Source organism: Nicotiana sylvestris, chromosome 6 (genome assembly GCF_000393655.2).
Source record: "Nicotiana sylvestris chromosome 6, ASM39365v2, whole genome shotgun sequence".
NCBI lineage: Eukaryota > Viridiplantae > Streptophyta > Magnoliopsida > Solanales > Solanaceae > Nicotiana > Nicotiana sylvestris.
In genome coordinates this window covers 198645799-198717887 of record NC_091062.1, presented here as the reverse complement: position 1 = coordinate 198717887, position 72089 = coordinate 198645799, and the positions used below count along the sequence as shown (strand labels likewise).

Genomic DNA, 72089 nt, shown 5'->3' with positions numbered 1-72089 from the left:
ATCCAAGTATATGTCTTATATAATAATTAAGTTGAATATGCGAAGTTTGATAAGAATCGGAGTTCGTTTGGTATAAATCGAACATTTATTTGAGAAAACAAAAATTTTAATGTTCTTCAGTAATTTTATGAATTTGAGATTGAAGTCATAGTTATTGATGTTATTTGGATGATTTGATCACACAAGCAAGTCCGTATGATGTTTTTAGACTTGCGTGCATGTTTGGTTTGGAGCCCCGAGGGCTCGGGTGAGATTTGGATAGGCCACAAAGTGTTTTGAACTTAGGAGCAGCAGCTGATGTGTTGCAGGTCTGCAAGCTTCGCATTTGTGAAGCCTGGCTCGCAAATGCGAGCTTGCATTAGCGATGACTGGGCAGGGGGGACCTTCGCATTTGCGAAGCTCCATGTCCCTTGGGCGATTTTCCAAATATAGGTTCTTCTCCAAATCATAGGTAAACAACTTCTAACTTAATTTCTTCAATCTATAACATCTCTTTACATGATTTCAATTCAAAATCAAGAGTTTTTCATGAGAAATTGGGTGACTTTGGGTAGAACCTAGGATCTTCAAATTTTGGGGATTTGGACCTCGATTTGAGGCCCGATTTCAAAACAAATTATATACTTGAGTTTGTGGGTGAATGGGTGATCGGGTTTTGGTTCGAACCTCGGGTTTTGACCAAGCGGGTCAAGGGTCGATTTTTGACTTTTTAGAGAAATCATTAGAAAACATATTTTCATGCATTAGAATTGATTCATTGCGCATTTATTGATATCGTTAAGTAAATTGTGACTAGATACGAGTGAATTGGAAGTGAAATCGAGAGGTAAAATGGTAGTTGAGTCTTGGTTGTGTTCGTGGCATTGAGGTAAGTGTTTGGTCTAACCTTGGCTTGAAGGAATAGGTATTGTGCCTTATTTGCTATGTGATAGTATAACGACCCGACCGGTTGTTTTGAACTTTTGCACTTTGATCGCCAGTTCCCGGGCATAACTTGCCCCGTGTAACGTATTATGACTGATATAGATCGTTGGTTTTGGTTTTCAGGAAAAATCGAAATGAATTTGAAGGAATAATCTCAGTTGAAAGCTTTGAATTTGAAAGGTTTGACTAAGAGTTGACTTATTTGTATATGAGCTCGGATTGGAAATTTTATAATTTGGATAGATTCGTTGGGTGATTTATTACTTAGGAGCGCGATCGGAATGCATTTTGGAAGTCTGTGGAAGGATTTGGCTTGAATTTGCAAAGTTAATATTTTGGCGAATTTCAGTTGATAGGTGAGATTTTGAACCGATGGTCGGAATGGAATTCCGAGAGTTGTTGTAGCTTCGTTGTGTCATTTGTGATATGTGTGCAAAATTTCAGGTCATTTGGACGTCGTTTGGTCAATTTTTTGATTGAATTCGGATTTCGGAAGTTTTGGAATTCTTAGGCTTGAATCCGAGGGTGATTTGATGTTTTGATGTTGTTTTGAGCATTACGAAGGTTGGAAAATGTTTGAATTATGTTATGGGGTGTGTTGTCATGTTTGGTCGGGGTCCCATGAGGCTCGGATATGTTTTGGAAGAGTTTTTGGAAGATTTTGCCATTTTGAGCATAAGCATGTAATGATCCAAAGGTCCATTTTTAGTTCTAGAGATTGAAATTTGATTTTGAGACTTCCGGAATTTTGATAATGAATTATAGGAGTGATCTGGAAAGTTTGGTCTAATTTCATCAAGTCGCGATTGGGTTTTTGACGCGAATCATGAGTTAATTGTTTAACGAGCGAAATGGATATCGCACTGAGCAAACGAGCTCTGAGTTGCGTTTCGATTGAAGGACTATGTTCGTATCACTATTTGTGACTCATAGGAACAAGAATCATCGAATTCCGAGTTTGTATGGTGGAGTTAGAGCCTTTTTAGTGAAAATAAACATTGTTGGTACAGCAGGATCTGGTGCGCACCTTTAGCGACCAGATTTGTCACTTTTAGCGACCGGACTGGCTCTTTTAGCGACCAGAATAGGTTTATTAAAGCTGTTGCGTTTTTCTGCTCATTTTGACCTTTTTGTTTTGGTGAAAGAAGACGGCTTAGGGCAATTTTTCAGCAAGAAATCATGGAAAATCTTGAGGTAAGTCACTTGTGATCATTTCTACTCCATAATATTGAATTATCTTCGAATAATCCGACTAGATTACATGTTTTTGAGGTGTAAATTGGGGATTTGGACCTAGGGATTTGAAAATGTAAAATGATGATTTGAAGGACCAAATGGTATCGGAATTAGATAATTTTCATATGGTTAGACTCGTGAAAGTATAAGGATTCTATTTTTGTGACTTTTGTCAAATTCCGAGATGTGGGCCCGGGGTCGGGTTTGACCAATTTTGGGAATTTTGTGGTAATTTGATTATTTTCGAGTGGGCTTTGTTCTCTTAGCACATTTTGATGGTTTTGTACTGATTTCAGCTAGATTTGGAGCATTCAGAGGCCGATTCGAGGGGCAAAGGCGTCGCGAGCTAGAGGATTAGCCGGTTCGAGGTGAGTAATGATTGTAAATGATGTCCTGAGGGTTTGAAACCCCGGATTTGCACATCATAGTGCTATATTGAGGTGAGACACGCGCTGGATGATGATCGCGAGGTCTTTTACTATCAGGGATTGTGACTTGGTCCATCCCGATTGATGATTTTACGCATATTTGATTGAAACTTATTTGTTATCATCATGATTTGGGCTGATTGCCATACTTGGGCTTCGTGCCAATTATTTGAATCCTTCGGAAATATTTATCACTATTTTCTCACTGTTTTGACTTATATTTAAACTCAGTCATGTTTATAATTATTGTTTTACAAACTCAGCCGCTTTTATGCAGATTTGAAAACTCAAATGATATTTCTAAATGGTATTTTGGGCTGAGAACTATTGTTTTACAAATGCCCGAGGGGATTATGATAATTTCCGAACTGAGTGAGGCTGAGGGACATATGTGAGGATATGCTGAGTGATATGAGGTCGAGGGCCTGAGATACTTTATATGCCACGCGGTGGCTTGAGTGATGTGAGGCCGAGTGATATGAGGCCGAGGGCCTGAGATACTTTATATGTCACGCGGTGGCTTGATTGATGTGAGGATATGTTGAGTGATGATGCCACGAGGTGGCTTGATATAGCGCTTGGGTCGTAAGGGGAACCTCCGGAGTCTGCACACCCACAGTGAGCGCGGGTACCCATTGTTGAGTAATTGATACTATGCCCAAGGGGTTGATATGAGTGATTGTGAGGTAGCCCGAGGGGCTGATACTATTCTGAGAGTGAGCCCGAGGGGACGTTACTGTTCTGATATTGAGCCCGAGGGGCTGGCACAGTTCTAATATTGAGCCCGAGGGGTTGGTTCTGTTGATATTATGCCTGAGGGGCGATTTATTGTACATGTTTTGCCCGAGGGGCTTTTACATTTCTATCATTTTTGTTACTCACTTGTAAACTACTTGCTTTACTTGTTGAAAAATGGATTTTCACTTGATTTCTCACTGCTTTACTGTTTAAAGTGATTTTACTGCTTCAGCATGGAATGCCTTGTGTTTTTGCGTGATTTCTTGCCTTCAGTCTTTATTTATTATTATTACTCACTGAGTCGGAGTACTCACATTACTCCTTGCACCTTGTGTGCAGATTCAGGTATGTTTTGGCTGATCGGAGGCAAAGTCATCAGAGTTTAGCAAGGTAGTTGCCGGCGTTCGCAACACTGCTTTTCTCTCTCCTCATTTCATTAGTTTGTATTTGTCCACTCTAGGATTTCAGTTGTATTTATACCCTAGTAGATGCTCGTGACTTGTGACACCCCGATTAAGGCTGTGTCGGGATGGATTTCTGCATTTCTTATTCATACTTTTCGCTATTTGGTACTATTAAACCATGTTTATACTATATTTGTGTTAAATTACTGTTTTAAAGGACGAGTTGGGTTAGACTGACTGGCCTTGTCTTCACGAGAGGTGTCATCACGACCAGGGTCGGGATTTGGGTCGTGACAGATAGTGTAGTGTACGGCGTATAGGTGTGGTGACGAGTATCTATATGTTGGTGTCGTGCATGCCCATGAGTCTTAAATTGTGATCGTTATATTTCTTAATAAGTACTACAAATGCCTAAATTGTTGATTATCTATGTTGGCTCCAGTTGAGGTTCAATTGTGAAGTTAATTGTTGGTCCAACTTTGGTTATAGCCGATTCCCTTGTCGGGACAGATTCACTCTTATTGTTGATTCCCTTGCTGGGATGTACTTATTCTTATTGTTGATTCCCTTTCCAGGATGTTATTATTGCTATTGTTTAGGTGAGGAAAGAGAGATAAAGCATGAAGGGTGATGCCGTGCACATTCATATTTATGCATATGGTGAGGAAAGAGTGTAAAGCATGAAGGGTGATGCCGTGACGATATTGGGAGTGATAATGCACGAAGGGTGATGCCGTGATGATATTGGGAATGATAATGCACGAAGGGTGATGTCGTGCCATATTATTGAGGGTAAAAGTACGAAGGGTGATGTCGTCCCGATTCTTTGATTTATATGGTGAGGATGAGAGTAAAAGTACAAAGGGTGATGTCGTGCACATTTTCATTACTTGATTGCATGGGTGAGGATTGAGAGTAAAAGCGCGAAGGGCGATGCCATTGTAGACATGTGATTTTTGACCCTCCCCAAGAATTTTTTTATTTTAGCATGTAAATATTAAATTTAGGCCTAATATCACTATTTCAACTTATTTTGACTCTTTTACTTTATTTCGTCACAAAAATAAAAATTACAAAATATATTTTAGTTTATGTATCTTTCATAAATTTAAATAAATAAAATATACAAAAATAGTACCTTATTTTTATCTTTATATAATCTTGAAAATACAAAAAATAGTTTCATGTTTTAATATAGTTTAGTTTAATTAATTAGGATTACTTTTTGCATTGTGTAGTATTTTTATCTTATATTAAAGGGAGTTAATTAAGGCGGGACCACAATTTTAAGAGTCTTATAGCTCAATTTTTGGCTAAATTCGGATTAGCCTATTAAGCCCAATGCCCAATACCCACTAACCTAACCCTAAGACCTAAAACCTATACTACTTAAAAAAACACCGTCAACAACAAAAAAAGAAAACCTAGATCCCTAGACTAAAAAAGATCCGCCGTTTCCATCACAACACCCCCCCCCCCCCCCGTGAAGGTCTGCTTCTTCAACAGAGAACCAACAAAACACCCACCCCTTCACCATTGATAAAAACCAAACAGAGCCACCACCAGACCTATCTTCCACCCACGACCTCTCTTTTTCTCACCTCCTTCCTCATCTTGCTCTCACAAATTAATAGACCAAATAATCGAATCACGCCGAAAGAGGTGAGTCTCACCAAATATGGAGACCTATGAAGTTTCGTGGCTTCCGTCCTCTCATCTCCTCTATTGGTGACGAATTTCAGATCTGGTCGAATGTTTGTTTAAATCTGACGATCCGTCTAGCCTCTGTAGGTTATTGTTCCAGTGCTCTTTGTCGTATAAGTCGCACTCAGTTAGAGCACACGCAGCAAGGAGGTTCTGTTCGAGTCATTTGTTCGAGTTTCCGGCGCCGCTGAAGTTTTTCGGTCTAAGGCTCTTATCGGCGTCTATTTCTGTTGGTCTAAGTCGAGGTTTCTGTTGGCGTCGTTTTTCTGATCCGGTCAGTTGGTTTCTTTCTCTGCGATTTGGCTTTCACTTTTTTCTGGATTCAGAAGCTGGGTTTAGCTTCATTTTGTTGTTTGTTGTTGTTGTTTCATCAACCTATAAATGTTTCTCTGTTGAACATGCGCTGGTTAATTTCGATCATCTTTTCAACCTTTATTTGGCTCTTCTAAACTGTTCTGTTGTTGATTGAGGTATGGACCTCAGTTTTAGATAATGTAATTGTTTAAATGCCATAGTGTTATGAGAATGGTTTGTTCATTTTGTGTTTGTCAAATGATCTTGTTTTGATTGGTTGATAATTGAATGCTTGACTATGTATAACACCTAAAGCATGCACAACTTCTAACGCCTTAGCTATAATCTGTGGCCTGTCAATAAACCTCGAATTAATTTAGGAAGTAAGTATGAGCCCTCATAGTTCGTTTTAATTTGAGTACAAATCCTTTGAAGTGAATTGAGGCGTGTCATTCGCAAAATAAATCCCATAATCTATGGCCTTCACATTAATATCAAAACAAGTGTAGAAAGACTTGGAACATTCATAACTAGTGTAGAAAACACTTTGAACATTTGTAGTTTGCTTTAGGCGTGTTTATAATAAATTATTATGGGCACGATTCTCATGACATAGTTACGTTACGTAATTTCCAAATCCGGGGTACATTTATGTGACCTGGCCATAATTTCTAATTTTGTTAATGAATTAAACATGTTGTATATCGTGGGTACGGTTCCCGTGACATGATTCGCGATATTTACCAAATAAACAAGTGTATGACAATCGTGATTTATTGTATAAATGTTGAAGACGGTTAAAAGGAATAAAATGCACAATAGGTATAAAATATGTAATTAATCAGATAATTAGGCCAATAATAATAGTTGAGAGACGGTGCTAAAACTACGGAACTCGAGAATGCCTAATACCTTCTCCCGGGTAAAGAGAATTCCTTACCCGGATTTCTCTGTTTCACGGACTATAAAACAGAGTCAAACTTACTCGATTCGAGATTTTAAACTGGTGACTTGGGACACCATAAATTATTCCAAGTGGCGACTCTAAATTTGAATAAATAATCTTGTTTCGATTATTGTCACTTTAATTGAAAAAAATTCCCCTATACCGCTTCCGGTGGTAGAAAAAGGACGTGTGACAGCTCTGGCGACTCTGCTAGGGACAAGAACCCAGAATCTCTAGTTCAGGGTTCAAGAATTCGAGCTTAGAATAATTGTTATTTTTGGATTTTATTTATTATCTGATTTTTACTTGTTTGGGCCTAATGTGCTAAATGCCGCTTTTTACCGCTTTGATATTATTTGAACTGTATATAAACTGTTGCAAAACCATTCTCTTCTCATCTTCGGGGAAGTGCACGCTGGCGTGACTTCTTTTCTGTTAGTGTCATACCATAATTTAGAAAGTGGTTCGGACAAATTACAAAGCCGGATGGACTTTTGGTTCTCGGTACGTAGCCCTCACCCCCCCCCCCCCCGGCTCGAGTTGTCCGCTCGGGTACACCAAGTTTAGAATAAGATACCCAGGTTTTAAACCTAGAATAACTCAGCCTCATGTCGGATCCCTAGTAGGAATGCTTGTTTGCATCATATGCATTTGACTTTGGGGAGTCAACACAGGGGTTGGGTCCGTCTAGGTCAGGCGTACCCGAAAATAAAAAGACCATCCTGCATCTTATGTGCTAAATGTTGTAGTCTTCAAGGGTAAAATGGGTCATTTAGCGGACCAATGATGGTTGAGGATAAATGAGAAAAAAAGAGGGTGAAGTGTAAAAAAATAAAGCAAGTAGGGCTCAGTTATGTTTTTCTTTCACATTTTTTTTAAAAAAGAAAAAACAAAAAAAAAGGAAAAATCCAAAAAGATTTTTGCACTTTCCCGTCATTTTCCAAAAAAAAAACAAAAAAAGGAAAAATAAAATCAAAAAAGAGTTTACATGTTTCATCATTTTTCAAAACAAAAGACAAAAAATATATTTTCTCTAAATTAGTTGTTTTTTTTATTCTCGCTATTATCCAATCTGCCTGAAAAACACGAACCTGATTCTCGTCTCTCGGGGTGGAATACGTAGGCAACCCACATAGGGTTCGGTCTTCCTAGTGCGTCTTAGGTTCTTGGTTTCGCGGGGTCTTAGCCAAACCTTGCATCTCTAGCCACTTTTGGCCACATCGGTCATTTTGCAAAATAGGGCTATTTTTGCAAAGTGGTTTGTTTAATTGTCTGGAGAGCTTTCAATCCACAATTAGGTGTCTCTTTGCATGTCTAGCCGCTTTTGTCCATATCGGCCATTTTGCAAAATAGGGCTATTTTCGCAAAAGTGGTTCAATTAACCCATGTCTTAGAGTCCTGGGTCCACAACAAGATGTTCTCTCTGTTTAAGGTCCATTGAATTGAATTTGCATGCTTAGCCATCCTTTTTTCCACATAGGTCATTTCTACAAAATGGATCATTTCTGTAAAGTAATTTTTCCGTGTCTTAGAGGTCACCTTTGTTGAGTTTGCATTTCTAGCAACCTTTTGGCCACATAAGTCGTTTTGCAAAAATAGCTTCAATCATTTCTTGCATATGTCCAGTAAGGAGTGTTATTGTCTCACATATGTTGGTTTCAGTTTTCTAATACAGGTGTGGATCTACTTATCGGAGTTTGAGAATGACAGACACCCCCGGACCAACCAGTCAAGAATGCTCATTCAAGAGTTGCTTAAGGAGATCTTTTTTATGTTTAGTTTGTTTTTTTATGTCGTCTTTTACCTTCTAGTTTTGTACATTAATGTCGAGTCTTTTGTTATTGTACTTTCTATTTTGTATTTGAAAAAGTGTGTTGTAACTCAAAAACCCCCAAAAAAGAAGAGATTTTGCGTTTTATATATATGTTAGAAGTTTTCTTTAGAATACTAATTCTAGAAATGAAAAAAAAATTCTTTTGAGGTGGCTTTCCTTAGGAAGTTAATATATAGAGCTTAAAATAAAAATTGATTTTATATTTCCTTTACTAATTAAGACTAAAAATATTTTTTAAAAAAAAGAAAATTTTCTTTAATACGTCTTTAGAAGTTTTCTTAAGATATTAATTCCAAAATTCCAAAAAAAAGGACTTTCTTTTGGAGTTCTTCTTTGGGAACTATATATCTAAAACAAACAAAAAAGATACTCTCTTATTTTCATTAGAACTTTAGGATATTGTACATAGAAGAGAAAAAAATATTTACTTTATCTTTTGTTTATCTTTAGAGTTTTTTCTTTAGGTAATCAAAAAACTAAAATCCAAAAATATTTTCATTTTTTTCATTGCTTGTTTCGAAATCTTTCTTCACGATATCAAGTGAAAATTCAAAATATTTTTCTTTGGTTCATTCTTTAGATTTCCTTCCTAAAATAAAAGAATCAAAAAAAAAATCTCTTCTATGGGTTTTTCCTTAATAATTTCTCATAGAGTATCTTTTTCAAATATATATATATATATATATATGCTTGTTTAAGGTTGAGTTTAGAATAGATTATAGAATATTAAGTCTAAAAAAGAGAGATTTCCTTCATTTTTCTCATCAGAGTATTCATTAAGGTAAAAAATGGAAAAGAAAAAAGGAAAATGAGAACGTTAGTTTGTTTACTTTATTCCCGATTTTCCCAAACTACGGAAAGATATGATTCATGCGACGTCATGATACGTAGGCAACCTATATAGGGTTCGATCGAATTATTTTTTTTATTTTTATTAAAAGAAAAAAAATAAAAAAGAAAAAAAAAGAGGTGAAATTATGGGATGTGAGAAATGATGGGAAAGAAAAGAGTGATAATTATAAAGAAAAAAAAAAGAGGAAGGAAAATGAGCAAGCCGAGAAGTGCTAGAAAATAAAAGGAAAGAGAAGATTGAAATGAACAAATTGGGATGATGCTAAGTGACCTTGTGACCCTCGAAGTCATTCTTGACCCGTTAATTGTTGCTAGGTGCATTTCACGCAATATGATATTTTTAGATGTTAAATGCCCTAACGCTAACATGATGACTTCATTCTTTGTTATCTGCATTATAGCAGAAGGGTGGTTGGTTTGTGGTTTTTAAAGTGGTAACTCTTCTCTACAACATAAAATCGAAAGGCAATGGCAAACGACAACGGAATTGAGTTGGCTGATACTGGTGCCCAAATGCAATTGGTTGAACAGGACATGGGTTAGTGGAAGAGGTAAGGATATTAAGACAACACCTGATGGACATGTATCAGACTTGGATGACTGGGAAGACACCACCCCCGCCACCACCTAGCTTCATAGATGTTACAGTTACCCAAACTCCGATCATAGTGCTAGATGATCCCCTATACTCTCCAGATTCTCCTGCTTATCACAGCTTTCCTAAGAACCCTAGTAGCTCCATCACTCGTCCTCCAACTACCCTTCCCAAAAATTTCCCTCATGTCATATCCACTATCCCTGCGATCACAACTTCTCAACAATCTTCCCTTCATAGATCCAATAATGAACACCCACTCAAAACTCATGATGCCCAATATTACCCCTCAGAGGTTGCCTACAAGGTCCCTGACTCATACAATCATAGCCCTCGGAATGAGCCTCATGTTGAAAATGAAAACTTCACAGGAAAAGAAAGCTGAGATGAGATATCCAGAAAGCTGAAAGGTATAGAATAGTCCTTAAGAAGCATGCAAGGGGTGGGAAATCATATTAACATGTCTTACAATGACTTTTGTATGTTCCTTGATGTTCATCTACCCGCAGGGTTTAAAATGCGAAAGTTTAACTTGTATGATGGGCGTGGAGATCCAATAGCCCATATGAGGAGTTATTGCAGTGAAATGAGAAGTGGTGGCGGGAAAGATAATTTTTTGATGGCGTATTTCAGTGAGAGCTTGACTGGGGTAGCCTTGGAATGGTATACTCATCAAGATGTAAATAAGTGGCATGCATGGGATGACATGGCTCAAGATTTTGTTCGACACTTTCAGTACAATCTAGACATTATCCCAAACCGCTCCTCCCTATCTAAGATGGAAAGAAACCTGAGGAAAGTTTTAGGGAGTTTGGGCTCAGATGGAGGGAACAAGCTGTTCGGGTCAGTCCCTAATCGGTGAAGAAGAAATGGTTGAGCTTTTCTTACAAGCCCAGGGGACTACCTACTTCAGTCATTTGATCCCAGCCTTGGGTAAACCTTTCATGATGTGGTAAATATAGGGGAGGTCGTAGAGGAAGGAATTAAGTTAGGCAAAATCGTGAGTTATTCTACATTGAAAGATACTACAGAAGACATTCAGAACATCTCAGTAAGTTTGGGTGGAAGAAAGAGAAATAGAAAAGATATTGTTGAGCCACGCCAATGACAAGATCCAGTGGGCATTCCTGCTCAACGCTTTCAGTCTCAATATCGACCCCATGGATATCCATGTGCTCCAGATAATCCCCCCCCCCAATGCTACTCCTCTCCGCGAAATCACCAAAGCCATACCTCACCTTCCTAGAACTCCATCAACAATGCACCACCATATGCTCCACATCCACAGGACCCGCGATGGCCTGCACCATTTCCGCAAATATCTTACCTGCCTCCTTAAGCATATCAACCACCTACCCGCAAAAGGTTCCAACCGAGGCCAGAGTACAAAATGAAAAGCAACAGCAAAAGAAAAAGACTTTCACTCCCATTGGAGAATCATATGCTAGTTTGTTCCAAAGGTTTAGGCAATTGGACATGTTGAAGCCAATTCAGATAAAAATGTCGAACCCTCCTCCAAAGAATTTTGATTATTTTCAAAGGTACGCATATTGCTTTGATGCCCCGGGTCACAACACAGAAAAGTGTTGGCATCTGAAAAGAGCAGTTCAAAAGCTTATTGATGCATGTGACATTGTCGTGCAAAATCCAGATGTAGTAGACACTAGCCAAAGTCCATAACCTATTCATAATGACAAGCATATGGTGGGTATGATTTGTGTTGAAAAGGAATATGAGAATTCTTCTAAGATCCTTGGAGGGCCACTTGCCGCAAAGCTTTCAGCGCTATCACTCTCGGTTCCGGAAGTTGATCTTAAGAACAAGCTGGCAAAAAGAACCCAAAAGAAATTTGTTAAGGATAATGTGATGAAGACTTGTGAAGGTCCTAGTACTGTTGATGCAGAACTCAGTGGCAAATGTGTTGAGCTTGGTGATTGGAAAGATGTTCTTTTCTTGGCTAGCCAGTGGGGAGTCTTGGTGATTTATTTTGTTGTCCAATTTATTTCAGGGTTGTAATCTGGATATTGTCTTGTGGCTCAAACCCTTCTATACTTTTATTTTGCCTAGTTTGTTTAGTCGTAGTAACTCGTTTAGTGTTATCTAGGTTTGTTCAAGGGTTGTAACCCCAGTTTAGTTTGCTTGTTTTGTTGTTCAAATCTTTTCACCATCTGTCTAATGCAATTTTCTATTTTCTATTATTTCTAGTCATTTTTTGTTTAGTTCTCTTTTCCTTTTACAGTTCTTTTCATGCTAGCTCTAGTTACATGACATGCACATATAATTCTAGCCTTGGTCTTAAAGTTAGTTTAATTATGAAGCAATGAAACAATTTAGATGATGATAGGGACACTTGAGGGAAATAAGTACAGATTCGGACATTTTGAGATCATTTAAAGCCCAAACTATGTGAAATTGGGGTAGGTGGTTTGGGAAGTTAAGAGGACGAAAAGAATTTGTTACAAGAAAGTGCGTCCCAGACAATTTAAAGCAAGCAACTTTGTGTTCAAGTGCATCTCAAGTTACACTATAAAGCCAAGGGAGTTTGCTCCAAACTGATGGAGTACATCCATTTTGAAGAAGAAATCACCCAAGAAGAGCTCTGTACTTGACAAGGTACTAAAGAAAGGTGGAAGACATATATGTGATACCAATGCCGATGTTGCAAAAGAAATGTTATGCATGCTATTCATTTTTTTATCTTTAAGTTGCATGTGTTATACTTGGTATTCTTAGAGATTGGGAGGCCCTTTTTCAGCTATCCAAACACTTTAATACCCTTTGGTACCCCTTTGAGCATATGCTGATTTTTTGACCTCCCCTCTTTTGGAATCAAGTTAGAGTCATAAAAAAAATGAAACATCTCATGTCCCCATAGATTTGTTTTAGAAAAACTCAAAAGAAAAAAAAAGAAGAAGAAGGATAAAGAAAAAGAAAAAGAAGAAAAGAAAAAAAAAAGGAAAAAGAAGAACAAAAGAAAAAAAGAATAAAATAGCAACAACAAAACGTATCTATGTGAACTACGTTCGACTTGATTTTTGTCACCACAAGATATGTAGGCAGCCTTACATATTTTGTGCATTCTGTGCTTCTGAGGCTTTGAAAACCTCATTTAGAGTCGCCTTGATGTGTGTGCGCAGTCCGGGCGCATAGCCTTAAAGCGTAAATATGAAATTCTGTGAAAAATAATGAAATTTGAGTTTACAATGAATAAATTTGTCTTTGGTCAACATTTTCGGTAAACGGACCCGGACTTGTGATTTGACAGTCCCAGAGAGTCCGTATGGGATTTGGGCGTATGCCCGAAATCGAATTATGAGGTCCTAAGCCCGAGAAACGAATTTTTAAGTAAAATTATTTTCTGAAAATGTTTAAGGAATTTTGAAATGAAATCTGGTTAGAAAGCGATGGTATCGGGACCGTATTTTGGTTTCGATACCCGGTACATGTCTTATATATAGTTTAAGTCATTTCTGTAAAATATGGTTGAAAACAGAGTCCGTTTGACGTGATTCAGACCTAAATTGCTAAAGTTTATATTTTACGAAGTTTGAGAAAAATCCTTTGATTTTGAGGTTTGATTCATTTTTTTTTGAGGTTATTTTGGCGATTCGATCGCACGGATAAGTTCATATGAAGTTTTTGAGTTAGTACATATGTTTGGTTAGGAGCCTCGAGGGCTCGGGTGTGTTTCGGAGGCGTTTCAGAAAGTTTTGGACTTAAGAAAAATTGCAGAAACAACTGATCTGGTGTACTGATGTTTTCTTCTTCGCGTTCGTGGGAGAACCCACGTGAACACGATGCATTAATTGTTGCTGAAGGAATTTCCTTCTACGCTAACGCGTAGCTCAAGTCGCGAACGCGAGGCACTGGGGGGATATCCCTTCGTGAACGTGGTCCTGGCCACGCGAACGCGAAGGCCAATCGAGCCCGGGCGGGGGGTGGGGCATTTATCTTACGCGAACGCGAGGGCTCGAGGAGATGACTCTCCGCGAACGTGAGCCCGTTCATGCAAACGCGAAGGTCTATAGGCCTAACCCATCGTGAACGCGAAGGGTCTGTCGCGAATTTGAAGGGCATTTTCGCCCAGTGATTTAAAAAGGCCAAAAATAGAACACTTTCGGGATTTTATAAAAATTACACAAACCTCTTCTTCTCCAAAGCTCTTAGGCGATTTTTGAAGCTTCTCTTCACTATAATCTCTTGGGTAAGTAATCTTTAACTTGTTTTCTTCATTTTCCATCAACACCCACTAGAATTTTTGGCCTAAAACATGTAATTAAGGGTAGAAATTAGGGATTTGGGTAGAGTTAGGGTTGTTTGATTATTTGTGATTTAGACCTCGTTTTGGGGTCGGATTTGAAAACCAATTATACATTCGGGCTCGTAGGCGAATGGGTGATCGAGTTTTGGTCCGAACCTCGTGTTTTGGCCAAGCGGGCCTCGGGTTGATTTTTGGGATTTTGGGAAGAATGATTGGAAAGTTATAATTGAACATTAAAAGTGGATTGTTTAGAACTTATTGATGATATTGAGTCAATTGTGTATAGATTCGATTGTTGGAGCCGAATTTGAGAGGAAAAGCGGTGTTCGAGGCTTGAGTTGGCCGTGAAAGTTAGAGGTAAGTGTTTGGTCTAACCTCAGCTTGAGGGATTAGGAGTTGAGTCCTATTTGCTACTTGCTTCTTGTTGAGTGCGATGTATAGGCATGCTGACGAGTATCTATACGTTACTGTCGAGCATGATCGTGAGTCTTAAATTTGAATGTTGTTTTGCTCTAAGATAGTACTTCGGATGCTTTAATTAATGATCTCCTATATTGAGTAAAGAATGATTTTATCCTCGTAGATTTTAGTTATGATTGAGTATTGTCATTAATTGAGTTGAGTATAAAATGGGTTAGGATTTGGTTATAGCTGATTCTCCCTTGCCGGGATGACTATTTCGATATTATTGTTCCCTTGCAGGGAAGTTATTATATAATTTTTGTTCCCTTTCCGGGATTTCTTGAAATTTTGTGATGACTTGTAAATGGGAGTGGGTGGTACGCCTACTACAAGATATAATAAAATGTGAGCAGGAGGTACACCTACCACAAGATCGATGAAATGGGAGCGTTTGGTACGCCTACCATGAGATATAGTGAAATGGGAGCGGATGGTACGCCTACCACAAGATCGATGAAATGAAGCGGGTGGTACGCCTACCACAAGATATAATAAAATGGGAGCGGGTGGTACGCCTATAAGAAGATATAATGAAATGGGAGCGGGTGGTATGCCTACCACGAGATATAATGAAATGGGAGCGGGTGGTACGCCTACCACAAGATATGAGAAATGGGATCAGGTTGCACGCCTGCAACAAGATGAAACTGAAAGTGAAAGTTGCCTTATTTCTTTTATCCATGTTAGAAGTTAAATTGTAGTTTCCTTATTATTCTTTGATATTATGTTTTATCTGCTACCTCCGAAGCATGTTCCCCTTCCCCAGCTTTGATTGTTTATTACCTGTTTACTTTTTCCGCCATATATTATATAACTGCACAGGTTTATCTGGAGTCTGGTCCTAGCCTCGTCACTACCTCGCCGGGGTTAGGCCAGACACTTACCAGCACATGGGGTCGGTTGTGCTAATACTACACTATGCACTCTATGCAGATACCGAAGTAGCTTTTGGTTAGCAGCAGTAGCTCAGGAGCCAGCCTTCAGTCCACCGAGACACCGAGGTAGCCTTGCAGGCGTCCGCAGGCCCGGCGTCTCCTCTATCTTATTTTATATTCCATTATCTCATGTATTCGAGACAAACAGTGCTATATTTCCTTCAAACGGTTGTATTTAGTACTCTTAGTAGTCTGTGGATGTTGTGACACCAGGTTCTGGTTAGGAGCACGTGATGGTCTTTGAGACATTTTCGTTTTCTATTTATTTAAGACTTCCGCTAAATTTCATATTCCACTGTTATTTAACGGTTTATTTCCTTGTTGTTATAATTGGTAAGAAGTTTTAAAATAAAGGAGTTAATGATTTTTAAGTTCATGGCTTGCCTCGCTTCTACGAGTAGGTGTCATCACGACTCCCGAGGGTGGGAAATTCGGGTCGTGACAAGTTGGTATCAGAGCTCTAGGTTACATAGGTCTCACAATTCCCGGACAAGCTAAGTAGAGTCTAAGGGATTGGTACGGAGACGTCTGTATTTATCCCATAGGCTACAGCGTTAGAAAAATTTCACGTTTCTTCTTTCCTGTTGTGCGGTTTTATTTCTCAATACTGATTGCCTTCCTACTCTGTTCTTTCGCAGATGGCGAGAACACACGCTTCCTTATCTACCGCTAAGTAGATCGAGCCCCCAGCGGCAGCTCCTATGAGGGGCAGAGGGCGAGGTCGAGGCCGAGGTAGGGGCAGAGCTCAACCCCGAGCAGCAACACCAATGGCAGAGCCTCAGGTTGATTTTGACAAGGAGGTTCCGGCCCCAGCAGTTTCGGTGGGCCCAGCTCAGGCCCCGAAAGGGTTTATTGCTACCTCAGTTCTTTAGGATGCTCTGGTCCGATTAGTGGCCTCATGGAGAGTGTCACCCGAGTAGGTTTTCTTCATGTAGCACCAGCCGTCTCTCAGGCTGGAGGAGGGGCTCAGACTCCTGCTACTCACACTTCGGAGCAGGTGGCTCCTCAGATTCAGACTCCAACGGTTCAGCCAGTTGGGGCAGTCCAGCCGAGTGTAGTAGCTCAAACCGACGATGGAGCAGCCATGTCTGCCGATGCTTTGTGAAGGCTGGATAGGTTCACCAAGCTTTCACTACTACTTTAAGTGGTGCTTCTTATAAGGATCCCCAGGATTTTCTATACAGTTTCCACGAGATTCTCAGGAACATGGGTATTGTTGAGACCAATGGGGTCGATTTTGCTACATTTCGCTTGTCTGGATCTGCCAAGACTTGGTGGAGGGATTATTGGTTAGCTAGACCAGCCGGTTCACCAGCCTTGACTTGAGAGCAGTTTTCAGTGTTATTTCTGGAGAAGTTTCTCCCCATTACTCAGAGAGAGGCCTATCGAAGGCAGTTTGAGCGCCTCCAGCAGGGTTCCATGAGTGTTACCCAATATGAGACCAAATTCATTGACTTAGCTCGCCATGCTCTTATCATACTTCCTACCGAGAAAGAGAGGATGAGGAGGTTTATTGATGGTCTGATTCAGCTGATTCATCTTCAGATGGCTAGGGAGACTGGGAGTGAGATCACCTTTCAGGAGGCGGTCAATGTGGCCCGCAGAGTTGAGATGGTTATGTCGTAGGGAGGTGGTCATGGGTCGGATAAGAGGCCCTATCATTCAGGCAGCTTCAGTAGTACCACATCTGGTGGTAGAGATTCATATGTATAGGCCCTCATCCTAGGCCCTTTCAGTCAGCTCTTCAGATTTCTCATGGTGCATCCGGTAGCCGTGGTCCTCCGATGCAGTATTCTGATTAACAGTCCTTCAGTGCACTACCAGCACCTATCAGTGCACCACCACTTCAGAATTTTGAGAGTCGTCAGCCCCAGCAGCCGGGGGCTTGTTTTACTTGTGGCGACACGAGGCACATTACTAGGTATTGCCCTCGAGCTTCGAGCAGTTCTTCGCATCAGGTTTCTCATACTATGGTTCAGGCCCCAGGTGTTCCACAGGCCACCCAGCCAGCTAGGAGTGTGGGTTGAGGTGCTAGAGGTGGAGGTAGAGGTCCTAGAGGTGGAGCTCAGGCCGCCAGAGATGGAGGTCAGCCAACAGTAGGCCATCCCAGAGAGGTAGTTCAGGGTGGTGGGGCCCAACCTCGATGTTATGCCCTTCCAGCCAGGCCCGATGCTAAGGCTTCAGATGCAGTCATCACATGTATTATTCTGGTTTGTGATAGAGATGCTTCGGTGCTATTTGATCCAGGGTCTACGTACTCGTATGTGTCGTCTTATTTTGCACCGTATCTGATCATGCCTAGTGATTCATTGAGTGATTCTATTTATGTGTCTACATCGATGGGTGATTCTATTGTGGTTGATCGAGACCATCGTTCTTGTATTGTGGTGATCGGGGGTCTTGAGACTCGTGTAGATTTGTTGCTTTTAGACATGGTTGATTTTAATGTTATATTGGGGATGAACTGGTTATCATCTTATCATGCTATCTTGGATGACCATGCTAAGACTGTGACATTAGCTTTATCGGGTATGCCTCATTTAAAGTGGAGAGGGACTCTTGGTTATTCTACTCGCATTGTTATCTCGTATGTGAAGGCTCGGCGTATGGTCGAGAAGGGGTGTTTGACCTATTTAGCATATGCTCACGATTCTAGTGTTGAGGTTCCCTCTATTGATTTTGTGTCTGTTGTTCGCGAGTTTCCTGAGGTATTCCCTTCAGACCTGCCGGGGATGCCACCCGACAAAGATATTGACTTCTGCATTGATTTGGCTTCGGGCACTCAGCCCATTTCTATCCCGCCGTATCATATGGCCCCGCTAGAGTTGAAAGCATTGAAGGAACAGTTGCAAGACTTGCTTGAGAAGGGTTTCGTTAGACCCAGTGTTTTGTCGTGGTGTGCATCGGTGTTGTTTGTTAAGAAAAAGGATGGGTCAATGAGAGTGTGTATTGATTACCGGCAGTTGAACAAGGTTACAATCAAGAATAAGTATCCATTGCCGAGGATTGATGATTTATTCGATCAACTTCAGGGTTCCATGGTATTTTCAAAGATAGACTTGAGATTTGGCTACCATCAATTGAGGATTAGGGCCTCTGATGTCCCTAAGACAGCTTTCTCGGTACGTGCATTATAAGTTCTTGGTTATGTCGTTCGGGTTGACAAATGCCCCAGTAGCCTTTATGGATTTGATGAACCGAGTGTTTAGGCCTTATTTGTACTCGTTCGTGATCGTCTTCATTGATGATATTTTAATATATTCCCGTAGCTAGGAGGAGCACGAGCAGCATCTCAGAGTGATTCTTCAGACTCTGAAGGATAGTCAGTTATATGCTAAGTTCTCAAAGTGTGAGTTCTGGTTGAGTTCAGTTGCATTCCTGGGTCATGTTATGTTAGCAAAGGGTATTCAGGTTGATCCGAAGAAGATTGAGTCAGTCAAGAACTGGCCTAGACCAGCATCAGCTATAGAGATTCAGAGTTTCTTGGGATTGGCAGGCTACTATCGTCGGTTCGTGGAGGGGTTTTTATCTATTGCAGCCCCGATGATCAGGTTGACCCAGAAGGGTGCCCAGTTCAGATGGTCGGACGAGTATGAGGCGAGCTTTAAGAAGCTCAAGACAGCTCTAACTACGACACTGGTGTTGGTTTTGCCCACAGGTTCAGGGCCTTATACAGTTTATTGTGATGCATCTCGTATTGGGCTTGGTGCAGTGTTGATGCAGGATGGAAAGGTCATTGCCTATGCTTCGAGACAGTTGAATATTCATGAAAAGAACTATACGGTTCATGATTTAGAGTTGGCAGCCATTGTAACGCATTGAAGATTTGGAGTTACTATCTGTATGGCGTGGCGTGTGAGGTGTTCACGGATCATAAGGGTCTTCAGTATTTGTTCAAGCAAAAGGAGTTGAATTTGAGGTAGAGGAGGTAGTTGGAGTTATTGAAAGATTATGACATCACCATCTTATATCACTCGGGAAAAGCCAATGTGGTGGCCGATGTTTTGAGTAGAAAGTCAGCCAGTTTGAGCAATCTTGCTTATATTCCAATCGGTGAGAGGTCGCTTGCCTTGGATGTTCAGGCTTTATCCAATCTGTTTGTGAGGTCGGATATTTATAAGCTTAGTCATGTATTAGCTTGCACGGTTGCTTGTTCTTCTTTATTGGAGCGTATCTGTGATCGGCAGTATGATGATCCTCATTTGTGTGTCCTTAGAAACACGGTGCAGCGTGGAGGTGCCAAGCAGGTTACCTTAGGTGATGATGGAGTTTTGAGATTGCAAGGTCGAATTTGTGTGCCTAATATGGATGGGCTTCGAGAGTTGATTTTAGCGGAGGCCCATATCTCCAGGTACTCTATTCATTTGGGCGCCGCGAAGATGTATCAGGATTTGCGGCAGCATTATTGGTAGTATAGAATGAAGAAGGATATTGTTGCATATGTGGCTTGGTGTTTAAATTGCCAGCATGTTAAGTATGAGCATTAGAGGCCTGGTGGATTGTTTTAGAGGATTGAGCTTCCCGAGTGGAAGTGGGAGCGGATCACTATGGATTTCGTTGTTGGGCTCCTGCAGACTCGGAGGAAGTTCGACGCAATATGGGTCATTGTTGATAGGCTGACCAAGTCAGCGCATTTCATTCTTGTGGCAGTCTCCTATTCATCCAAGAGGTTAGCTGAGATCTATATCCGGGAGATTGTTCGTCTTCATGATATGCCTGTGCCTATCATTTAGGACAGAGGTACGCAGTTTACCTCGCGTTTCTGGAGAGCAGTTCAGCGAGAGTTGGGCACTTAGGTGGAGTTGAGTACAACATTTCATCCCCAGACGGACGGCCAGTCCAAACGGACTATTCAGATTTTGGAAGATATGCTCCGAGCTTGTGTCATTGATTTTGGAGGCTCGTGGGATCAGTTTTTTCCTTTAGCAGAGTTTTCCTACACCAACAGCTACCAGTCGAGCATCCAGATGGCTCCTTATGAGGCTTTGTATGATAGGCGATGTCGATCTCCGGTTGGATGGTTTGAGCCAGGAAAGGCTCGGTTGTTGGGTACGGATCTGGTTCAGGAGGCCTTGGACAAGGTCAGGATCATTCAGGATAGGCTTCGTACAGCTCAGTCCAAGCAAAAGAGCTATGCAGACTGAAGGTTCGAGATTTGTCTTTCATGGTTAGTGAGCGAGTATTGCTCCGAGTGTCGCCTGTGAAGGGCGTGATGAGATTTGGGAAGAAAGGCAAGCTTAGACATAGGTTCATTGGCCCGTTTGAGATTCTTGATCGAGTGGGAGAGGTAGCTTATAGACTTGCATTGTCACCGAGCTTATCAGTCGTGTATCCAGTGTTTCATGTGTCCATGCTTCGGAAATATCACGGCGATCCATCCCATGTATTAGATGTCAGCACTGTCCAGTTGGACAAGGACTTGTCTTATGAGGAGGAGCCGGTGGCTATTCTAGACCGGTAGGTTCGTTAGTTAAGGTCAAAGAGTTTCCCTTCTGTTCGTGTTCAGTGGAGAGGTCAGCCTCCTGAGACATCGACCTGGGAGTCCTAGTCCGATATGCGGAGTTGTTATCCCCATCTTTTCCCCGATTCAGGTACTTCCTTCTTCTGTCCATTCGAGGACGAACAGTTGTTTTAGAGGTGGAGAATGTGACGACCCAAAGGGTCATCACCTTTTTTAATTGCATTCTGTGCTTCCGAGGCCTTGAAAACCTCATTTAGAGTTGCCTCGATGTGCATGCGTAGTCCAGGCGCGTAGCCGGAAAGCTTAAATATGAAATTCTATGAAAAATGATGAAATTTGAGTTTAAAATGAATAAATTTGACTTTGCTCAATATTTTGGGTAAACAGACCCGGACCCATAATTTGATAGTCTCGGAGGATCCGTAGGAAAATATGGACTTGGGCGTATGCCCAAAATCGAATTCCGAGATCTCAAGCCCGAGAAATGAATTTTTAAGTAAAATTGTTTTCTGAAAATGTTTAAGGAATTTCGAAATGAAATCTGATTAGAAAGCGATGGTATCGGGCCTGTATTTTGGTTCCGGCGCCCGGTACAGGTCTTATATATGGTTTAAGTCATTTCTGTTAAATTTGGTTGAAAACGGAGTCCGTTTGACGTGATTCAGACCTAAATTGCTAAAGTTGATGTTTTACGAAGTTTGAGAAAAATCCTTTGATTTTGAGGTTTGATACATTGTTTTTGAGGTTAATTTGGGTTGATCGCATGGATAAGTTTGTATGAAGTTGTTGAGTTAGTACGTATATTTGGTTAGGAGCCTCGAGGGCTCGGGTGTGTTTCGGAGGCGTTTTGGAAAGTTTTGGACTTAAGAAAAATTGCAGAAACAGCTGATTTGGTGTACTGATGTTTTCTTCTTCACGTTCGCGGGAGACCCCACGCGAACTCGATGAATTAATTGTTGCTGAAGGAATTTCTTTCTACGCGAACGCGTAGCTCAGGTCGCGAACGCGAGGCATTGGGGGATATCCCTTCGTGAATGCGGTCCTGGCCACGCGAACGCGAAGGCCAATCGAGCCTGGGCGGGGTGGGGAATTTGTCTTACGCGAATGCGACCCTTTGGACACGAACGCGAGGGCTCGAGGAGATGACTCTCCACGAACGTGAACCCGTTCACGCGAACGCGAAGGTCTATAGGCCTGACCCATCGCGAATGCGAAGGATCTGTCGCGAACGCGAAGGGCATTTTCGCCCAGTGATTTAAAAAGGCCAAAAACAGAACTCTTTCGGGATTTTATAAAAATTTCACAAACCTCTTCTTCTACAAAGCTCTTAGGCGATTTTTGAAGCTTCTCTTCACCATAATCTTTTGGGTATGTAATCTTTAACTTGTTTTCTTCATTTTCCATCAACACCCACTAGATTTTAGGCCTTAAACATGTAATTAAGGGTAGAAATCAGGGATTTGGGTAGAGTTAGGGCTTTTTGATTTTTGTGATTTAGACCTCGTTTTGGGGTCGGATTTGAAAACCAATTATACATTCGGGCTCGTGGGCGAATGGGTGATCGGGTTTTGATCTGAATCTCGTGTTCTGATCAAGCGGGTCCAAGATCGATTTTTGGGATTTTGGAAAGAATGATTGGAAAGTTATTATTGAACATTGGAATTGGATTGTTTAGAACTTATTGATGATATTGAGTCAATTGTGTATAGATTCAATTGGGTTGGAGCCTAAATTGAGAGGAAAAGCGGTGTTCGAGGCTTGAGTTGGGCGTGAAAGTTCGAGGTAAGTGTTCGGTCTAACCTCAGCTTGAGGGATTAGGAGTTGAGTCCTATTTGCTACTTGCTTCTTGTTGAGTGCGATGTATAGGCATGGTGACGAGTATCTATACGTTATTGTCGAGCATGACCGTGAGTCTTAAATTTGAACGTTATTTTGCTCTTAGATGGCAGTTCGGATGCTTTAATTAATGATCTCCTATATAGAGTAAAGAATGATTTTATCCTCGTAGATTTTAGTTATGATTGAGTATTGTCATTAATTGAGATGAGTACAAAATGAGTTAGGATTTGGTTATAGCTGATTCTCCCTTGCCGGAATGACTATTTCGATATTGTTGTTCCCTTGCCGGGAAGTTATTATATTATTTTTGTTCCCTTGCCAAGATTTCTTGTAATTTTGTGATGACTTGTAAATGGGAGCGGGTGGTACACCTACCACAAGATATAATGAAATGGGAGCGGGTGGTATGCCTACCACAAGATCGTCGCCACCCACAAGATCAATAAAATGGGAGCGGGTTGTACGCCTACCACAAGATATAATGAAATGGGAGCGGGTGGTACGCCTACCACAAGATATAATGAAATGGGAGCATATGGTACGCCTACCACGAGATATAATGAAATGGGAGCGGGTGGTACGCCTACCACAAGATATGAGAAATGGGATCGGGTTGCACGCCTGCAACAAGATGAAACTGAAAGTGAAAGTTGCCTTATTTCTCTTTATCCGTGTTAGAAGTTAAATTGTACTTTATATTCTTTGATATTCTGTTTTATCTGCTACCCCCGAAGCATGTTCCCCTTCCCCTGCTTTGATTTCTTATTACCTGTTTACGTTTTCCGCCATATATTATATAATTGCACATAGCCTCATCACTACGGCCAGACACTTACCAACACATGGGGTCGGTTGTGCTGATACTACACTCTGCACTCTATGCAGATACCAGAGTAGAATTTGGTCAGTAGCTGTAGCTCGTGAGCCAGCCTTCAGTCCACCGAGACACCGAGGTAGCCTTGCAAGCGTCTGGAGGCCCGACGTCTCCTCTATCTTATTTCATATTCTGTTATCTCATGTATTCGAGACAAACAGTGCTATATTTCTTTCAAACGGTTGTATTTAGTACTCTTAGTAGTCCGTGGATGTTGTGACACCAGATTCTGGTTAGGGGCACGTGATGGTCTTTGAGACATTTTCGTTTTCTATTTATTTAAGACTTCTGCTAAATTTCATATTCCGCTGTTATTTAACGGTTTATTTCCTTGTTATTATAATTGGTAAGAAGTTTTAAAATAAAGGAGTTAATGATTTCTAAGTTTATGGCTTGCCTAGCTTCTACGAGTAGGCGCCATCACGACTCTCGAGGGTGAAAAATCCAGGTCGCGACAATTACGGTTCGGTCGCACCAAATAAAATATTTCATAATCCCGTGAAGTTGAGAGTGGGGCAGTCTTTCTTAGAAATTCAATTTCAAAAAGAAAAACAAAAGAAAAAAAGAGAATCAAATTCCATTGTTTTAGAAATTGGGGCAAAGTTTTTAGAATGGATTCCAAAAGTTGTAAATAAATTAACCCCGTTGTCTTAGTTATTTTGAGTATTTATGATAACCTTTATTTCTAACCTTGTCCAAAAGCCATATTACAATCCAAAAAAGTCCTCCCAGATAATCTTTGAGAGTGCTGAGTCAGACATGCCAGGAGCATATGATATTTCTATCATGGTTAATCCCTTGTCATCTGCAGAATCAGAGGAAAAAAAAAAGAAAAAATGAGAAAGTCTTATTGGTAAAAACCTTCACAAGTACCATAAGACGACGGTAAGTTGAGAGAAAAAACAAAATGAGAGAGTCTTGATGGTGAAAACCCTTCGGGCATAACAAGTCGAATAAGGACCGTGAATCAGATAGGATAATCGGAGCATGGAAGCCTAGTTACACGACTCAGAGGTACAATAAGAGTTGAACATTAGACTTGCTTGACAGATTAGGCCACTTAATCCAAAGGTGCATGTCATGATCATTAGAGTTGGTATCCACATCTGATAAGTTTCTACTTTGTAGTTTTCTTTTTAGGAGTCATCTCTTTCCATTGTCCTTTACTCTGTTCCTTTTGTCATGTTTACTTCCTCTTCCTGAGTCTATTTGGTCTGAAAAAGTGAGGAATGACTTCAAAATTTTCCACCAATTTTCCAATTGCACAAAACGAAATCTGGCTAGCACATCAAAGGGGCATAAGTCGGGAAAGAACAGTATGCGCACTGAGTGGGTGGCAATTGACATGCTTTGGGATTCATATAAAATACAAAGGTTCGGTATATGTCAATTCATGAGCACAATGCAACAGATAAAGGTATTGGGTTTGAACGGATCAAAGGTATTTTCTGTGATAAGGTAACAGAGAAGGTGGTTAGTCGATAAATAAGCAAGGTCTCTCAAGTTGAAATCGAAGTTATCATGGGAAGTGAAGGAGAAATTGCCCTCAAAGTCAAGGCCACAAACTAACCACCATGTTTAAACTCACAAGTTTTCTTTGTTTGAAATAGGGACAAAGACTATGTCCAAATCAAATCTTGGAAGCTTGAATTTTTCAAGTGTCGTGCCGAAATTTTGTCAGCACAAAGGCGGTTTGAGAAGGGGAAAGAAAATTTGTTCGATCTGCAGGAACCCTCCATAAGGAAAGCATGATTCAGGAGCAAAGAATTTTGTCCGTTCTACAGAGATCCTCCAGGAAGAGAGCATGGCTCACGTAAATTCATTCTCGGCTTTTCAGGACCCTCCTGGATAATGGGATTTAATTTTATGTTTTCAGGACCGTCCTAGATGATGAGACTTAGTTTTAAAACCTTCACTAGATAATAAGTTTCACCTTTAGGAAGTTGAATTTAGCTTTCAAGTTTTCACTCTTAAGATGAGATTTAAATTTAGTTTTCAGGGGCCTCCTGGATAATGGGATTTAGTTTTTCATTTCTTATAGCTCTTTTGATAACAAGATTCGATTAACGCTCACAGATGTTCCCGGTACCAAACTGGGGCAGAAAGGTTTCTTTTGTTTGGTCTGTTTTGTTGTAATGGCAGGTGCCCACCTGGAGAAACAAGGGAATTCATTTCAAGCATTGGAAGCAGAAACAAAGGAATTCAATTCAAGTATTGGCAGCAGGTGCCCACTTGGAGAAACAAGGGAATTTGGTTCAAGTATTGGCAGCAGGCGCCCACCCGGAGAAATAAAGGAATTCAGTTCAAGTATTGGCAGCAAGCGCCCCACCTGGAGAAATAAGGGAATTCAGTTCAAGTATTGGCATCAGGTGCCTACCTGAAGAAACAAGGGAATTCAGTTCAAGTATTAATAGCAGGCGCCCACCTGGAGGAACAAAGGAATTCAGTTCAAGTATTGGCAGCAGGTGCCCACCTGGAGGAAAAAGGGAATTCAGTTCAAGTATTGGCAGCAGGCGCCCACCTGGAGGAACATGGGAATTCAGTTCAAGTATTGGCAGCAAGCGCCCACTTGGATGAACAAGGGAATTCAATTCAAGTATTGGTAGCAGGCGCCCACCTAGAGAAACAAGAGAATTCAGTTCAAGTATTGACAGCAGGCACCCACCTGGAGGAACAAGGGAATTCAGTTCAAGTAGTGGTAGCAGGCACCCACCTAGAGAAACAAGGAAATTCAGTTCAAGTATTGACAGCATGTGCCCACTTGGAGAAACAAGGGAATTCAGTTCAAGTATTGGCATCAGACGCCCACCTAGAGAAACAAGGGAATTCAGTTCAAGTGTCGGCAGCAGGCACCCCACCTGGAAAAACAAGGGAATTCAGTTCAAGTATCAGTAGCAGGCACCCACCTGGAGAACAAGGGAAGTCATTTCAGAATGCAATTCAAGTTAGAAGTAGCAGCAGTTCACGGTAAGAATGTTAGTCAATAGTCCGAGATGATCAACAGAAGTTAGTCTTCTTACTAGTTTGGTTCATCAATTCTTCTTACTTAAACCTAATATTACTTGATATTCATTAGTATTGGAATAAATCACATATCTTTAAAACTACAAATCGCCTTTAATTGCTACTCACATTTTTCGAGGTAAACAGTTAGGTGCCCACCGTGGGGCTAAATATAATAGTGATTATTTCTTTACTGATTCTCATTACACATGTTATCTTTACACTTTTTCTTGCCAAGATTTTTTGATTCTCAGGCTTAGACTTGTCTAGCACATAGAATGCACCTATTGACGGCGATGAAGGTCTTGGAGAAAACAACGGTATAGGGGTCGGTGTACCACCCATAAACCCTGAGGAAGTGCCAAATATAGAGCTGGTTGATATCATCTTGCATAACGCACTAAACGCGGATTCAGGTGCAGACTTCATAGGGAATGCGCGTAGGGAAGCCCGACCCGATGGCCAAAGAACACGAGGAATGGAAGAAGGAGGAGTCAGCCTCTACGTGATATTCGAAATGCTGCAAGCCCAACAAGTCGCCATCGCTCAACTTCAGAGTCAGAATAGAACTCCAAACATAGTTGAACCAGTAAACATTTGGCATGCTGAACCAGCGCTTGAAAGGGCCGCTGAAAGCGGCTCAGGAACTGAACCCACAGTTATGAGAAAGCTCGAAGAGCTCTCCAAAAGGATCGATACCGGAGAAAAGAAGATCGAAGAAAATGACAAAAATGTGGAGACATACAACTCTAGTATCGACTAGATACCGGGAGCACCTCCGATTTTGAAAGGACTGAACTCGAAGAAGTTCGTGCAATCACCATTCCCCCAGAGTGCGGCTCCAAAGCCCATTTCGAAAAAGTTTTGGATGTCAGATATCCCAAAATACAACGAAACCACTGATCCCAATGAGCACATCACCACATATACTTGTGGCATAAAAGGAAATGATTTGGAAGACGATGAGATTGAGTCTGTTTTGCTAAAAATATTTAGGGAAACTTTGTCTAAAGGTGCCATGATTTGGTACCATAACTTACCCCCAAACTCTATCAATTTGTTTGCCATGTTGGCAGACTTATTTTGTAAAGGTACATGCCGGTGCCATAAAAGTTGCAACAAGGAAGCCTGATGTATTCAAAATAAAACAAAGGGAGAACGAGATGTTGAAGGAGTTTGTATCCCGTTTCCAGTCAAAACGAATAGAGTTACCACCGGTCTCCGATAACTGGTCCATACAAGCCTTCACTCAAGGTCCAAATGAACGAAGTTCGATAGCTTCAAAGCAGCTGAAGCAAAACTTGATCAAGTATCCCGTCGTGACTTAGGCGGATGTGCATAACAGGTACCAATCAAAAATTAGGGTCAAGGATGACCAGTTGGGAGCCCCATCGGGCTCAGTTTATCCAAGCAGGTTACTAGAAAAGGAGTCAGGAAATGTAGACAGGGCGTCAAGGTCGAATAAGGAAATATATCAGCCATACGTCGAAGATCGATGGAACATTTCCAGGCGTAGCATACCTCAGAATGATTGAAGAGCAGATCGAGGTCAAAGTTCCTGGGGACTCGAGCAAAACCGGGTTTGATAGGCACCTCGATTATCAGAGTACAACTTCAGCATCAATGCCTCAGGTATCGTCTCAGCCGTTGGCAAAATTAGAGATACTAGATGGCCCAAGCCTATACAAACTGATCCTTCTTAGAGGAACCCCAACTTGATGTGTAGGTATCATGGTACACATGGTCATAAGACCGAGGATTGTAGGAAGCTTAGAGAAGAGGTAGCCCAGTTGTTCAACAAGGGATATCTTCGTGAATTTCTCAGTGACTGGGCCAAGAACCATTTCCGAGAAAGAGACGCAAATAGCAAGAATGAACCTGAAGAACCTCAACATGTCATTCACATGATCATCGATGGAGTTGACGTCCCACAGGGACCTATATTCAAACGTACCAAAGTATCCATCACAAGAGAGAAATGGACTCGAACTATATGCCCGAGGACACCCTCACATTCAGCGAGGCAGATATCGAGGCCTTATCTTAGCGTTATAACGATGCACTAATAATTTCTATCGTTTTAAATAAAGTTCAAGTTAAACGTGTTCTCGTGGATCTGGGTAGTTCGGCAAATATAATCAGGTCAAGGGTCATGGAGCAGATCGGGTTGCTCGGTCAAATCATACCAGCATCTCGAATCTTGAATGGATTCAACATGGCAAGTAAAACAACGAAGGGAGAAATCATCCTCCCAGTCAACGTGGCCGAAACCATACAAGACACCAAATTTCATGTTATCGAAGGTGACATGAGGTATAATGCTTTGCTTGGAAGATCGTGGATCCATAGCATAAGGGCGGCGCCATCGACCCTTCATCAAATGATGAAGTTCCCAATAAAGGATGGCGTGAAAATAGTATATGAAGAGCAACATGCAGCTAAGGAGATGTTTGCATTACATGACTTGACCCCGGTATCGACACCATCCACATCGAAAAAGTCAAAGGACAAACTGGTGGCCAAATAGAAATCACAACCCATACCCTCGGTTGAGCCTGAGGGATAGGTGTGTGATGAACAGGTGGTTGAGGACAAAGAAGACGATTTCCTCATACTTCGAGCCTTCATTTCCCCCGAGGAATCGGATGCGACGAAGTCAACGGTTGAAGAACTCAAGCGGGCCACATTGATCGAGCATCTTTCAAAACAAAAGGTATACCTAGGGACGGGGTCAACCCCAAACTCAAGAAAAAACTCATTCAATTTCTTATCGATAACATTGATTGCTTCGCCTGGTCCCACTTAGATATGACAGGGATCCCATTGGAGATAACTACCCATCGACTAAGTGTCGATCCCAGATTTAAACCGGTGAAGCAAAAGAAGAGACCTCAGGCCGAGGTAAAGCATGCATTCATCAAAGAAGAGGTAACCAAACTTCTCAAAATAGGATCCATTAGGGAAGTAAAGTATCCCGAGTGGATAGAAAACGTAGTAGTAGTCCCTAAAAAGAGAAACAAACTTAGAATTTGTGTAGACTATAAAGATTTGAATAAAGCATGCCCTAAAGATTCTTTCCTACTGCCCAACATCGATCGATTGATCGATGCTACGGCTGGCTACGAGATCCTTACTTTTCTCGATGCCTACTCCGAGTACAATCAAATTCAAATGAACCCAGAGGACCAAGAAAAGACTTTGTTCATCATGAAGTATGGTACAATTGCTATAATGCAATGCCCTTCGGGCTAAAGAATGCAGGAGCTACATATCAGCGCCTAGTTAATAAGATGTTCGAAAATCAAATAGGCAAATCTATGGATGTTTATATTGATGATATGCTAGTTAAGTCCCTACGCGCAGAGGACCATTTGACTCATTTGCAGGTGACGTTCGATATCCTAAGAAAGCACAACATAAAGCTAAACACCGAGAAATGTGCTTTTGGAGTCGCCTCGAGAAAGTTCTTAGGCTTCATGGTGTCGAACACAGGGATCGAGATCAACCCCGATAAAATCAAAGCCATCGAGGAAATCACCGTAGTGAACAATGTGAAAGTCGTACATCGACTGACCGGAAGGATAGCTGCCCTAGGCCAATTTATCTCGAGGTTATCATATCGGAGCCATCATTTCTTTTCCCTACTCAAGAAGAAGAACAACTTAGTATGGACTTCGGAGTGGCAACAAGCCTTGGAAGAATTAAAATGGTATCTCTCGAGCCCACGCCTGCTCTATACTCTGAAGGAGGATGAAACACTCTACTTGTATTTAGTCGTGTCCGAGGTGGCGGCAAATGGCGTGTTGGTTCGAGAAGAACAAGGTACGTAATTTTCTGTCTATTATGTGAGTCGGACCCTAGGAGATGCTGAAACCAAGTACCCACATTTGGAAAGTTAGCTCTTGCATTGATAAGCGCATCTAGGAAGTTAAAACCATATTTTCAATATCATCCTATACGTGTATTGACTACATACCCACTTTGAAATATCTTGCATAATCCTGAATTATCAGGCCAATTGGCCAAATGGTCCATCGAACTTGGGGGTATGATATCGAATTTCAGCCCCGAACGGCTATCAAGTCTCAAATTTAGCAGACTTTGTGGCAAATGTTTTGCTCGCCCTCCTACCCGAAGTAGAAAATGAACTCTTGCTAAAATCAGGTACCTTTTCGGTGGTGTGGACCCTCTTCATAGACGATGCCTCTAATGTGAAAGGGTTCGGGCTCGGTATTGTTCTAAGACCGCCTACGGGCGGTATCATTAGACAATCTATCAAAACTTCTAAATTGACTAACAATGAGGCCGAGTATGAAGCCATGATTGCAGATCTCGAACTGGTCAAGAGGTTGGGAGCAGAGGTTATTGAAGCCAAGTGTGACTCACTTTTGGTAGTAAATCAAGTAGACAGGAACTTCGAGGTTCGAGACGATCGAATAAAGAGGTACTTAGACAAACTTCAAGTCACATTGCACCACTTCAATAAATGGACACTGGACCATATACCTAGAGTACAGAATAGCACGGCCGATGCACTTGCAAACTTGGGTCATCGGTTGAAGAAGATGATATCGTCCCGGGGACTGTCGTCCAACTATCGAGGTCGGTAGTCGAAGAAGTCCATGCAGAAATTAATTCAACAAGTTTAACGTGGTATTTGAGGAATAAGTATATCGACTAATTGAAGCATGGGAAGCACCCCCCGGACCCAAAAGAGTAGAGAACACTTCGAGCCAAAGCAGCTTGATTCTCATTCAATGAAAATGGAACGTTGTATAGAAGAACCTTTGATGGACCGCTGGCGATGTGCTTGGGACCTAAGGACACCAATTATGTATTACGAGAAATCCACGAGGGCTCTTGTGGGAACCATTCTGGTGCCGACTCTTTGGTTCGCAAGGTGATGAGAGCGGGGTATTATTGGGATAGCATGGAAAAGGATACCAAGGAGTTCATTCAAAGGTGTGATAAATGCCAATGATTTGCACCGATGATCCATCAACCCGGTGAACAACTCCATTCAGTCCTATCCCCGTGGCCATTCATGAAATGGGGGATGGACATCGTCGGCGCCCTACCAATGGCTCCAGGTAAAGATAAATTTTTATTATGTTTATGACTGACTACTTCTCAAAATGAGTAGAAGCACAGGCCTTCGAGAAGATAAGAGAAAAAGAAGTCATCGACTTCATATGGGACCACATCATATGTTGGTTCGGGATACCTGCCGAAATAGTATATGATAATGGGAAACAATTCATCGGCAGCAAAGTGACCAAATTCCTTGAGGACCATAAAATCAAAAGGATTCTATCAGCGCCTTACCACCCAAGTGCAAATGGTCAGGCCGAGTCCACAAACAAAACCATCATTCGAAACTTAAAGAAAAGGTTAGATGATGCAAAGGGGAAATGGAGAGAAATATTGCCCGAGGTGCTATAGGCATATCCAACGACGCCAAAGTCAAGCACAGGGGAGACCCCCGTTTCTTTAGTATACGGGTCCAAAGCATTGATCTCAATCGAAGTCGAGGAACCTAGCATCAGGTTTCAGCATACCACCGAGGACTCGAACTACGAAGCCATGAACACTTCTCTTGAGTTACTAGATGAGACACGTGAGGCCGCATTAATTTGAATGGTCGCGCAAAAACAAAGGATCGAAAGCTATTACAACAGAAGAATGAGTCTTCGATATTTCAGAGTCGGGGACTTAGTCCTAAGGAAAGTCAGTCTCAACACTCGAGACCCAAACGAAGGGAAACTAGGCCCCAATTAGGAAGGATCGTACTGTGTCCTCGTATTCTTAGGGAAAGGATCCTACAAACTTAGAACAATGGAAGGCGAGCAACTACCAAACAATTGGGATATATCGTTGCTCAAATACTATTACTACTGAGGTATGACCTTCTCCCCCTTTTTTCCATTTGTATTTAAGACTAACTCCTTGCAGATGTTTGGTTGGAAACATAGAGGCACCTTTTCAGCCCGAAGACCTTGGATTTTAAAGCATGCGTTGCACTCTTTTTCCCTTAGATTGGGTTTTATCCCAAAAAGATTTTACCGGCAAGGTTTTTAATGAGGCAACACCTATATATTACCTAAGGAATATTCAACAAGTATTCAAGGCTTCTTTTCAATCAAACTCGAACACTGAGGGGCATCACCCTCGGAGGTCGCATTCTCGAAGAAAGTAATTCATGCCAAGGAGGACTTCGATAGGAGAATGTTGTAATGGGCCAAACGGTCAAATGAACTGTGTCCATGTAGAATAGTCGAGACCCTGGCGGCAAAACATGTACGCATGTATCAATCATTTGAAGAAGCATTCTCATTATATCGAAACATTTTGTGCCTCAAAGAAGTCCACTATTCCACATTTATATTCCTACATGAAATGGCTCAAGGGCCAAAAATGCACCCGGATACTCGGGGATGTCATCGACAATCGACACATTGAGTCATCAAACACTCAAACTTATAAAATATCAAAGAGTCACACTCGAACTTATAAGACCTCAAAGAGGCACACTCGAACTTATAAGACCTCAAAGAGGCACACTCAAACTTATAAGACCTCAAAGAGGCACACTCGAGCTCATAAGACCCCAAAGAGGCACACTCGAACTCATAAGACCCCAAAGAGGCATCCCCTCGATATTAAGGCCAAGGCCATCACACTTGGGGACTAAAGGCTACATCCATATAAAACACTACGGTCAAATGAAAAGGTTATGTCCGAAATAATGCGGCTCGGAGACGTCCGACTTCCGCCATAAAACTAAAAGGCCTTCAAATACTTCAAAAATCGGTTAAATCAGGCTACCCTCGGCAAAAGTAAATTATAAGGGGCTTCAATAAAATCAGCCCTCGAATAATGTGAAGACTTCGACAGTATCAGCCTTCAAAAAAAACTCAAGAGGCGTTCGATTACCGTTTCATATCAAATTACAAACAAGGTTCAAATCGATCAGACCTTCAAAAATTGAAAAGTACATGCTAAGGCATACCAAAATTTTCACTAAGTCTTTAGCTAGAAAGAGGGAAAAATTTATAGCCATTTTAAAGGCCAAATTGGCCCTACCTAAAGAGCCTAAGGGCCAACCCAAAAGAGCCTAAGGGCCAACCTAAAAGAGCCTAAGGGCCAATATTTAAAGAGCTTAAAGGCCGAAGCACACCATGCTTGAGACCTTACCCAGCTCGGACTCAAAAGTCCCGAGCTAAAACTTAGCTCGAAGATCAAACCTTAAGTGGTAACCTATTATTGATCGTTGATCAAAACACAAAACTTGGGGGTCTACTCTACCCTAAATTTGAATCAACGCTCACAGATTATAGCATCAAAAATCAAGAAAACTTTGAAGAAAAATTGAAGGCAAACAATCAAGGAAACTCCTTTCCTTTTTATATACACAAAAGGATATTACACAGGAGTCCTACAAAGCAAAAATTACAAAAAGATAGAAAAAATTCTACCTACACAAGAGGGGCATTACCCACCGGACCTGTCACTCCCCCGGGACCAGCCTCTTCCCCGGGGGTAGCTTCTTCGGCAACCTCCTCTTCTTCATCATCTTCGATGTCATTATCATCGTCGGAGGAAAGGACAAATTTGGCATCAGCCTCATCTGCCTTAGCTTGCTTCATCTCCTCGGAAAGATCAAAGCCCTTAGCATGGACCTCTTCGAGAGTCTCCCTCCGGGATCGGCGTCGAGCATAGTCATTGTTTCTTTTCTCTCGGTCGGAAGCCCCCCTCAACTCCGTCTGAGCATCGGGAGCATCCTTCAAATAGATGGCCACCATCATGTCGGCCTTGGCTTGTATTTCCCTTGCTTTGGCCTAGACTTCCACAACTTCGGCCTTGGCCGTCGCAAGACCAGCCTCGAGCTCGGCTATTCTTCTAGCCTAAACCAAGTTGCTCCCTTGAGCATTCCGAAGTTGAACCTCGAGGGCCGATACCTTCGCCAGTGCATCATTTTTAGCCACAACAAGGGTGTCCATCTTCGCCTTCCATTTATTGTACTCGGCTCGAACTTGATCTACCTCACCTCGGAGCTGCTCAATCATATCTAACTTTTGCTGCAACTGAGACATTGAAGTATTAGCCTCCAAGACGGGAGAGGTAGCCAGTATTTTTTCAGAACAGAGGTTACCTGCTTTTCTAACTCACTCTCGTATTCACGAGCTTTGGTCAACTCCAATTGAAGATGCTTCAGTTCTTCCTCATTTTTGTCAAGGAGAAGCCTAAGGGTTTTCTCCTCATTCTAAGCTCTACGCAACTTGGCTTTACAATGACACAACCCGGTCTTCAATTTGTTGAAGGCCTATAGAAAGGAAGGGAATGATCGATTAGAACAAAGAAGAAAAGTATGGCATTGGAGAAATTACAGTACCATTAAAAACTTACAATTGAGAAAAGACATTGAGCGTCCTTGAATATTGAGCTCGCATCCGCTAGGTCGGCCTCATCGACCCCAGCAAAGCAACCCTGGAAAGGATCATTTTCACTCGGGACTCCACCTAACTCAGACGTCTTCAAATTCTGAGCATCCCCAATAGCATTCTCGGAGAAGGCCGAAAATGACGGGGAATGACCTGTTGTCATGGCCTTGGGAAGATCACTCGAGGCGCTCTATTCAGGCAAAGGAGCTTCGAAGCTCGCTCCCTTTGGAATATTTCCAGAAGTTTGAGAAACAGTTACCACGTCATGTGATGTAGGGCCTTCATCCCCTTTTTCTTTTAAAGTTCCTTCCTCGAGGCTAGGACCCCCAATCTCAGCAGGTTTGATAGCCTCGGAAGATTTCCTGGTTCGAGTCACCAACGTCGAACCCTCAATCTTGTCACCAACATCGTCCATGAACTGGTGGACCGAGTAAATATCAACGTTGATGATGACGCTTTTCTTTCCCCTCCGAGCGGGCTCTGCTTGGCTTTGAGTGTCCTCGCTCTTCATGGACCTTTTTATCTTGTTATCCTTCTTTGGCTTTGGGGCTGAAGATCCTACTTTTTCCCTGGGAGGGGGCGGCCTCATTTCGAAGAACTCACCAATACCTGCAATAGAGGAATCAGGTCACATTAAGAAAGACATTCTTAATAAGGAAAGAAACATTATGACGCGTACCGTGGTGTTTCGCTTTCTACTTGCCCTTCGACAAGTCCCGCCACTTGCATTTGTCGTATGATGAAGTAGCAGCTAGTTTGCGAACCCAGTCCTTTAGGCATCCACGGGACCGCTGAGAAAAAGAGAAAGGAATTATTATGCGAAGTTTAGCCAAATTTATGGAAATGAATTAAAGCAAATAATTCCACTCACGTTCAAAGTTCCATTTCTCAGGGAACGGCAGGAACTCCTTAGTAATAACATCGACGGTCCTCACTCGGATGAACCGACTCATCCAACCTCGATCCTTATCTTCGTCGTTACTGGCAAAGAAGGATTTGGTTGATCGGCGTTGGAGTTTGATTAAACCTCATAAATATTGAGGTCGATATAATCGGATGAGGTGGCTGAGGGTGAACTCGAGACCGGCCTTTTCGATGAAGAACCTCATCATTATTTTGATTCGCCAAAAGGACAGATGAATCTGGCCGAGGGTGACTTGATATATTCGTCAGAGTTCAAGCACGAGTGGGTCGAGGGGTCCCAACGTAAAGGAGTATTTATACACACTCAGGAACCCCTCTACGTAAGTTGTGATGTCCTCCTCACGAGAAGGTATTTGCAGAACGACCTTCTCTTCCCATTTACACTCTCTCCTCACAACATCGAGGTGTTTTTTTCTCAATTGACCTTATGTATCTCGATGCATGCTCTCGACAGTCGGGGACGTCGAGAGTGTCCTCGACTATAAAGTCCTTTTTGAAAGAAAAATTGCTCGATGCGATCTCATGAAGCGCCGATGGTTTACCACCAGTCAGACGGGAAGTAGAAGTGGAGGTTCCTTCTTTCGGAGGAACGGACTTGGAAGTTTTTTGCCATCGGGTTTTTAGAAAAAAAAAGGAAGAAATGAATAAACCTGCGAGGTTTTGAGCTAATACGACAGAGGAACTGGTGGTGAAAAGGAAACGTATAGAGGAAAATAGGTGTTGCAAGGTGGAAAAGTTCTTAATGAGTATATATAGAGGAAGACGGCGACAGTTCATTAATATTGATGGACGACCGGCTCTGGCGTGCATTTAATGCTTTTGGGAAAGAGAACCGACAGGACGCTTCGGTTATTTCAACGCTTACGTTATAAGAGTGATGCCATCATAAAGGACATCGGGAATTCAAGTCGTTTCATATCATTTCATTCTAAGAAACGTGGGGACTATCTGTAGTCAAAATCAAGGAGCCAATTTCGAAGTCTTAAATTGAGCTATGAGTCCGAGTCCGGACGACTCGAAGTGGGGGTCGGGCCCGGATGAAAAACACACACCTCAAGGGAGCTAGCAGATATCCAATGTGGCTAGAGCTAGACAACATCATTATAAAAATAAAAAATAAAAACATATGTTAAAGCTGTGGAAGGAATGTCCGATCATTGTTGACTTAGGGAAAAGAAAATGCACCCAGGATTGGCTACCTAACGGGACTAAACAATAATTTTCTTGTATTTCTATCAACAAATCATACGAATATAGATAAAAGCAAGTCTCGCGGGAGACTTTACATGGAGAGCATATGCCAAATATAAAAATATATGCACATTACACGTTTGTATGCGGTCAAAATCAAGGAGCCCAATTTGAAGTGGGAGTCAGGCCCGGCTGAAAAACACACACCTCGAGGGAGCAAATCGAATGCCTGGCACGACCTACATCGAGGGAATTCCATTTCGATGACACTCAAGAGCGGGAATTTCTTAAAGGCATAAATATCTAAGGATAAGATTTGTACGAATTGGTACGAGCTCGTACTAGGTTGTTATACAGTTGTACCAATAGAATTCTTTACCACAATTAGGAATGCACTATATTGAGATTTTCTCCTCCTATATAAAGGGGACCCCAATCATTTATAAAGATCATCTCATTCGCTGCAATAGAACATTCTACTCTGCTTTTCTCGTGCTCCACAATTGTTCTTCATCTTTATTGTTTTTACTTTATTGTTCATACTTTATTTGATCTTAACACACCTCGAGGCCCCCGAGATAATCGAGCTCGAGGTCCCCGTTGCTCTAACAACACTGGTTTGATTCATCAATTCTTATTACTTAAACCTAATATTACTTGTATATTCACTAGTATTGGAATAAACCACATATCTTTAAAACCACAAATCACTTTTGATTGTTGCTCACATTTTTCAAGGTAAACACACATGGATGATATTATATTTATGCACTGCTCATAGCAAGTTTAAATACATACATTTTCTTCTTTCGATAGCATTATTCACCGTATTATTGTCTATCGTCAAACTTCTCTATAATAATCGCGTTTGTTCTGATATTTTTTAGATGCTATAGTAAAGTGCTATTATAGAGGATGTATATTATAATATAACATAAAAGATTGGTTCCGAGAAAACTTGAATTTTTTAAATAGAAATACTATTGAGAGGTCTTGACTGTATATAATGTAAAGCAACTAGTACCTACATTTAGTTATTAGGATCTAAAGCTAGGGGAATTTACGAGAATCAAAGATATGGAACCAAAAAGTGTTACCTCTAGAAACTGAAGCGTCTTGCAGTATTGTTTGTCGTGGTGTTTCTCGCTGCAGGCTTTTACATTTCCTCAAAAATTGCTCTTAATATTGGTGTCAGCAAAATTGTTTGCTTAGGGGTCGTTTGGTTAGAATACGATTTATACCGGTATAAGTTATGCCAGTATAAGTTATATTGGGATAAGTTATGTTAGGATTGTTGTTTATTTATTGTTTGGTATGTTGTATTAAGAATGACAATTGCATAATTTATAAGAAGAAGATATAAGTCATACCAGTGCTAATTACCTCACCTTCTATAAATCGTAAGTTATCTCGGTGTTAAAATTAACACCGGGATAACTTATACCTGGTTTGTTAACCAAACAAAATATTAAGATGGTATTAAATGTTTATATCACCCTTGTACCTAATACCAAACACCCCTTAGTTTATAGAAATATTACTGCTTTATTTTTTTTAGGACCTTTTGCTTATTTTCTTGAAAAGTGAGTAATAATTTCCATTCCACACCTACGAATGTGTTTTCCTTTGTCTTTTTAATGCTTTCTTTTTTTGTTTGGGATTTGACTTTCTGCTCTTATGTTCTTGTTTATACAGGAAGGAAAGACCACCCCTCACATTTTCCCCATTGCTTCAGTTTTTCCTCCTTGGTTTTTTGGGGTAAGCAAGTAGCATTTAACCACGCGCAAAATCTCTCTCTTTAAAGGGCAGTCTATACTAGTATACAAGGCATATCCCCGAGTTCACGCCCGGAGAAGAGTCACATCCAAGGGGTGTGATATAAACAATCTATTCTGATACAAACAATATATATATATATATATATATATATATATATATATATATATAGTAGCCGCTTCCATAGCTCGAACCGTGACCTATAGGTCTTGTTTCGGAAAAAAAATTGGACATCGATTTGTGCATGTCATCCTTGTCCAGGAGTCATGCTAATCTTCTCTCGTTCCAATTTTATTTAATGCTTGTCCTGCGGGACCACATAACCTCTGTTCTACTTACAAAAGTTTTCACTTGGCTCTAATGACGATGTTCCGTTTCCTGCTTCACACAGAATCACAACAAACCAAGGACTCTATATCTTAAGGATGTATTATACATCACCTACAATTGGATCAGCTATACCTAACTCAATTCCTGCATTTACTTTTGTCATGGCTTCTGTTCTGAGGTATGATATACTAGCTGTTTATAAAATACCATGTAGACCACTAGCTGTAACTGTTGATTCTTGTATTATTTCATACTAAAAAGGGCAGCCAGCGCACTAAGCTCTCGTTATGCACAGGTTACGGGGAAGGGCCGAATCACAAGAGTCTATTGTACGCAGCCTTATCCTGCCTTTCTACAAGCGGTTGTTTCCACGGCTCGAACATGTGACCTCCTTGTCACATGGCAGCAACTTTATAGGGTATTATTTCATACTAATTCATCAATATAAAGTGTATGCCTGTTGTATATCTCAGGCTAGAAGAAGTGCACTTTAAGAGGACGGATGGCATGGCAAAAATTCTGGGAACCATAGCAAGTATTGGAGGTGACACAATAATCACTCTATACAAAGGCTTTCCCCTTTTAAAAGGAAGCAATTTTTCTGCAGATAAAATTACTTCTCTAGAGAAAATGCTGAATAGTACATGGGGTTGTGTTTAGTTCATTGGTCAGTGCTTATCATATGCTGGTTGGATGGTGGTTCAGGTAGCCCTCGAGATCATTAACATTGTTAAAATACTATGAAAAGGAAATTTATTAGAAGTTACCACGCAGCTTCCCGATTGTGGAACTATACTGTGTTTGTTATTGTTGTTGTCATTACCACATACTGTCTGTTGTTTTATATTTCAATACCACACAAGAGGGTGATTTGTGTGGTGACCAATTTTTCGCTTAACCTGATTATGGAAGGACCTAGTTCTTCTATGTGTTCCTTCTACTACTTACGGAATAATAAAAGTAAAAAGTAAGGAACACAAGTATTTTTACGTAGAAAACACTCGGCTTAAAAGGTAAAAAAAAACACGACCTACTACTCAGTAGAATTTTTCCCAACACTTCACTAAATCACTGAGCCAAAATAGCATTTACAAAACTCTGTGTAAACCTAAGGATTACCTCTAATCCTGTTGTAGCAACTAACATCTAACTGTTGTGACAACTTCAAGTTAACTCTAAATTGAATACTCAAAGTACCTATTACAATTGCTTCTAGATAAAGCTGAAAGGTACAATATGAAAACACCTACTACAATTGAACTAGAAATAAAGAAAGACACATAAAACTCTTTATGGAGCTGGTTTTTCAATCTGGTTCATGTAGCTTCAGGTTTGCACACTTGAATCACACACGAACTGCTTGCAAAAAGCCTTGTTATTTTCCTCTCAATTCACATTTAATTTCTGTGTTTTTGTGCAACACTTGTAATGTGAGAATATCTTGCAATTTATAGAGTTAGTAGATGAAGAAATAACTAGAGTTCTGATGCAACTCTTCCTTGATGGAAAGTCCAAGGAAAAGTTCTATTTGATTTCAACTTCTAATTCCTTCCCTATCTTGGATAGCGTTCTTTTTGAGTAAGGAGTCCTTCTCCTTATCAATTATGCAACATTTTCGATCAGGAGATATTAAATACACCAAGTTAAGCTTCTCTCCTTCGCGTGCATCCCACATGCTCGAATATGCCCGTTTTTGTGCACCTGAAGGATGGACCTGGAGGGATGGACCTGGTTCATGCCTGAGTTCCTTTGTCAGTTTTCAAAACTAACCTTTACTTGGGGCAACAAATTTTTCCTTTATTATGATGACAAACTCTATGCTTTTCATAAGCTTAGGCCATGTTTCAACTCAGTTCAACATCAACACAATGTTAGAAACATTTTTCCTTTTTATCACTTATCATCAAGGACCAGGTACTATCACTGTTCAAAGTGTAAACATCACTTGTTTAAAGTATAACATTTATCCCCTTTTGCATCATTGAAAAGTTGCATAAAAAATGTGAGATAACCAGATTTTAAAGCTTACTCATGGCCACTAGGGTTACTTCAAATGCAATCATGAATTAATCATCATATCATTTATCATCAAGGACCAGGTACATTAGGTTATAAACATCACTTGTTTAAAGTATAACATTTTTTCTCTTTTGCATCATTGAAAAGTTGCATAAAAATGTGAGATAACCAGATTTTAAAGCTTACTCATGGCCACTGGGGTTACTTCAAATGCAATCATGGATTAATTATCATAGATCAAGCTAAGAATTTTAACCATCATAGAAATATAAACAAACAGTTAGAGCAAAAACAGTGAATTTCATTGATGATTGATAAGATTCTACCACAAAGAATAAGAAGAAATAAAAATACTGAAAACATGAGCAAAAGAAACAAAACGTGCCGAATTAGGTCACTGGTTGATCTACACTAGGCTAAGAGGCTTAAGGCCGGGAAGAACTAGGTGCTTGGTTTTTGACTTGGAGGAGTTTCAGTATACCTTGAAGAATGTCATCATTCTTCTCTTTTTCTCTTGCCAGCGCAGTTCTGAAAGCATCTCCCTTAGTCTCCACCTTAACCAACCTCTTCTTCAGCCTTTCAATCTCAGCATCCTTAGCCCCATTTTCTTGCATCAAGGCTCTGACCTTGCTATTCACTGGTACCTTTTTGGATGAACTAGGTTCTTTAGGAGTGATATTGATTTCATAATCGCAAGCAAGCAGAGTATTAACCCAAAAATGATCCATGCTTGTACTAACCTCCCACTTTTTCATAGGTGCATTGAAATGTGCAAACACAATTGTGAGAATAAAGCCATAGAGAATGGTATGAGTTTTGGTGTCATTGATAACTCTATCAAGAAGCTGGATTATAGCTTTCAGTCACTTTCTTCAGCAGGTCTGCGAGGGTTTCCGCTACAGATGAACCAGGTTAATCTCCCCAAACAACCATTGCACCTGCATCTTTGGTTAAACTCACAGGAATGGGTGAAGAATTAGACACTCTTGTCACATTTCCCCTCACAGTACTCCTAGCACCCTTGCTCTCCTTTTTATTTTCTTTTTCATTTTTACCACCAACTTCTCCAGATTCTATAGTCTCAACACCTACTATAGATCCTACAAATCTATTCTCCAAATTTGCAGCAACTTTAGAAATTGTCTCAGGAGAAACTTTAAAATCAGAAGATACATGTTCAGTTTCGGAAGAACCACTTTCTCCCCCCTGAGTAACAGACTTAAAAGAATCTAGGTAGTTTAATACGGTCAAGAGTCTTGAACGTAACTGGTTCACTTGTAACAGATAAATTCAAAAGAACTTTAGTATTTGGTAGGACTCTGCTCATGATCCAAATATAGTTATTTCAAATTATGCAGAGTGTAGAAAACATATTGTGTTATCTTGATGAACCAGGTTCTTCACTGATAATTCTCTTGTGTAAGTCTAAATTTGTCAAAATAGAGAAAATATCATTAGAGATTAATGAGTCATTTTAACACATGGCACAAAACTATACTATGGAAAGTATGAGACTGAGCAAGATTTAATCTAATTATACACAATTTACAGACTTTTTAACCACTTTTTTTACTAATTTTTTCACTTTTTCCGTTAAACCATGAACTGGTCCTTTTAGGTGATCTTAATCATCCCTAATTCAAACTTGTTCCTCTCAAAGTGATCTCTACTTAAGGCTTTTGTGAAAATGTCAGCAATTTGCTTGTCAGTAGCACAAAACTCCACAGTGATCAAGCAGTTCTCATAGTTGTTCCTCAAAAAATGGTCTCTAACATATATGTGCTTAGTTCTCTTATGATGAACCGGGTTCTTTGTCATATTAATACCACTAATGTTATCACAAAGAATAGGGATGCAACCAACATCATTCCAAAGTTTAATAATTGTTGTTTGATCCACAACAATTGAGCACAACATGAAGCAGCAGCAACATACTCCACTTCAGCAGTAGATAAGGCCATTGAATTTTGCTTTTTTTTTGGTAGTCCATGACACAAGACATGAACTAAGGAAGTGTGTCATACCTGAGGTGCTCTTCCTATCCACAAGGGAACCTGCATAGTCAGCGTCAGCATATACCACTAGAAATAAAAATTTCTCCTGACAATTTTTTTCTTTCTGTCTATTCAAGTAGTAATGTCAAAGAAAGTTGTGACTTATAGAGTGGTTTATTTAACAAAATAGATGGGGGAAAACTAACTATTTTACCTTCTGTACCACCCATAAAATTAGAGCTAACACGGAAGCTGGTTCGAGTTCCTTACTACTCATATAATTGGGATCGGAGCTAAAAAAAGAATGCTGGTTTGAGTTCTTTACTACTCATATAATGGGGAGCTAAATAGAAGCTGGTTGGAGTTCTTTTACTACTCATAATTGGAGCTGGTTTGACAGAAAGCTTATATGATAATTAAATGTTCGATTCTTGGGAAAAATAGAAGCTGGTTCTAGTTCTTTACCACACACGAAGGTGGCCCATGCAGCTTAACTAGTTATACTCTTGGGCAAAGTTTATATACAAATTCCATCCTTAAACCTGTGTTTTAATTTGAACAAGACAATTGACACTTGATTCTCAGGAATAGAAGCTGGTTCGGGTTCTTTACTATTCATGAATGTTTGTATCTCCTCCCCCCTTAAGTCTTTTATTTCTCATCATTCTAAGCAACATTAAAGATGTGAGATTATGTACCTTTGTTCCTCTTATTTAGGGAAAGTGTACATTATTGGAGCAATATATATGTAGGGGACTCATGATGAAGTGAATATTATTTCTGAAAGAATACTTGGATGGAGCATTTCAATTGATAATCCAATTTTTGACAAATGAAGAACCCTCACTTCATATTAACATTAAAACAGTTCAGCTCTTGCTGAATCTGGTTTGTGATCCAGAAATCCAGTGTTCAGTGGTTTTAGGGTTCGTTTATTTCTTGAATATGGGTGCACCACTAAAAAAAATATTAAGTGGGAAAATCCTTGTTTCCTCAAGGTAAATAATATAATATTCAACCAAGTGCACTATTCAATTTTTTTTGGAGCAGGAGGGCCAACAGATAATCTTAGACTAAGTCTACAAAATACGCACATAAAATACCTAATTTGACAGTGAAACCATGGGTTCACGTGCCCATGGTTGGGGCTATAAATCGGCCCGTCATTAATTATTACCTTCCACCTTCATGCCATTTTAAAAAGAAATCCCAAATTTGTGCCACTCCTTTTGATAACTAAACTTGTCAAGTTACCCTGGGATGATATTGAGGTAGTAAAGCTGTGATCAGCTTAACCTGCTATATGTATTCACTGTGAAGTACTTCCCACTATATGCATACATTCTGAAGTACTCCCCACTTTATAGATGTGCATGAAATGTGTGCAAAGATAGCTATGAGATAAATAAGGTAAATGCAGAATTAAGCTGAGATCTAGTCCTACTACATATATGATCAAAGTTAAAGGGATTTGAAATTTTTACTTTTGAATATCTACATATACTATTGGCGACTCTCTTGTGTACATTTGGACGTTCATGTCACAAGCCGATGTATTCTCACACTCTTATCTCAATTGATTAGACAAAGAGGAGTATATATGTTTAAGAAAGCATGAAAACTCAAGATATTCCAATTGAACGATTAAAAAAGCTAGGCGGGAAATTCTCCCATGGAGAATGAAGGAGAAGGTTAGAATTGTAACGACAAAACTAATGTTTGCTATACACCCTATTGGGTAAAGATTTGTTTTTGAACAGTGGTGAGTCTGAGATTAGTTTAGCTTCATGTGCTCTAACAGTGTAACAATTTTAAAAATACACTACTAGGCAAAAATTAAATTACACTGTTAGTATATACTATAAATTAAATCCTACTGAATTGAGCCCGCATCATCATTGAGTGGATAATTTTTTATTATTACCATGTGATTTGTCCTCAATGGAAAAGAAATGCATGTGCGTATTAAAAAAAGAATTCCTATCGGCTATTGGCCAATCTTTTGGGAGCAACTAGACAAAATGGTCTTTCCAAGATTAAGAAGACCAAATTTGAAGTATTCCTAAAGTTATTACCTCCCAACGCATAGCTTATGATTGTTCTCCATATTGAAGAACAAAGTTTTGTCAAATTGATTTGTGTCACTTTATCTATACCGAACCACAGAGTATTGGCCAGTCAAGAATTCTCGTATCCAAAAAATAAAAGTAGTAGAAATGAAGATGTTGAAATGGATGTGCGTGCATACTAGGTTGGATAAGATTATAAATGAAGATATTCGGGCTAAGGTGAGCGTGGCTCCCATGGAAGACAAAATGCGGAAAGCGAGGGTTAGATGGTTCGGGCAAGTGCAGATGAGAAACCTAGATGCCCTGGTAAAGAGGTGCGAGCGGTTGGCCTTGGCGGATATGAGAAGAGGTAGATGGCGGCCTAAGAAGTATTGGGGATCTATATAGTGATCAGGTAGGACACGACACTACTCCAACTCACCGAGGGCATGGCCCTTGATAGGAAGTCGAGCATTGGGGTTGAAGGTTAGTAGGTAGTTAATCATTTTTCCTACTCCGTACTGGGTGTAAGACTAGCAGTGTCTTGTTTTAATATGTTAGTGGTATATGTTATGTTCATACTATTTTTCGACTCCAATTTTCTAGTACCTTGCCATTGTTACTGATTATTGATATTGTTTTTTTCATTTATTTTTCTTATTCTTAGGTCGATGGTACTATCTTTCGGGCTTCTATTGATGTTATTGTTTTATTGTCTCTTTTCATCTTCTTGTCTTAGAAATTTATCGGAAATAACCTCTCGTCCCTCTAAGTAGTGATAAAATTTTCTACACACTATCCTTCCAGACCCTATTTGTAAGATTATACTATATTGTTGCTGTATCCATACTTAAGGAACAAAAGAGTCGTATTCCTGTCAACCCTGGTTTAGTTCCCCCATTCACATATCTAGTGATTTCCTGTCTAAATTCAGATCCTTTAAGTTATATGGACAGTCGGATGCTTTTGTGCTGCCAATGGATTAGGATCTATTTATCAAATTCTAATTGCACGAGGTTCTTTAACTTCCTTATTATTTTTTTTGGGAGTAATATTTCCTTGTTTTGATAGTAGTAGTACTAGATTTGGGAATATTGTTGCCTGGATTTAGTAACTTTTTTTGAAATTTCTCCATATTTAGTACTCTCTCCATATTTTTTTCATATTTATTTGATTTAAATATTTTAAAAAATATTTTCATGACATTTTCTATCAATTGGAGAGGAAAAAAAATTCCTTATCAGGAGAAGGGAAAATATTTTACAAAACTCTTTTTTAACCTTTCTCACCTTATTCCTCATCTCCACCCATCACCCCCACCCCCAACCCCAACCCCATGTCCATCCTCGCCTCGCCCCGCCCTTAATAGAAGTATTATTAATACTATTTTATTTTCATGTTATAGATAGAGTACTTTGTTTTTCATCAACAAATGAGTATTTTTTTTTTTATGAAATAAAAAAATATTTTCTTTTATTTCAACAAAATAATGTAATAAAAAGTATTTTCTTTCGTCGTTTCAACAAAAAGAATATTCAAAATTTATTTTAACAAAATGAGTACTTTATTTTTATTTTATAGAAAGAATACTTTCTTTTTCAACATATTTTTTTTTAGTTATGAAGCACAAATTTCAGTGTTGTTTTTACATAACAAGTAAAACAAAATATTAATTCTTTTAGGTATGTGTGAATTTTTAGAAGAATAATTAAATTTGTGAAGAAAATAGAGTCTTGAAAACATTGAATATTTGGGAGAGGGGAGAGAGAGCACAGAAAATGTGGGGACTTGAGTGAACGGGGTTGAGGAGAGTAACATAAAAAATTATTTTTCTAAATAATATTTTTCGCTCTCTAACCAAACACTAAAAAATATTTTTCGAAAAGAGTGTTTAATTCATCAACCAAATAAAAAAAATAATAAAATTACTCATATCCATGAAAATTATATTTTAGTAGTAGTGAGCATGTTAAAAGAGATCATGGAGATTTGTGCGAAAGGAAAAAAAAAGGTCAAAAAGAGTATTTCGAGTTGTCAAAAGTCATAGTAATCCACAGGAAGATTATCCAAACAGTTGCAGACTCTGCTATTGGCTATATTCCACGGTCCAATACATGTTATATGTAGGGCTCACTACAGTCAGCTTGAGTTCTATGACCAATGATTTTCACCGCTTTCTAAAGATACAATTTTTAGAAGTCTGGAATCAAAATGTAGTTCTTGTAATTGATAAAAAAAATTATATTTTTATATATAGCACCATAATACCTGATACTATACAATAACAGTAACGGTATCATTAATGCATAGCGCCAGGTATTGTGGCACTATACTATAAAATCTGACACGTCCAGGTATAGCGTCACAATACCTGGCGCTATACATACATCATTAATGTATAGCGCCAGATATAGTGGCGTTATACTTCTTTTTCCTTGCCCCACCAATAATTCCTGACTTCAATAATTCAAAAGCGTATAGTGCCAACTTTTTGGGCGCTATACCAATATAAAAAAAAATCTCGGCTAGTCATTTCCTATATAAAGAGGTTAGGATTGTATAGAAATTCATTCAAAAAAATTTTTAACTCTTGTTGAAACGTTTATTGTTCTTAAATTCTCCAGCATTTTTTCATTATGTCTGAACAACGTAGAATAAGAGTTTCATTAAATTGGGGGGTGAGGTTGTGATGGAGAATAACTCTGTGGATTACAGTTTACCTGCTCAGTGTCATATTAAATTGTCACTTACAATAGAGTACGATAAATTGATATCGTTGTTATGCAAAAAACTAAGTGTGAGGAAATATTCAGTGATACTTAAAGTACTAATTTTTCGAAAAGAATATTTAATTCATCAACCAAATAAGAAAAAATAAATAATAAAATTACTTATTTTCATGAAAATTATATTTTAGTAGTAGTGAGCATGTTAGGGAAAAGAGATCATGGAGATTTGTGCGAAAGGAAAAAAAAAAAGTCAAAAAGAGGATTTCGAGTTGTCAAAAGTCATAGTAATACACAGGAAGATTATCCAAACAGTTGCAGACTCTGCTATTGGCTATATTCCACGGTCCAATACCTGTTATATGTAGGCTCCCTACAGTCAGCTTGAGTTCTATGAGCAATGATTTTCACCGCTTTCTAAAGATACAATTTTTAGAGGGTGTTTGGCTAAGTTTATAAACTGATTAAATTGGCTTATAAATACTTTTTGGTTTATCTACGTGTTTGATAAAAATGCTTATAAGTTAAGTGTTTATAAGTCAAAAGTAAGCAAAAAGTCATAAGTTGGTCTCTCTCAACTTATCAAATTTCAGCTTATAAACACTTTAGATTTGACCAAAATATTTACTATTCAATCCCTAAAATAATTCTAACAAAACTCTTTGTATGTCCAGTTCTTCAGCTGCTTATTATTAATTTCAGCACAAACATGTAACTGCTTATTTTTTAAATCAGTTTCAGCACTTAAAAGTACTTTTCAGCAGCTAATGATTATCAGCTACTCTAAATAAGCTAAGTCAAACGGGCTCTTTATCAGCTTTGTTCGCAAACCATAAAAAACAGTGTAAATGATGGATTAAAAGTTGATTAATTAAAGTAAATACTTAAAAGGGCAAGCTTCTTTTGTTCAATCTAATAATAGCCCGTTTGGCCAAGCTGCAAAAATCAGTTTATTTTGAGAAGTGTTTTTTTTCAAAAGTGTTTTTCTCAAAAAGTATTTTTTGTGAGAAGCAGTTTGTGTCTGGCTAATTAGTTTGAAAAGCACTTTTGAGCAGCAATTAGTGTTTGGCCAAGCTTTAAAAAACTGCTTCTAAGTGTATTTTTCTCAAAAGTGCTTCTCAAAAAAGTGTTTTTGGAGAGAAACTACTTTTTTTTGTTTCTCCAAAACTACTGATTCTCCTCAAAAGCACTTTTTTTCCTTCCAAAAGCTTGGCAAAACACCTTAATTTTTGGCCAAAAGTATTTTTGGCAAAAAAAAAAAATTAGCCAAAAAAAAAAAAACTTGGCCAAACAGGCTATAAGTCGTATACAAAATTCCAGTTATAGTTAGTAAATAAATACTCCCTCCAATTTTATGCGGGCAATATTCTGTTAGTTTGTTCTAAGAATAATAACTTTTTAAATTTAAAATAATTCAACTTAACTTTTGCATTTAATTTTTAATGAAAAGTTTTTTCAACTAAAAAATGTTATAAAAGATTTAATATCACAAGTTTTAAATATCTTATTAACCATGATATACTTTATGATTATAAATTTTAGAAGTTCTATTTTATTCGTTAAATTGTGGATCTACGATCAAACTTTATCACATAAATTAAAACGAAGAGTCCGAAACCTAAATGCCGATATTTTCGACTCAAAATACGTTTCTACAATGTAAAAGAAAAGTTATTTTTTTATATAAAATACGGTATTATACCGCATTTCACTTTAACGGAGTTTTAGCCGTTAAAGTAAAGCGCGGTATTGTCACACCTCCTTTTTGCGCACCTACCCCGAAGGATAAATGCGTGAGGGAGTTTTTCCATTTTAAGTGACAATATTCGAAATGAGATTATTTATTTAATTCAGAGTCGCCACTTGGGAAAGGTTTGGCTTTTGGTGTCCCAAGTCACCGGTTTATCTTGAATCCCAATTCGAGGAAAATATTCGACTTTCCAAATGAAGTTTGCGAACCAGAAATTCTAAGTAAGGAATTCTGTTGATCCGAGAGAAGGTGTTAGGCACCCCCGAATCTCGTGGTTCTAGCACGGTCGCTAAATTGTTATAATGGCTAAATATCTGATTTTAATACATGTTATAACTTGTGTGCTTTTATTAGGTTTAAACCGCTTTTATTATTATTTATTTTTTATGGAATTGCACCGTCGTGAAAATGTATTTCGAACCGTGTCACAATCAATGCGCCCGTGGTTGTTAATACATTCCGACTCCGTTGAGATTTGGATTTGGGTCACATAAATGCGCACCCGAATTGAAGCATGTAATTTAATTAAAATCGCGTCTAAAGAGTCTAACGCGTTATTATCTTTGGGCAAAGCCGTGAAGTTCGCTAAATGGCCACTCCCGAAATCTAAGTAATTATTAACATCTATTGAGGGCCCTGCAGTTTGTGCGGCTTTGTTTGGCGAGGCTCGCCTCATTTATTTTAAAAAAAACAAAAGGCAAGCCTAAAAGCAGCTATGATTTTTTTTTGTGTGTTTTGTCTCTAAGAAAAAAAAAAGAAAATATCCTAATTAAAATGTTTCTGGTCTAATACGGGCAAAGCAATAGTTTTGAAATAACTGTGCCATTGGTCTCAAAAGTAAGCCCAAAGAATATGAATTGAAACAACTATCCATTAATGAAAACCGTTCGAGCGCGGGCCTTAAAATTTGCCCAAAACGAAAAAGGTATTTAATAGGCCCACTTCAAAGCTTTTAATTAGCTACTGATCCTTGATTCTTACTAAACAGATTTCAAAAATAAAAGGAATGACGGCATGCTCAGTTATTTCAATGCTATTGCAATATGCACTTGATAATTGAACGCAAGGAATAATGATGTGTATTTATTTATTCCTACTAGAGATTGATTACTCAGCACAGGCTAAACTAGTTTGATACTAGCTCGAACTAAACTTACTAGTCTAATACTTAACTTGGGCTTGACATATGATAACATAATCAATTGCTTCACGCTGTTCTGACTGCCTGCTAATTTATTACGAACCATACAATCGTTTAACGACAAATTACAAAAGAGGATCTAATACTTAACAGTCCAATAATTCACATGATCTAACTAAACTCGAAATCCATTTTTTAGTTCAAATACAATCTCATGCAGTTCATTCGAATACACCCAGGAACCTGCTAAGATCATGCATTACACTATCAATGTGAAAACTAAACCCAAGTTAATTGTTAACTTAACCCAAAATTAGCCAAAACAAACAAAATCGGTCTAGCAGTTCAATATAGTTCTTGACAACATAAGTAATCTAAATGGGGTATTAAACTACAATAATTCCTAATAGGTTCAGATTAACAAAAATTCCTTGTCATTGACTTTCTGGATCATTTATACACTTGAACCAAGATGCCACATTAAAATGGAGATAAGAGTGTACCTGGATGTTGTAACACAACGAACAAGAAAGAAAAAGAAAATCAGCTGGCAGCAACAGCAGTAAACAGCAATCAGCAACAGCAGCAGTAACAACCAAACAGAATACACCCCAGTGAACAAACTAGAAATAACTCAATGAAACAGTACTCAATATACAAACAAAACAGACTCAGGAGGCTCAGTTGAGACCCGAAAATACCAATGTTAATCACAGGCAGAAATAGGTGAATCCGAAACAACAGTGGAACAACAGTTTCTGATTTTCGGACACTCAAAGAAAGAAGCCTAAGTTTCAATAGAACAATTGCAGTTAATGCTGATTTCAAACAAAAAAAAGTGAAGAAAAGCAGAATTTTTCAGCTTCAATGGAGCAACAGAGGTTTTTCTTTTTGTTTATTGTCTACCTAGGATTGAAGTCCAGAAATGAGCTCTCTCTTTTAGTTTCAAGATAGGCTCCCTTAGGTTCTAAAAAACTCTTCCTCTTGTCCGAAATCAGTCCCCTTTAAAGACTAGAGCTGGCCCTCCTTTATTCAAACATTTCAGCCTGTTTTTATTCCCTCCTTATGTGCATTTCTACCTTTTTATCATTGAACCCATGTTGTTCCTGATTTCCCACCAGTAAAGTCACTAAGCCAACTCAAGTAGTACCCTTTTTCACTAGTTAATTCAAAAAGAATCTGTCGGTCTTTAACTAGTCATTTCTATTTAAAATTAAGCCCCATGCTCTTTCTGATTTCCAGCCACTAAAGGCACTTAATCATATCATCAATTCCACTATTGATCCCTATTTTATTCATTAGTTTATATTAGTATTAAACTGACATACCATTAAACTGGACAATTTGCGGGTTTCTAACAACCCGACCTGTTAAAACTAATTGACGACATTTATCCAATCGACTATACAAATTACAACATATAAGTCAATAGCTAACAATTAGAATCGAACAGTACACATAGGTGATTCAAGTTGTACTGACAAAATAATGAATTACCCTAGAGACTAATTAATCGATCAAACTTATTCCAATCGATTATATAGTTTAAACACACACACCTATCAATGAACAGACGACAATTCCGACCAAATAAAAGGTCTGATTTGGAGAAGAAAAAGAAGTTGGAAATAAAATCATTCTAAACAACAAATGAACAACAAAATAAACAAACAAAAATAGATCAAACGGAAAAGGGAAAAAGAATATCTCGAGTAATCTAGATGACCCAGGTCTGAACTCAGACTCGACCTTTTTGAGGTCGAATGGACCTTAATCAAGTGTTCTCAACAGAGAACAATTCGACTAAGGTCTATTAGAACCTCAAACCTCTGCCAATTTGGACAAATTCCTGGTTTTTGGATTTCTAGGGTTCTTGGGGCTCAGATTAGGGGTTCGAGCTTTTCTGGTTCGATTCGAACCAAACCAGGCTTGGTTTGGTCACGGGGGAGGTCAGGGGAGTAACTGGTGTGCATTTGGGATAGGTTGGTATAAGTTGAGGTTTGGCTCGAATCTTCAAATGAAGATTCGAGACGATGGGGGAAGATTTGAGACAAGGGAGTAACATATTTGGAACGGGGGTGGTCAGATGGTTTAGGGGTGTTAATCTGGTGACCGGCGGTGTCGATGCCGCCGGGTTTCAGGCGATGGGGTAAGGTGGCGGCGCTAGGGTTCCGAGGTTGTTTGGTTTGCCTCTTTCAGAGACAAAGGGGGGGTGTTTGGGAATGAAATGGGTAAAAGGGGTTTGGGGATTTTTGGGTATATTAAACACGACAATTAATTTGAGTCGTCAGATCGAATGATCTTAACGGCTCGGATTAATTGGTGAAGGACGAGACGGGGTTGTTTGGTGCAGAAACGGGGTCGTTTGGTTTTAATGAGGGGCTGGGTCGACCCGGGTAAGCAAGTCGGGTTATAGGGTGAGATCGTGGACCGTTGGATGAGGATGGATGCACGGTCGAGATGCGTCGGTCTCAAAACGACGTCGTCTGAGGCGTCTTTTGAGAGCTGATGGTTTGGGCCCGGTATAGGTCTTGTTTGGGCCTGATTTTGGACCAAAAGGGAATGGCCCAGTTCAAATTCCTTTTTCTATTTTTTGTTCTTTTCCTTTTTAATTCCTAGTTTAAATTCCGAATTTACAAAAAATTATAAAATTAAAATTATATCACACAGACATTAATTGATTCTTAGCAATAATTAACACACATTATCATATATTAATTAAACAAAATCAACCATTAAACGATAAAAATGACAAAATTACCACAAAAAAAATAATATTTTTGTGATTTTTATTCATTTAAAAACCAAATACGATTTAATTAATTCCTAATAGTAGAATAAGATCCTAAATTTACATGCAACATATTTTTGTATTTTTAATTAATAAAATAAACAATCAAAGACAAAAACTACAAATAACTATCAAAAAATGCCACGCAAATTCTCAAAATTATACACAAAGACAATTTGTTTTATTTTTCGATTTCTTTTGGAGTAATTGTCGTGGAAACAAAAATCACGTGCTCACAGCTGCCCCTCTTTGTTCGAAAACATGCAAGGTTTTCGTGCAAAGATAAAGTGAGCGGATATGAGCGATTTTCGTTTGTTTGACTACTCCGTGTGAAACATTTTTTGAAATATTTGACCGAACCTCTGCTTCGAAGGTTTCCTACATATCCTGGGCTAAACAGGAATCAGGTCAATGTAGTTCGGGAAGTTTTGGTAGCTGGGACTACCATGGGACTGTAATGTTGTTGTTACTACTGTTGCATGCTGTTACTACTGCTTTACCGACCTCCTTATTACACCAAAAGAGAATTAAAACTAAGCTAGCTATGCCTATAAACTACTAGTTACAAGATTCCTATCTATAATTCTTTCGCAACTTGATCTTGAGTCTTAGCTGATTCTGCTTGTAGACTTCGATCTGAATCTTGATGCTTGCAAGTTGTAGGTGCTTGTTTATTTTTGCAGCATTGAGTGAAGCGGGATTGGCGGAGCTCGTGACTTCAATAAGATTTTGAGCGATCTGCACTTTGTTTGCTCCAATATTTGGGAACATCTTCTTTTTGTTCTTTTCTTCCTTTCTTTATTCTAGATTGAGACTCACTCTGTAGGTCATCTCGATCCCTGTGCCTCAGGTCAACCTGCTCAGACAACAAAACAAACAAACGAACGAAATTTTTCTGCCCCAGTTTCACTAGGAAAACTTTGTGAGTCAATTGCCATAAAATCTACAGAATTGATGAGGGGATTGGAAACCTCAAGTCTAAAAGGCCTAATGTCGGCTAAAAGAAAAATCGCTCAACTCGGGGATTGGAGCCCTAATGTCGGCTAAAAGAAAACTTGTTCAACTCAGGGATTGGAGCCCTAATGTTGGCTAAAAGAAAACTTGCTCGACTCAGGGATTGGAGCCCTAATGTCGGCTAAAAGAAAACATGCTCAACTTAGGGATTGGAGCCTTAATGTCGGCTAAAGAAAATTTGCTCGACTCAGGGATTGAAACCCTAATGTCGGCTAAAGAAAATCGCTCAACTCAGGGATTGGAGCCCTAATGTCGGCTAAAAGAAAATTCGCTCAACTCAGGGATTGGAGCCCTAATGTCGGCTAAAAGAAAGTTGCTCAACTCAGGGATTGGAGTCCTAATGTTGGTAAAGAAGAATTGCTCAACTCAGGGATTGGAGCCCTAATGTTGGCTAAAGGAAAATTGCTCAACTCAGGGATTGGAGCCCTAATGTCGGCTAAAAGAAAGTCGCTCAACTCAGGGATTGGAGCCCTAATGTTGGTAAAGGAGAATTGCTCAACTCAGGGATTGGAGCCCTAATGTTGGCTAAAGGAAAATCGCTCAACTCAGGGATTGAAGCCCTAATGTCGGCTAAAAGAAAACTTGCTCAACTCAGGGATTGGAGCCCTAATGTCGGCTAAAAGAAAACTTGCTCAACTCAGGGATTGGAGCCCTAATGTCAGCTAAAGGAAAATTGCTCAACTCAGGGATTGGAGCCCTAATGTTGGTAAAGGAGAATTGCTCAACTCAGGGATTGGAGCCCTAATGTTGGCTAAAGGAAAATTGCTCAACTCAGGGATTGGAGCCCTAATGTCGGCTAAAAGAAAGTCGCTCAACTCAGGGATTGGAGCCCTAATGTTGGTAAAGGAAAATTGCTCAACTCAGGGATTGGAGCCCTAATGTCGGCTGAAAGAAAACTTGCTCAACTCAGGGATTGGAGCCCTAATTTCAGCTAAAAGAAAAATCGCTCAACTTAGGGATTGGAGCCCTAATGTCCGCTAAAAGAAAACTTGCTCAACTCGGGGATTGGAGCCCTAATGTCGGCTAAAAGAAAACTTGCTCAACTCAGGGATTGGAGCCCTAATGTCGGCTAAAAGAAAACTTGCTCAACTCAGGGATTGAAGCCCTAATGTCGGCTAAAGGAAAATTGCTCAATTCAGGGATTGGAGCCCTAATGTCAGCTAAAGGAAAATTGCTCAACTCAGGGATTGGAGCCCTAATGTCGGCTAAAGGAAAATTGCTCAACTCAGGGATTGGAGCCCTAATGTTGGCTAAAAGAAAAATCGCTCAACTCAAGGATTGGAGCCCTAATGTCGGCTAAAAGAAAACTTGCTCAACTCAGGGATTGGAGCCCTAATGTCGGCTAAAGGAAAATTGCTCAACTCAGGGATTGGAGCCCTAATGTTGGCTAAAGACGACTAGGGAATGGAGGCCCTATGTCTAAAATCTCAAACTTAGGGATTGGAGCCCTAATATTGGCGAAAAATAGGTTGATATTGGGGATTCTAAACTAACCCCTTTTTGGAATTTTCTTCTTATTTCTCTTTTCGTTTTTTTTAATTATTTTTTTTGTTCAATAAAAATGCAGGAAAGAATTTGGAGGAAACTTCCCTTTTGGGTTGATTCCTTGCTGCAAAGCTGTTTCTTGCACTTGTGCATTTCTTTTCCCTTTGGTTGCACCTGCTTCTTGCACGGTTGCTCTGGATTGCACCTGTTTCAATTTTCCAAACAAAGAACAATTGTTAGTTTGAAAATGGTGATTGGTTCGGCGGCCTTGATCATTCCAATTGCTTGGTCCCGGCCTCATTTCTGTTGAGAAATTTCGCCATTGATTGGCTTCAAAGGCGACCCCCTTTCAAACTGATAAGACTCGGATTTCAGGATTTCATGATGATTCGCCCGTGTAAGGCTTTGGTTCTTCCATCTCATTCTGCTTGAGGATTTTTACTGGGGCAGATCTCATTGGGGATTTTTTTTAATGCCTTTACTTTGGAGGTAATCAACATCATGATCAGTCGGGATTGGACCGACGCACCTCTGAGGCTGGGTATTTTCTTTACTTCTTGCTAGACGGAGCTCTGTGAAACCGGTCCTGCCACCTTTTCTTTCTAACACATTTGGAATTTAGGGTTAAACCGAAAGGGATTCAAGAAAAGGTAAACAAAGAGCGGAGAAACAAATTTAAAAGAGAAGCGTCCCTTACGGAGAAAAGAAGGACTTATCTGAGGTGCATGCTGGCTTTAAACTGACATGACATGCCTTTTGAATTGGATGCCCGAACCTCACGAACTTGCATTTCCTCATGAAACAAAAACGGATCTATGTTTCCCAACCAGGGAACCTTGCCAGAACTTTCTGTGGTGAAATCATCTTTTCGGCCGACAGCGCCCTTTGCGGGTTTTCGCTAGTCGACCTCTCTCATTTCTCTTCTCACTGTCGCCTGATAGAACTCTTTGCGAGTTTTTACTAAACAATCTCTCTCATTTTCGATTTCTCTGCTCGCCATTGCCTTACGGTGCCCGTGTGGGTTTTCACCAATAAGACTCTCTCGTTTTATTTCTCTCATTTTTTTACCTCGGATCCAAGTAGTTGTATCCTCTGATCCTTGACCACTCTCACTGATTGGTCATAAGGACTTGAAAGGATTTGGGTAAAAATGATTTGGATCGATTTACAACTTTGGAACCATTCAAAACGGGATTACCGCGTGACCATTATAACATCTGCCCCAGTTTCATTTTGAGGGAATTTGGATTTTTATTTTGGTGTGACTGAACCCCAGAGAGAGGCTGCCTACGTATCCTTTCGGAATCAAGTCAGACGTAGTTCAGACAAATCATTTTTTCTTTTTTTTTCTTTTTTTTTCAACGGTGCTTTTGGATTCCAAAGAGGGTAGCCAAAGAAATGTAACCGGCTCAAAGGGTTTGTAAAAAAAGTTGATAGTTTTTGGGTAGCGGGAATAAAAAGCCTTCATCATCTCAAATGTGCCAACACATCACTGAAGTAAACTCAGACATAGTAACTTTTGACTGCATCCACGTTCACAGCTGTTTCAGGATCATTTCCTTCAATATCACCCAGATACAAAGCTCTTCTTGGTAATATCTTCCTGATGATGTACGGACCTTTCCAATTAGGAGCAAATTTTCCTTTCACTTCCGGGTGATGTGGAAGAATGCGCCTTAACACTAGTTGACCTACTTCAAAATTCCTGGGTCGCACTTTCTTATTGTAAGCACGGGTCATTCTTTGTTGGTACAATTGCCCATGACAGACCGCAACCATTCGTTTTTCGTCAATTAAGGTCAACTACTCCAATCGAGTCTTAACCCACTCGCTATCTTCAATCTCTGCTTCGACAATGGTCCGAAGCGAAGGAATTTCTACCTCTGCCTGTATCACAGCTTCGGTCCCATAAACCAACAAGTATGGGGTTGCCCCTACTGATGTGCGTACTGTAGTGCGATATCCCAGCAAGGCAAAAGGTAACTGTTCATGCCATTGTCTAGAACTCTGGATTGTCTTCCTCAAAATCTTCTTGATGTTTTTGTTTGCTGCTTCAACAGCGCCATTGGCCTTGGGCCGATAAGGAGTGGAGTTCCTATGCGTTATTTTGAACAGTTCGCATACATCCTCCATCAAGTGACTATTCAGGTTTGCTGCATTATCTGTGATGATAGTTGCAGGAATACCGAAACGATAGATAAGATTTGAATGTACAAAATCCACCACGGCTTTCTTAGTGACCGATTTGAGAGTGATAGCTTTGACCCATTTTGTGAAGTAATCAATAGCGACCAATATGAATCTGTGTCCATTTGAGTCTTTTGGCTCAATCGGACCAATGACGTCCTTACCCCAGGCGACAAAAGGCCACGGCGCTGACATAGGATGTAGCTCTGTTGGAGGTGTATGAATCAGATCTCCATGTACCTGGCATTGATGACATTTCCGGACGAAACTGAAACAATCTTTCTCTACGGTTATCCAATAATACCCAGCTCGAAGGATTTTCTTCGCCAGGACATACCCGTTCATATGAGGTCCACACACTCCTGCGTGTACTTCATGCATGATTTTTCCTGCTTCTCCGCGTCAACACATCTTAACAAGTTGAGATCCGGGGTTCTTTTATACAATACCTCGCCGCTCAAAAAGAATCCACTTGTATGCCGCCTAATAGTTCTCTTTTAATCTCCAGTAGCATGTTCGGGGTATTCTTGTGTCTTCAAGAACCTCTTAACATCATGGTACCATGGCTGGGTACTTGGTCCTGCCTCGATTACATTACAGTAACCGTGTCTTTCCCTGATTTGGATTTCCAAGGGATCGATGTAGGTATTGCCTGGGTAAGGTAACATTGAAGCTAAGGTGGAAAGTGCATCGGCTAGTTCATTGTGACACCGCGGGATATACCTGAACTTTATTGATTTGAATCGCTTGCCGAGATCCTCCACGTGCTGCCGGTAAGGAATAAGCTTGACATCTCGAGTTTCCCATTCACCTTGGGCTTGCCGGATAATCAGATCAGAATCCCCCATAATCAACAAATCTTCAACATCTTGATCGATCGCCATGCTCATGCCCATGATGCAGGCTTCATATTCAGCTGTATTGTTCATGCAAAAGAAACGAAGCCTAGCTGTAGCCGGATAGTGTTAACCAGTGGGTGAGATAAAGATTGCCCCAATTCCTACACCTTTGGCGTTTACGGACCCATCAAAGAACATCTTCCAAGCATGAGCGTCTTCGAGACTACTTCTATTGTGTTTATTTCTTCATCTGGAAAATAAGTACTCAATGGTTGGTATTCCTCATCAACTGGGTTCTTAGCCAAGTGATCCGCCAATGCCTGGGCTTTCATCGTCGTGCAAGTGACATAGACTATGTCGAATTCAGTAAGCAAGATTTGCCACTTTGCTAATCTCCCATAGGTATCGGTTTCTGGAATATGTACTTCAAAGGATCCAACCTGGTTATGAGGTAAGTAGTATGAGCTTGGAGATAATGTCTCAATTTCTGAGCGACCCATGTCAAAGCACAACACGTTCTTTCCAACAACGTGTATTTGACCTCATAACCGGTGAACTTTTTGCTTAAGTAATAGATTGCCTGCTCTTTCTTTCCAGTTATGTCATGTTATCCGAGGACACAACCGAAGGAATTTTCCAAGACCGTCAGATACAAGAATAAGGGTCTCTCTAGCTCTGGCGGGACCAGAACTAGAGGATTTGAAAGATATTATTTGATCTTGTCAAAAGCCTCTTGACACTCAGTCGTCCATGTGATTGCTGCATCCTTCCTTAATAGCTTGAATATGGGCTCACATGTGCTAGTCAGTTGGGCAATGAATCGACTGATATAGTTTAACCTGCCCAATAGACTCATCACGTCTTTCTTCGTTCTTGGAGGAGGTAGATCCCGGATAGACTTTATCTTTGTTGGATCTAACTCGATGCCTCTCCTACTTACTATAAAACCCAGAAGCTTGCCCGGTGGGACTCCGAAGGCGCACTTAGCCGGATTCAGCTTCAGGTCGTACTTTCTCAGCCTCTCAAAAAATTTCCTCAAGTCTCGAACATGATCGTCCTGGGTCCTGGACTTGACTATCACATCCTCTACATACACCTCTATCTCTTGATGCATCATATCATGAAAAATGGCAGTCATGGCTCTCATGTAAGTTGCCTCAGCATTCTTTAAACCGAACGACATAACCTGATAATAGTAAGTACCCCAAGGTGTAGTGAAGGCGGTTTTCTCGGCATCTTCTTCATCCATCAACACCTGATGATATCCAGCGTAACAATCTACGAAAGACTGTATCTCATGTTTGGCACAGTTATCAACAAGGATGTGGATGTTGGGCAACGGGAAATTGTCTTTGGGACTTGCCCTATTCAAATCTCGATAATCCACACACACCCGAGTTTTCCCATCTTTCTTCGGTACCGGAACTACATTAGCCAACCACGTAGTATACTGGACTACCCGAATTACTCCTGTTTTCAACTGCTTTGTGATTTCTTCTTTGATCTTATCACTGATATCAGTCTTGAACTTCCTCTGCTTCTGTTGAACTGGAGGACAATCAGGGTAAATTGGCAATTTATGCACTACTAGATCAACACCTAATCTTGGCATGTCATCGTATGACCAAGCAAACACATCTTTAAATTCAAAGAGGAGTTGAATTCTTGCATCTCGCGTTTTCTCATCTGTGTGAATGCTTATTTTGGTTTCTCAAATTTCTTCAAGAGTTCCCAAGTTAACCGGTTCGGTGTCATTCAAATTCGGCTTAGGTTTATTCTCAAAGTGTTCCAATTCTAGATTTATTTCCCTAAAAGCCTCTTCTTCGTCATATTCTAGTTCTTGGTTCATTATTTCACAATTAAACAACTCGTTAGTATATTGGCGTGAAGTCCGCAAGCATGTCATATTATTTAAAGCCGCATTATTATAAAAAAGGAAAAGATAAAAGAAAAATAGCAAAAATCAGAAAAATGTAAAGAAAAAAATGATGAAATACTGATTTTATTCTTTGGAATTGAGAAGATAAACAAGGTTTATAATTCAGGAAGTTAAAACAGGAAACTAAAGAAAAAACATCCGAGTTACACCCTAAGATAACTCGTGATGCAGGAAAGGAGGCAGGACAGGTCTACCCGGACTCCTGCCTAACTGGGAACGGTGTGGCCTCCCAATTTTGAAGCTTAGCATTTGGCCCCATGTATAGCACCTCAGCGGTGCTTGTGCCTTCTCCCAGCTGAACCGTGTGAGTTTCGTAAAGCATTTCTCTCATTGCCCCACATATTTCTTCAATCTCTTCGACCGTAAAGGCCTCGTCATCTTCTTCTTCAATGTACTTTGGTCTGACGAAAGTTTCGTACAAATGTGGCAATGGTCGAGGCAACTTCCATCCCTCATTTTTTCTCTTCTCTGCCCAATCTTCATCTTTTGGAGTAGGTTGGAAGCCTATCCCAAAGAGTTTCTTAGTGGAAGGCAAGGTGATAGGTTCCGTTATTCCTGGCAGCGATTTTCCAAGCCCTTTTCCTGGTTTGAATCCCTGTCGGATCATTTCTTTAGCAACCATGATTGAAGCGTTGGACAAGAAAGGTTGGGGACAAGGGCTCCCTTCTTCATACTGCTCCGCCAGCACAACTTCAAAAACCTGATAAACTGTGTGCTCACTCCCTTCTCTTTCTTCAAGACATGGGATGGATGGGTCCCGATAAATAGACTGTTCGTCTTCTCCGTGGATCACAATTTCCCGACCTTCATCTTCAAACTTTACCATTTGGTGGAGAGTGGAGTGTACATCCCATGCAGCATGAATCCAAGATCTTCCGAGGAGAAAATTGTAAGATGTGTCCATATCCAGTACCTGGAAGGTTACTTCGAACTCCACCGGCCCGATAGTCAATATCAGGTCTATTTCTCCGAGGGTGTCCCTCTTGATACCATCAAAAGCTCTTACACAGACATTATTGGGGCGAATCCTTCCGGTCCCAATTTCCATTCTTTGCAGCGTGGAGAGCGGGCAAATGTCAACACCCGAACCCCCATCCAACATTACTCGCTTGACGTAGTAGTCTTCACACTTGACTGTCAGATGTAAAGCCTTGTTGTGAGCTTCTCCCTCCGGAGGCAAATCGTTCTTCCTAAAAGAAACTTGATTAACCGCAAAGAACCTTTCCGTCATTCTTTCAAGTTGTTCAACTGAAGTCTCAACCGTCACATACGCTTCATTCAAGGTTTTAAGCAAGATCTTCTGATGTTGTGCGAACTTCATTAGCAAAGATAGCATAGACACTTGTTCAGGGTATTTGCGCAATTGATCCACCACTTTATAGTCAAGCATATTCATATTTTGGAAGAAAGCCTCTGCCTCTTCAGCGCTTACAGGCTTCTTGGATGGGAAGCGCTTCCGTGTGGCATTGTTCACTTCTTGAATGTCTGAATATTTTCCAACAGAAGTATTTTCTGGCAGTTCTCCCGTGATTTCTTTGCCTTTGTATGTAACCAATGTTTGTTGATAATTCCACGGTACCGTAGACGGGTCTGTCATTGGCTTCTGTGGTACGCATCCGATAACCACTAGCTCATTCAGACGAGGCAGTTTAATCGTCCCCCGAACCACATAGGCCCCTTTCGACATGTACATCGGTATTGCCCTTTTAATTGAGATTCTCTGTGGCTTCTCTGATCGACCTCGTGGAATATAGAGAACCTCATTCTTCGAAGGCACCATCTTCTCTGTCTTTGTCTCAGCCTTCTTTTCGAGCTCAGCCTTGACAGTATTAGTCTTCTTTTCCCTTTTCTCTTGCTTCGGGGCTGCTTTAGGCTTTCTCTCTGCATCGACAATGGCGATTATAGCTTTCAGGGCAGGATCAAACTCCTTGTCCTCACTGTAAGCACGTGATTTTTGACCCTCCCCGGGAATTTTTTACGTTCTTAAGCTTAAATATCTAATTTAGGACTAGTATAGCAATTTTAACTATTTTTACTTTATTTCGTTGCAAAAAAGAAAATCACAAAAATATATATATAATTTTAGTTTATGTATCCCTCATAAACTTGAAAAAAAATCAAAAATTGCACTTTATTTTGGTACTTTATATAAATTCGAAAATTAACAAAAAATATATATATAATTCTATTAATGTTTTGAAGTCATTTTAATACAAAAAATATTATTTCATATTTTTGTCTTTATTAAAAAAAACGAAAATTACAAAAAATAGTTTTATTAATATGTTATAGTTATTTTAACTTTGAAAAATACAAAAAATATTACTTCATATTTTATCTTAATATTTACGAAAATTACAAAAAAAATAGTTTTATTAATATTTTTGTAGCTATTTTAAAATCTTGAAAAATATTTAAAAATATATAGTTTTGTTTAAATACTAGTCTTATTTTTGGTAGTTATTTTGCTTACATAGGACTAGTTAAGCAACGTGTTCCTATTTCTCGGGTCCGGGCAAAAGAATAATATTCGGGTTCAAACTACCCGGTTTTAGGCCTAATTTTCGGACCTAGCCCATAATAAACCGTGTCCAGGACACGTGGGGAACCCACCACGCGTGGGGGACATATGCCTCGAACCCCACCACGCGTGGGGCTCATTTTTTATGGGCATTGTATTACAAATACACGGACAAAACATGAAAGGAAGGACGGACTTTTGGAAATGTGGAGATATACTACTGTTCATGTTTCTTCTTCAAGAAGAAGAAGAAGCAAATACCCAGCTGAGTCCCCGTCAACCTGCTGCCCCACGACATTGGCGGACTCCCCCATCGTCAAAAACCCACGAGACCCTCCTCCTCGCAGCGTCCAAACACACAGACCTCCCCGTCAAAAATACTACTGTCCCCTCCAACGCCATCGCCACCATCTCTTCCGCCACCATCACGTCCCCTCCAACGCCATCAGCGTCCAAACACCATCTCCCTACTGTCCAAACCACCATAATCCAGCCATCGCCACCACCATTGTCGCCGCTAACAGCCCCCTCCACCTCCAGCTCCACCTCCGTCACCTCCACCCATAACCACCATAACCAACGACCAAACACCACCCCGTCGCAACCCAGCAACACGACCAACGACAACAACCCCTCCAGTCGAACCCCAGGCCTCCTCCTCACCCCAGTCATGAACCAGCAGTAACGCCATTAGCGTTAGTATGCTCAGTTGCCGCCGTTTCTTCGTTATCGTCGCGCACACCGTCTGAGGTCGTCGTCGGGTTGTGCTCGTGGCTTCCGGTCTGATATCGTTGAGTTCGACATCGAGGTTCCGTCATTGGAGAGGTTTCCGATAGCTGTCGAGACAGTTTGGTTGTTGTTCTTGCTTCAAACAGGTGCATATACATTTCCAAACTTGTTATATTTGCTTAAATGGAATGAAATGATATGGATTTCCTATGCACTGTTTGTGTATCGGATTTGCTGAATGTCTCTTCCTTTGTTTCGTTATTTTAAGTAGCTATTCCGCAATTTGCTTCTTCATATTAAGATTATTGTTATCTACATGCTTGTCTTAAGAGTTGTTTGTACGTATAGTAGTAATGTTAAAATCATAGGAGTAATTTTAATCCCACTGAAAAATATTCGTTTCATCAAATAAGTTTAATCTACAACTCATGACCTCGCAAAGTAGCAAAAAAAATGTAGTTATTTTAGCCTTTTTTTTTCTTTCTAAAAATAATAAAAATAAAAACAATAAAAATGAGACGAGCCTCGCAAAATAAAAGGGACAAATTGCGGGGCCCTCAGTAAATACTTGTTTTAAATTACTTAGAATTCAGGAGGGCCGCTTAGTGAATTTCGTGGCCTACCCAAAATAATAACGCGATAGTCTCTTTAGGCGCGTGTTTAATAATTTACTTTCTTAAGCTCGGGTGCGCATTTCATGCGACCCAAATCCAAATCTCAAAACATCAAATAAAATGCGTTCCGGATTGTGGGTGCATTTCATGTGACGCAGTCCAAAGACGTGTTTTAAGCGATGTTCACATTCTTGTAAATACAATAATAATAAAGCGGTTAAAAGTTAAAATTGGCACATTGGTTCATAATTGTATTTTAAAATCAGATAAATAAGCCGAATATAACAGTTGAGCGACCGTGCTAGAACCACGGAACTCGGGAATGCCTAACACCTTCTCCCGGGTTAACAGAATTCCTTATCTAGATTTCTGGTACGCAGACTGTAATATAGAGTCATTCTTTTCCTCGATTCGGGATTAAAATTGGTGACTTGGGACACCCTAAATCTCCCAAGTGGCGACTCTGAAATAATTAAACCAATCCTGTTTCGATTGTCCTTTAATTGGAAAAAACTCCCCTGCCCCCCGGGCGCGGAAAAAGGAGGTGCGACAGCTCTGGCGACTCTGCTGGGGATTTGGCCCAAAACCACTGGTTCAGGGTTAAGAATTCGAGCTTAAAATAATTGTTATTATTTGGCTTTATTTATTATCTGATTTTTACATGTTTGAGCCTAATGTGTTAAATGCTGCTTTTACCGCTTTGATATTATTTGAACTGTATATAAACTGTGCCGAAACCCATATCCTTTCTGAGTCTTCTGAATCATGAAGAAGGGTGTACTTCGTACGACTTCTTTTCTGTATAGTGTCAAATCCCAATTTAGAACGAGGTTCGGACAAGTTGCTAAGCCGGTGAAGCTTCTGTATTCCCGGTACGCTGCCCCCCCTCGGCTCGAGCTGTCCGCTCGGGTAAGCCAGGTCTAGAACAAACACCCAGGTTCTGAACCTAGTATAACAAAGCCACATGCCGGATCCCTAGTAGGAACGTTTATTTGCATCATGTGCATTTGACTTAGGGGACTCAACACAGGGGTTGGGTCCGTCTAGGACAAGCAACCTGAAAATAATAGACCATCTTATGGCATCCTATGTGCTACATGTTGTATTCAGTCAAGGGCGAATGGGTCATTTGGTCATTTCCAGCATGATGTTATTTTAATCAAAGCATGGGGAACATTTGTGGAATCCAAGAAGCCTTGGAATTCCCTATGTCCCTCACGCTTGCTTTTTGGGAAAACACATGGGGAATATTTGTGGAATCCAAGAAGTCTTGGAATTCTCATATGTCCCCCACGCTTCATATGTTGGAAAAAGCGCATGGGGAACATTTGCGAAATCCAAGATGTCTTGGAAATCCTTATGTTTCCCATGCCACATTTTGAAAATAACAATAAATATAAAAAAATAAAAATACATATAAAAACAAGGCATGAAAATTCAAAAGATTTTGTATGTTGTCATCATTTTCCACAAATTAGAAAATCGTGAAAAGATGAGGAAATGACAGTGTAGAGATATAACTACTTATTTTTAGAAAGAAAAAAAAACAAATGTCCAAGTAGTGTCGAAACTCTGCCGAAATTTTGAGAATATAAAATAAAAAATATATGTCTTATTAGTTTGTTTTATTAAAAAAAAGCATTAATAGAAAAGAAAATTGTTTGTCTTGCCATAAAAATGAAAAAAGAGTCTTGTTTTTAAAATATGTGTTATTTATTTGTTTATGAAAATGACAAAATTAAAATAATCCAAAAATATTTTCTCCATTATTGGCTTCTCTAGGAGGTCTTTCTAATTGTTTTCAAAAAATAATATAATATAAAAAAATAAAAAAAAAAGCAAATCCGAAAATATTTTGATTCTTTTTTTCAAAATTGAAAAGAAGATTCAAAATTCAAAAAAAAAACATTTTGAGAAAGCATTTCTTTTATTAAAAGTAAAATTCCGAAAAAATATTTTCTTCTTCTTCTTTAGAATAAAGAAAAAAAAGAGAAAATGAAAATTCAAAAAATATATCTTAGAAGGGTTACTTTGTAAAAAGAAAATCAATCAAAAAATGCTTCCTTTCTTCTTTTAAAGTAGTTCTTTTGACCGAACTACGCGGGTTTGATTCTCACCGGATGTGAGATACGTAGGCAACCCTCATCGGGTCCAACCCCACCTTCTCAAAAAAGAAGGAATGTTTTATGTTTTTCGTTAATTTGTTTGTTTGTTATGAATGAAAAATAATAGTCTATTTGATTGTTGTGAAAAAAGAATAATAATAAAAAAAAATAGAAATGGAAAAGGGTCTTCTCAAAAATAGCTTATTTGCCCGAACTACGCGAGTTTGATTCTCACCGGATGTGAGATACGTAGGCAACCCTCATCGGGTCCAACCCCACCTTTTGCTAAAATAGCCAAAAATCAAAAAATTTAATCTTGTTATAAATAAGTCGGGTGATGTCCAAACCACCTTTTGCTAAAATAGCCAAAAATCAAAAATTTTAATCTTGTTATAAATAAGTCGGGTGATGTCCTACCCACCTTTTGCTAAAAAAGCCAAAAAACAAATAATAATAATAATAATAATAAAAAATACATGTCAAATTTTAGTCTTTGTCATAAAGAAGTCGGGTGACGCTGTTTTATCAAGACATAGCCGAATGTTCCCGAAAGGGACGCCGGAAGGCTGACTTTGCATAAACAGCCACCTTTGGGTCATTTTAAGATTTGGTCCAGTTGATCCACACAGCCTTAAAAATCTTCGTCCCCGAGACGTTGAAAGGCCGTGTTTGCAATATTGACTTTTCTAATTTGAAAAACGATAAAAAAGAGTTATAGATAAGTCAGGTGATGCTGTTTTGTCATAAATAGCCCAATGCTTTCGAAAGGGACGCCAGAAGACTGACTTGGCATAAACAGCCACCTTTGGGTCATTTTGAGTGGGCCCACACAGCCTTAAAAATCTTCGTCCCCGAGACGTTGAAAGGCCGTGCTTGCAATATTGAGTTTTCTAATTTGAAAAACGACAAAAGAGTCATAAATAAGTCAGGTGATGCTGTTTTGTCATAAATAGCCGAATGTTCCCGAAAGGGACGCCGGAAGGCTGACTTTGCATAAATAGCCACCTTCGGGTCATGTTTAGAATTTTTGGTCCAAGTTGACCCACACAGCCTTATAAATCTTCGTCCCCGAGGCGCTGAAGGGCCGTGTTTACAACGCCAAGTCTTTTATTGTAATTTGAAAAGAAAAAAAATCAAAGAGTCAGCGGTCATGTGAATACCGTCTTTTGTCATAATAAGCCGAGCCAGCTTCGGCCGCATCTTAAACCGTTCTTGCCGAAATAGCCTTAGAGTATCTGTCAGTTGTCGAAAGGTTATTTTCGTAAAAGAACGGACAAGTTTGTAAAAGTGTCATAAAATAATCCTCCCCGGCCTCAAAATTCATGTGAAATTTGGAAGGGGCCACATTGGCAAAAATAACCATTTGGTTGCATTTGTCGAACAGAGAAAGGGAGTTAGCCTTTTGTTTTTGAGTTTATAAATCTTTTGATTAAAATAGGCGGGTTGTTTGATTTTCAAGTTGGTAGGTCATCTTTAAACCTTTGAAACCCAGTTTGTTTTAATATGAAAAGTGAAAAGAAAAAATGTTCATTATTGTTTATCTTTTATTGGTCCGAACTACGCAAGGTCTGATTCATGCGGGGACATGATACGTAGGCAATCTCCATAAGATTCGACCACCACTAAAATAAAATAAAAAAGAAAATAAAATAAAAAAAGAAAATAAAATAAAAATATATAATAATAAATAAATAAAAGAGAGTGTGGAAGATTTTCAGGGGGCACAATTGCCTAACTGCTTGGGTACATTTTTGATATATGATTGTCCGTCCAATGCCCTAACACTAACGTGATGACTTCCTTTTGATGTGTTCATATATAGAAAAGTGGTTGGTTGTGGTAACTCCTCCCTGCAAAGCAAAATCAAAGGACAATGGCTCAGAACCGCAGAACCGAGTGGGTCGGTACTGATGACCGACAACAATTGGTCGAACGGAACAGCGGGTTGGTAGAAGAAGTGAGATTGCTGAGACAGCATGTGGCAGACATGTATCAGGCATGGATAACGGGAAAAGCACCACCCCCTCCACCGCCAAGTCTCTTGAACTCGGTCAATTCCCAAGCACCCAACACCATAATGGAAGATCCCCCATACTCTCCATCCCAACCCACTTATGGCAGCCTTCCCAGCTACCCGAGTAGCTCCATCACTCCTCAATGCTTCTCCGCTCCCCAACACCACTTCTTTCCCCGCCATACTTCACTTTCCAGGCACCCGGCTCCACAAAATGCCTACCCACCTACACAAGCCTACCAAAAGCCACCTGGATCAGGTTTCCGGCCCTGTCAACATGCAAGAATGAAGAGGTTGCTGAAACGAGGAAAGGCTCTCACCCCCATCGGGGTATCTTATGCCAGTCTGTTTGAAAGGCTAAGGCATGCTGGTTCGATTGAGCCACTCCCCGCATGTACTATAAATCCGCTTGCAAGGAGCTTTGATCCGGCAGCACGATGCGCCTACCACTCCAATGTCATAGGGCACAACATTGAGAGCTGTCATAGCTGGAGAAGGGAAGTAGAGAAAATGATCCGAGAAGGGCGGGTTGCGATTAATAACAGTGACATGGAGCACTCGAACCTCCTCGAGAACTTGCCTACGGAGGTTGATGAGGTTGAAGCTGGTAATATTGATGCAAAGCTCAGTGGCTAAAATGCCAATTTTGATAAAGTGGGAGGACGTTTTGTTCCTTGGTCAGCAAGAGAGAAGCTTGTGGTGGCTCATTTTGTTGTCATTTCTGTTGTTCGGATTATTAGGGTTATGAGTCGGATGTTGTCTTGTCCAGTTTGTTTTTAGGATTTTTGTTCTGGATTGTTTTGTTATTTAAACCATTTCACCGGTAGTCTAATACAAAGTCCGGTCTTTTATTATTTCCAGTCATCTTTTTGTTTAGTCCTTTTACCATTTTGTTCGATGCCGATTCTAGGGACATGACATGCGTGCACACTTTTGGGCCTAATCTTTAAAGTTAATCATAAAACCCTGGAAAGGCGATCAGAACATTTAAAGAAAATAAGGACGGTTTGAGATTATTCAGAGCCCGAGTCATGTGGAACTGGGGCAAGTTGAACACAAAGAATACCGTTAAAGAAAGATTCGCCTAAATTGGCATGAGGGTCGTTCATAATAATGAGAATGAGAGTGTCGCCCAACGGTGCTTTAGAAGTGACAAATGAACAAACATATGTTTAACATAATTGTCAAGTCCAGCACCATCAGAAGAGACTACAAATTTAAATTGTGTTGTTTGCACTAGGCATGTTTTGAAGACTGGAATGACGAAGGCATTTTGTTCTGCTACCCAAACACTTTATCCTTCGTTAACCCCTTTTGAGCCTTATTTATTTTCTTTCATACCCCTCGTTCGGAATCAGTAGCAACGAAAAAGAAAAAAAAGAAAGAAAGAAAACAACAAAACGAAAAAGAAAAAAGAAAAGAAAAGAAAAGAAAGATAAGAAATGAGTAAAAAGAAAGTCAAATGAAAAAAAGGAATTGGGAACTACGTTTGACCTGATTCCTCAAAGAGGATACGTAGGCGCTTCACGGCTCGGTCATAGTTTTGAAAAATGAAAAAAAAAATCAATTAAAATATCCCCAAGCAAGAAACTGGGGCAGAGGTTGCGGTCGTTGTAAATAAATCTAATTCCGAAGGTTGTAACTAATAACCCAAAAAATTAATGTATTTTTGAGCCTTTTTATACCCTTTTCTTTCTAGCCTATCCAAAACCCACATTACGGTCCAAAGAAAGACCTTCTGACCAGTCTTCAAAAGATGCCAAGTCAGACAAATGAAGAGTCTTACCGGCGAACATAACATTCTGTTCCACAGCAGAAAGGACTCTAATCTCCAGCAGAAAGAGTCGTACCGGCGACACTCTAAACCCCCAGCTGGAGAGTGACACAAATGAGAGAGTCTTATCGGTGAAAACCTTCACAGGCACCATAAGGCGATGAAAGCTGAGAGAAAAGCCAAAAATGAGAGAGACTTGATAGTGAAAACCCTTCGGGCACTACAAGTCGAATAAGATTGAGAATCAGAGGGGGAATCGCCAATGGAAGATCTTAAAAGATGATTGACGGCAGAGGATAGGCCACATACGCATGTCATGGCCATTAGAGTCGGTATCTGCGTTTGATAGGTTTTTATTTATAGTTTCTTTTGTAAAAGAGTCATCGTTTCCTTTGTCTTTTATTTTGTTTCTGTTATCTTTCTCCTTTCATAAAAAATTTCCCCAATAGAGTCTGTCCGGTCAGAACAAGTATGAAATGACTTCAAAATATGCCATCAGCTTTCCAAGATGAGATCTGACTAGTATATCCGAATGGTATAGTCAGCAAGGAACAAGCGCGAGGTCAGTGTCAAAAAAGATATCCCCAGCAAAGGGAATTGACAAAAGGATTGACGAGCGTCAAGAGAGATATCCTTGCCAAAACCAAGGTTATAAACCTCAAAGGCCAAGGCCCATGAACAGAGCAAGGAGAGCAGCGAGCATGATTTGGCGAAATCCATACTAGACTGAAAGGTCGGGGAAAATGCCAGTTTCCAAGCTATGCCACAAAAGAAGAGGGATATCCCCCAGCAGGAAGGGATTATCCCCAGCACATAATATCGTCCCAACAAGTTGTTGAATGCAGAGCAAGGAAGGAGAAAGGGAAAGCCATCCCAGTAGGAGTATCACAACCAACCACCATGTTTTAAACTAACAATTTTGTTTGATTTGAAACAGGTAAAGGAAA

The 72089-nt window shown here is 39.9% G+C and overlaps 1 protein-coding gene and 1 pseudogene across 1 annotated transcript; both read right to left on the bottom strand.

The window, feature by feature from the left end:
• Positions 1-39341: 39341 nt before the first annotated feature.
• LOC138872308 (U6 spliceosomal RNA) lies at positions 39342-39433 on the bottom strand (annotated as a pseudogene).
• An 18790-nt stretch (positions 39434-58223) lies between these two features.
• LOC138871910 (uncharacterized) lies at positions 58224-64597 on the bottom strand. The gene is made up of 7 exons (XM_070149833.1): positions 64429-64597; positions 64271-64376; positions 61654-63322; positions 60387-60701; positions 59674-59886; positions 58607-58847; positions 58224-58369 (listed from the first exon to the last, which is right to left on the bottom strand). Exons 1-7 carry the CDS (start codon positions 64595-64597, stop codon positions 58224-58226), a joined length of 2859 nt encoding a protein of 952 aa, XP_070005934.1.
• Positions 64598-72089: the final 7492 nt, after the last annotated feature.

What these genes read in the sequence shown, in the direction of transcription:
- LOC138871910 (XM_070149833.1), bottom strand. Translation starts at nt 64,597, where the DNA reads ATGGCGTTACTGCTGGTTCATGACTGGGGTGAGGAGGAGGCCTGGGGT. An exon ending in AAGGCACAAGCACCGCTGAG is followed by an intron (nt 60,702 to 61,653) that starts GTGCTATACATG and finishes GGATATCATCAG; the next exon opens with GTGTTGATGGATGAAGAAGA. An exon ending in GCAAGCTTCTGGGTTTTATA is followed by an intron (nt 59,887 to 60,386) that starts GTAAGTAGGAGA and finishes CCTCATAACCAG; the next exon opens with GTTGGATCCTTTGAAGTACA.